Here is a 62,641-nt window from a genome sequence, read left to right on the forward strand (position 1 = left end):
TCCTGGTCTTCGAGTCCCATAACCGTGCCAGGCCGTAGAATGGGGTCCTGGTCTTTCCTTACTCTGTGCCAGGCCGTAGAATGGGGTCCTGGTCTTCCTGTCATGGACTAATTGGGTCATCCAATATTCACCCACATCAACAACAATCGATGCAATGCGGCATATTCGTGAAAACTAATGCAATCATCCTATTGCATAATCATGATGCATGAAACATGATAAAACATTCAATTTCTCAATTTAAAAGATTAAGTTTAGTTCCACTCACCTCTGGCTGACTCTGACAGCACCGAAGCAGCTGAACTCACTGCTGGAGTCCTCGGTTCCTCGGGTCCGAACCTACACAGGTGGACTCAAATGAGGGACCAAACACACCTGAACATAACTATAAACTACTCCCCAAAAACTCCCTAGAACATCATGAAACAACCATAAAAAAACATGCAAAAGAGGCCTGGACAGGGCACTTTCGGCGGCAGGTTCGGCGGCCGAAAGTCCCTCCAGAGCCGAAAGTCAGGCAGGTTCGGCGGCACCTTCGGCGACCGAAACTCCCAGACAGAGACGAAACTCATGCATGTTCGGCGGCACTTTCGGCGGCCGAAACTGCCAGACAGAGACGAAAGTCTCCTTTCGGGGGCAAGCTTCGGTAGCCGAAAGGCTGCCTCCCCAGCCATGTTCGGCGGCCGAAAGTCCTTCGGCTGCCGAACCTGGTTTCTGCCAAAGGGCAGAAACTTGGCTCCCTTTGCTCATTTCGCCTCCAAACCTTCCAAACATGCATCAAACCTATTCTACAACACACAAACACAAGCATACATGTTCCTAGGGGCCTCAAACCATCATAAACCCCATCTACAACACATTAAGTATCCACATTGCTCAAGAACATACATTTATACCCATAAACATAACCATAACCTAAACATGCATTCTACCCCCATAGATCTACTTAAAACTTACTTAAAACATGCAATGAGCTTAAGATCGGCTCTTACCTCTTGAAGATCGAGAGAGAGACGACCTAAAACTCGAGGGTGGGAGAGAGTGGGTTCTTGAACCTCCAAGCTCCAAAACTTTGCTCAAAAGCTCAAATTTTCAAAACAAAGTTAAAACAAATGAAAATCTTGAAAGATCTAGAGGAAAGACGTCAAAGATGGGTGAGGGACGGCGGAGACTCACCTTGGCCGAAAATGGGAAGAAAGCTCGCCCGTTTTCGGCTAAGGGACCCTTTTATAGTGGCTGGCCAGACCACGTTCGGGAGCCGAATGTGCCTCTGCATGCATGCCATGTTCGGCGGCCGAACTTGAGGTTCGGCGGCCGAACCTGGACTTCCCTCACTTATGCTTTCGGGAGCCTAAAGCACACCCGAAATGCATGCATGTTCGGCGGCCGAACTTGAGGTTCGGCGGCCGAACTTGAGTTTTCCTCCAATGCTATTTTCATGCAAAAACTCATTTTCTTTCATGCTTAAAACATAAAACACATTAAAACATTTTATGAAAACATGGTTTTACCCTTCTAGAGGCTTCCGACATCCGAGATTCCACCGGACGGTAGGAATTCCGATACCGGAGTCTAGCCGGGTATTACATTCTCCCCCCCTTAAGAACATTCGTCCCCGAATGTTCCTCAACTAGCACATGCAAGGCATACAACATATCATACACATAAAACACATAGAGACTAACCTTAAAAGAGATGAGGATATTGCCGGAGCATAGACTCCCGTGTCTCCCAAGTGCATTCTTCCATATTGTGGTGGTTCCACAGGACTTTCACCATCGGGATTTCCTTGTTTCTCAGCTTCCTGATTTGAGTGTCCAGAATCCGTACCGGCTGCTCAACATAGGTGAGATCCTCTTGGATCTCCACATCAGGCTCACTAAGAACCTTGCCCGGATCTGACACAAACTTCCTCAACATTGAAACATGGAAAACCGGATGGATTCTTCCCATTGAAGCAGGCAAATCTAGCTTGTACGACACATTCCCAATCTTTTGCAAGACTTCAAAGGGTCCGATGTATTGTGGGGCTAGTTTACCTTTCTTCCCAAAGCGAACCACTCCTTTCATTGGAGACACCTTGAGCAATACCAGATCCCCCTCCTGAAACTCTACTAGTCTTCTGCGGATGTCTGCATAACTCTTCTGTCTGCTTGCAGCCGTCTTGATTCTTTCTCTGATTAAGGGTACCACCCTGCTAGTGATCTCTACTAGCTCAGGCCCTGCCAAGGCCTTTTCTCCAACTTCCTCCCAGCAAACAGGTGACCTGCACTTCCTTCCATATAAAGCTTCATATGGAGCCATCCCGATGCTAGCATGATGGCTGTTATTGTAGGCAAACTCCACCAAAGGCAGATGCTGCCTCCAAGAACCGCCAAAGTCCAGCACACACATTCTAAGCATATCCTTGATAGTCTGGATGGTCCTTTCTGACTGTCCATCAGTCTGTGGATGGAAGGCAGTACTGAAATCCAACCTGGTACCCATGGCATCCTGCAGACTCCGCCAAAACCTGGAGGTGAACTGGGGTCCTCTATCTGACACTATAGAAACAGGAACCCCATGCAGTCTGACTATCTCATCAACGTACACCTGCGCTAACTTGTCCACAGAATAGCCACTCCTGACAGGGATGAAGTGAGCAGATTTGGTGAGTCTGTCCACAATCACCCATATGGAGTCCAATCTGTTGGACGCTGCCGGTAACCCTACTACGAAGTCCATAGCTATATTCTCCCATTTCCACTCTGGAATAGGTAGCGGGTTAAGCATTCCAGCCGGCTTCTGATGTTCCAGCTTCACCCTCTGACATACTTCGCAGGCTGACACAAACTGTGCCACTTCTCTCTTCATAGCTGGCCACCAATAAACTTTCTTCAGATCCTGATACATCTTGGTGGCTCCGTGGTGAATGCTGTATCTTGCATTATGAGCCTCTCTCATAATGTCTCCTTTTAGCCCTATGTCATCTGGTACACACAATCGACTCCCATAGCGGAGGATCCCCTTACTGTCAAATCTGAACTCACTGTCCTTGCCTGACTGAACAGTCCTGGCAATCTTCACTAACTCTGGGTCCTCATGCTGTTTCTGAGCCACCTGCTCCAGAAACACGGGTGTCACTTTCATCTGAGCAACCAAGGCACCGGTACCAGACAACTCCAACTGTAGGCCTTCATCAATGAGCTTGTAAAACTCCTTCACCACTGGTCTCCTCTCTGCCGTGATGTGGGATAGACTGCCTAGTGACTTCCGGCTTAGGGCGTCTGCCACGACATTCGCCTTACCCGGATGATACTGAATCTTGCAATCATAATCACTCAGCAGCTCTACCCATCTCCTCTGTCTCAAGTTGAAATCTCTTTGACTCAGGATGTACTGCAGGCTTTTATGATCTGTGAAGATCTCACATTTTACCCCATAGAGGTAGTGCATCCACATCTTGAGTGCAAAGATTACTGCTGCCATCTCAAGGTCATGTGTGGGGTAATTCAACTCATGCTTCTTTAGCTGCCTAAAAGCATAAGCAATCACCCTTTCATTCTGCATAAGCACACAACCCAGTCCCACACAGGACGCATCACAAAAGACTGTAAAGTCTGCATCACTAGCTGGCAGAGCTAACACTGGTGCTGAAGTCAACCTCTTCTTAAGCTCTTCAAAACTCTCTTCGCACTGGTCAGTCCACATGAACTTCTGATTCTTCCTGGTCAGTCTGGTCAGGGGAGCTGCTATTTTCGAGAAGTCCTGAACGAACCTCCTGTAGTAACCTGCCAAACCCAAGAAACTTCTAATCTCTGTCACTGAAGTGGGTCTAGGCCAGTTAGCCACAACTTCTACCTTCTTGGGGTCTACCTCTATACCATTTTCTGACACCACATGCCCCAAGAAGGAAATGCTCCTCAGCCAGAACTCACACTTGGAGAACTTGGCATACAAGCCATGCTCCCTCAAGGTCTGTAGAACCATCCTTAGATGATGGGCATGCTCCTCTGCATTCCTGGAATACACTAGGATATCATCTATGAAGACAATAACGAAGTGATCCAGGTACTGACTAAACACTCTATTCATGAGATCCATGAATGCTGCAGGGGCGTTGGTTAACCCGAACGGCATCACAAGGAACTCAAAATGCCCATATCTGGTCCTGAAAGCTGTCTTTGGCACGTCCTCTTCCCTGATCCTCAACTGATGATACCCGGACCTCAGATCTATTTTGGAGAAACAACCCGCTCCTGCTAGCTGGTCGAATAGATCGTCGATCCTTGGCAATGGGTACTTGTTCTTGGTAGTGACTTTATTCAACTGCCTGTAGTCGATACAAAGCCTAAGGGATCCATCCTTCTTTCTCACAAATAAAACTGGAGCACCCCAGGGTGAGGTACTCGGTCGGATGAAGCCCTTGTCTACCAGCTCCTGCAACTGCTCCTTCAACTCTTTCAATTCTGCTGGCGCCATCCTGTAGGGAGGGATAGAGATCGGTCGGGTTCCAGGCATCAGTTCTATCTCGAACTCTATCTCCCTAGCAGGTGGTAAACCTGGCAGCTCGTCTGGGAACACATCTGCGAACTCTCTCACCACTGGCACCGAGGCGGGCTCTCTGACCTGACTGCTAAGCTCTCTCACATGAGCCAAATACCCCTGACATCCCCTCCTGAGCAACCTACGAGCCTGAAGAGCTGATATCAGACCTCTAGGTGTACCCCTCCTGTCTCCTCTGAAGACGACCTCAGACCCATCCTGACCTCTGAACCTGACTACCTTGTCCCTGCAGTCCAAGGTAGCACCATGGGTAGATAACCAGTCCATCCCTAGAATGACGTCAAAATCTGTCAAATCTAGAACTACTAGGTCGGCGGACAAGCATCTTCCCTCAACAAACACAGGACTACACTGGCAGACTGACTTTGCCACAAATGGATCACACTTGGGTCCACTGACCCAGAGAGGACACTCTAACCCAGAAGTCATCAGACCCAACCTCCCCACGGCTCTCGGAGCGATAAAAGAATGAGATGCACCAGGGTCCATCAAGGCATATACATCTGAACAACCAATGATTAAGTTACCTGCCACCACGGTGTTAGATGCATCTGCCTCCTGCTGTGTCATTGTGAAGATCCGTGCTGGAGCTGATGGACCTTCACCTCTGAAACCCGCTGAAGAAGAGGCTGCTCCTCTCCCTCTGCCTCTGCCACTGGCCTGAGTCATGGCTGGAGCTGCTGGCTGCGCTACACTGCCTGAAGCTGTCTGCTGGGACTGAGCCATCGGGACTGCTCTTGGACAATCTCGAGCCATATGCCCCTCCTGACCACATCTGAAACAGGCATTCGTCCCAAACCGACATACTCCCTTGTGTGGCCTACCACACCTCGCACAAACTGCATTATCCGCACCAGAGCTTGAGCCACTCCCAAATCCCAGACTGGACTTGACTTTACTCCAAAACTTATTCTTCTTACCCTTGGGCTTACCCCATCTCTTACTACCTGAAGCTGCTACACTCAGGGTAGAGGGATCTAATCTTCCCCCACCCGGAGTTTTAGAACCGGAAGACTGTGCCACTGACTGCTTAACTGTCCCCTGAACGATGGCACTGGCCTCCATTTTCCTAGCCATATCTACTATGGCATGGAAGCTCTCCCTGTCCACTGACTGGATCAAGGAGGAATACCTGGAATGAAGTTTCATGACATACCTCCTTGACCTCTTCAAATCTGTATCCAGACTCTGCCCAGCAAAAGGCAACAGCTCCAAAAATCTATCTGTGTACTCCTCTACGCTCATTTCATCCGTCTGCCTCAACTGTTCAAACTCTATCATCTTCAGCTCCCTTGAACTATCGGGAAAAGCCCATCCTGCAAACTCGTTTGCAAACTCCTCCCAAGACATGCTGTCCACCCTCGGGTTCATATAATTCTTGAACCACTCCCGTGCCTTCTTGCACTTAAGCGTGAACCCGGCCATCTGAATGGCTCTACTATCATCAGCCCCAATCTCCTCTGTGATCACTTTAACCCTTTCAAGATACACAAATGGGTCATCCCCTTTTTCATACTGAGGAGCACCCAGTTTCATGTAATCGGTCATCTTGACCTTGCTCCCACTGGCTGAGCTAGGTCTCGAAGGTTGAGTAACTGGGGCTGCTGGTTCTGTAGGTGGTGGAGGTGGTGCAACATTTTCTGAGGTAGGGTTTGCTGGATTTGGATAATAAGGTGGGGGTGGATACATTGGGTATTGTGAATATGGTGGATAGTATGGTGGGTATGGCATCTGTGTGGGATAAGGGGTGAAGCTAGGGTAATCCGATGCACCTCCCATCGAATACCCGGGATGTTGTGAGAAGTGTGGGTAGTAGGGTGGCTGAAAAAATCCCGAGGCCTGAGTGCCTCCTTGGGACTCTCCCATACCTTCCTCGGACATGCTAACTCCCAGACTGCCATCCCTCCTCTGCTCTACATCCATATCATCCCCCATGTCCTCTGACGCTCCTCCCTGAACTGTTCCTCTGACTGATCTGCTTCTACCCAGATCCAAAGACCTTCTAGGGTCTCTTACTGCTCTTTCTCGGCTAGACCTACTAGACATTACCCTAGGCAATGCTGGAGGACGGGCGCTCATGCCCTCATCCTCAGGTGGCACTCCAGTCAATCTTGCTGATCGACGAGTTCCTCTCATCCTGTTTTCTGAAAAACAGTGCACATCACATAAACATTAGCATCATATGGTTCATGTGGGCACACATGAACCCGCATCACATACATCACATATCATAGCATATCATTAATGCACATGTATATTATCATGGCATTTCACATCATCATACAAGACAGGACTCCACATCCTATCCTAGTGGACATAATCTTTCCTATTGTGCTTGACCTTCTATGACATCTATGAGCCCGACACTAGGTCCGACCATATGAACCTAGGGCTCTGATACCATTCTGTAACGACCCGAAAATCGGACCGCTACCGGCGCTAGGATCCAGATCGGCTTAAGGCCGCCGGGACCCGTAGCAAGCCTGACATGAAACCTGTAAACCTGTAAACCTGTATAATCCCATACATGATCAACAACATGCATAAAAATTTAAAACTTTTCTTTCCATATACATCAACCAAACTCAACCAGTACATATACATTAACATAACATTGATCCCTCTGTGGGATCTCATCAGTGCCCCCAATGGGTGACATAACATATGCTGAGTTGGTTTACATAAACATCATAAAAATCTCTAAGATCATGTATTAAAGGGATAACAACAATCTATGGTCAAGCACACTTCTAACATCCATAAACATTATCTCGTTACATGACTATACTGATTAAGACTTTACATTACAATTTGATCATGTCCATTGCTAACTATTACATAAACAAAACTTCATTACTCTATCCGGACTCCTGCTCTATCCTGTATCTGCAAGCCTGGGGGTAAAAAGGAGAGGGGTGAGCTAAAAGCCCAGTGAGCAGAACTGTAAAACATATTAACACTATGCTCTATGAAATGCATCATAACACAGACAATTCACATAAGGGTTGGGTGAACTTGTCACCAATTAGTCCAAGCTAACTCTGTGCCAGGCCATAGCATGGGGTCCTGGTCTTCCTGTCATAACATACATTACTTACCATTGCCCCAGGGCCTCCTCTGGGCTCCTGGTCTTCGAGTCCCATAACCGTGCCAGGCCGTAGAATGGGGTCCTGGTCTTTCCTTACTCTGTGCCAGGCCGTAGAATGGGGTCCTGGTCTTCCTGTCATGGACTAATTGGGTCATCCAATATTCACCCACATCAACAACAATCGATGCAATGCGGCATATTCGTGAAAACTAATGCAATCATCCTATTGCATAATCATGATGCATGAAACATGATAAAACATTCAATTTCTCAATTTAAAAGATTAAGTTTAGTTCCACTCACCTCTGGCTGACTCTGACAGCACCGAAGCAGCTGAACTCACTGCTGGGGTCCTCGGTTCCTCGGGTCTGAACCTACACAGATGGACTCAAATGAGGGACCAAACACACCTGAACATAACCATAAACTACTCCCCAAAAACCCCCTAGAACATCATGAAACAACCATAAAAAAACATGCAAAAGAGGCCTGGACAGGGCACTTTCGGCGGCAGGTTCGGCTGCCGAAAGTCCCTCCAGAGCCGAAAGTCAGGCAGGTTCAGTGGCACCTTTGGCGACCGAAACTCCCAGACAGAGACAAAACTCATGCATGTTCGGCGGCACTTTCGGCAGCCGAAACTGCCAGACAGAGACGAAAGTCTCCTTTCGGGGGCAAGCTTCGGCAGCCAAAAGGCTGCCTCCCCAGCCATGTTCGGCGGCCGAAAGTCCTTCGGCTGCCGAACCTGGTTTCTGCCAAAAGGCAGAAACTTGGCTCCCTTTGCTCATTTTGCCTCCAAACCTTCCAAACATGCATCAAACCTATTCTACAACACACAAACACAAGCATACATGTTCCTAGGGGTCTCAAACCATCATAAACCCCATCTACAACACATTAAGTATCCACATTGCTCAAGAACATACATTTATACCCATAAACATAACCATAACCTAAACATGCATTCTACCCCCATAGATCTACTTAAAACTTACTTAAAACATGCAATGAGCTTAAGATCGACTCTTACCTCTTGAAGATCGAGAGAGAGACGACCTAAAACTCGGGGGTGGGAGAGAGTGGGTTCTTGAACCTCCAAGCTCCAAAACTTTGCTCAAAAGCTCAAATCTTCAAAACAAAGTTAAAACAAATGAAAATCTTGAAAGATCTAAAGGAAAGACGTCAAAGATGGGTGAGGGACGGCGGAGACTCACCTTGGCCGAAAATGGGAAGAAAGCTCGCCCGTTTTCGGCTAAGGGACTCTTTTATAGTGGCTGGCCAGACCACGTTCGGGGGCCGAATGTACCTCCGCATGCATGCCATGTTCGGCGGCCGAACTTGAGGTTCGGCGGCCGAACCTGGACTTCCCTCACTTATGCTTTCGGGGGCCTAAAGCACACCCGAAACGCATGCATATTCGGCGGCCGAACCTGAGTTTTCCTCCAATGCTATTTTCATGCAAAAACTCATTTTCTTTCATGCTTAAAACATAAAACACATTAAAACATTTTATGAAAACATGGTTTTACCCTTCTAGAGACTTCCGACATCCGAGATTCCACCGGACGGTAGGAATTCCGATACCAGAGTCTAGCCGGGTATTACAGATTCACTTCAAATTCATTTTTTTCCCTTTTGTCTTCTCAGTGTTTATGTAATGTATATATTGCCCACTTCTACAAATTCACGCATAAATGGGCAAAGAGTGAATAGCTACTGTTGATTTCAATAATTTTTAGTGGCTTGATATGTGCATTTCAATCCAAGCGACAGAGTTACTAAGAAAAAGAAAAAGAAGAGTCTGCAATACTCGCATTTTTCATAAAGCTTCCTTTTCAATAGTCCACCTTTTGTTTGTTTTTGTGTTGGCTTTTGGTAATGCAACCAACACAAAGAATGGTATTCTTTTTGCGAAAAAATTGAGCCAAAATCATCAATTTCAATATTTGATCATTGGCCGTGTCCAGCTTACTATTTTGGGATATATATATGTTGGTCATCCTAGCACCGTAGCTCCTTCAATGGGATCAGAGTTTAAGGATCACTTTTGCGGAAAAACTTTGAACTTTGAATTATGCAATTGTGAATTCATTTTGGAAGATCCTAGTAAGAAATCGTAATTTCTGATCTTTATCTTGCATATAGACACATCTTTTCCCCTCTAAAAATGCATAGTAATGTGCTGGCTTAAGGGGCTATAAGCGTAGCCAGAGACATAAGAGATGTATCTGATCAGCAAATGGTTTGGTACTTGAGTTTGTGCTTATTGAATTCTCACATACCTGACTTTGATGCCGGCAATTTGGAGGTGAATGTGAAAGAAAATCACCTAATTTTTACAAATATAAGATGAACTTTGGTGAAGTAACAATGATGATGTGGTATTTTATATCCCAAAGTTCTTGCCAAAGTTAACATTTCCTGGAAGTCGCCGATTTTTTCTATCTGAAGCCTGAACTTCCAAACTATCTTTTCCAGACAAAGTCTTACATGCCTGAGCGAAACTAATAACATAATTCAACTTGCTAAATGTTTGACGCCACAATATTGCATGTAATGGGAATGTACATATGCTATTTGGTCTCTCTGTTTTCGCCTAGTAGAAAATTTGATAACTTGCATTGGGTGTATGCTGGATGTTGGAGGTCGAAAACTTTCCCCATGGAACCACGTACAGCACAACAAAGCTACTGGTGATAATGTTTGGCCTTGGCTTTTGACACAGGAGAAAGAGTAAATACATCTCTCCTTGATATGATATGCTAAGAAATAACATACAGTCTCTCGATCAAGCACTGAGGTTGAGTGTCCAGTTATAGCTCATACAGCATCACAACTTACTTGATTTCTATATATTTTGAGTTCAACTGAGGTTGAGTGTAACGACCCCAAAATGGACCGTCACCGGCGCTAGGATTCAGGTCGGCTTAAGGCCGCCAGAACCCGTAGCAAGCCTGCAATACTCTCTGGAAACACAACATATAAGATAGCACTTTAGCATATAAACAGCACATAGCAATAAGGCACATGCATAACTCATGGCATGAAACAGATAGGACTCAAGACCCTATCCTAGTGGACATGATTTCCTATTGTGCTTGACCGCTTCTAACCTCTATGAGCCCGACACTGTCTCTATCGGTCCGATCATGTGAACCTAGGGCTCTGATACCAATCTGTAACGACCCCAAAATGGACCGTCACCGGCGCTAGGATTCAGGTCGGCTTAAGGCCGCCAGAACCCGTAGCAAGCCTGCAATACTCTCTGTGTACCTGTAAATCTCATACATGATCATACATTTTCTGTGAAAATAAAAACTCTTTTCTGAACCAAGGCTTAACCTGTGCATGCACTATCTCTGTACTCTGTACTCTGTACTCTGTACTCTGTACCCTTGACTAGAGCTTGCTCTAGATGGGTTAACTCATACCTGTTAAGCCTGGTTTTTCACATACTCAGTAAAACATATACATATACAGATCATGTACATAACAATAGATTTACAACACAAACTACTAAGTCAAGCACATCTGTAACTGAAAACATAACTATTACATCTCTTTACTCTTACATGTCCACTCTACACTAGTACATTTCTCTTTACTCTTTCTATGCTCTGCTGACTTGCCCTATACACTGTACATTGAACCTGCAAAACTGGGGTTAAGGGAGTGGGATGAGCTCTATAGCCCAGTGAGTAGAACAGTAAAACATCTCAGTAAAACATGATCTCATGGAATGCGTCATAACACAGACAAACCACATCAAGAGTAAACCTGTCACCACATAGTCCCAGTAACTCTGTGCCAGGGCGTAGAATCGAGCACCTGGTCTTCCTGTCATATATGTATATGTGTATATAACACCTCTGTACTTACCATTGCCAGGGCGTAGTCAAAGGCTCCTGGACTTTACTATATACCTGCCAAGGCGTTGTCAAAGGCTCCTGGTCTTTCCTATACCTGCCAGGGCGTAGTCAAAGGCTCCTGGACTTCCTGTCTGAGACTATTGGATCATTCAGCATTTACCCACATCAACAACTAACTATGCAATGCAACATATTCGTGGATACTAATGCAATCACCCTACTGCATAATCATGATGCATGAGATATGCTAAAACAGTCCATTGTGCAAGTTAAACGAAGTTAAGTTTAGTTCCACTCACCTCTGGCTAACTGGACTAACTCTGCAGGCTCTGAAACTCTGGAGCAGTACTCACTGCTGCTCTCTCTGGTTCCTCTGGTCTGTACCTATACAGATGGACGCAAATGAGGGACCAAACTAGCTTATGAACAACTCTCATAAACTCCCCAAGACACTCCTTACACTCACTCAACTATCCATGCAAAGCATGCAAAAGAAGGCTGGACAGAACACTTTCAGCGGTCGAAAGTCCTCTCCAGAGACGAAACTCAAGCACCTTCGGCGGTCGAACTTCCACTTTCGGCTGCCGAACCCTTTCGGGGGCAAGTTTCGGGGGCCAAAAGGCACTCCAGAGACGAAAGTCTCTACCCTTCGGCGGCACCTTCGACGGCCGAACTTCCCTCCAGAGCCGAAAGTCCAATAGCTCGGGAGCAAGCTTGGGCAGCCGAAGCCACCTCCTCTCTCCTCCTCAGGGGTTCGGCGGCCGAATGTACCTTCGGCTGCCGAACCTGAGTTCATCAGCAGGGCAGAAACTTGCCCTGCCTCTCACCAAATGCACAAAACCCTCTCCAACTCAAACACCTCACTTCCTCCACTTGCATACACTCATGTATATGCTCAAAGGGGTCAAAAACTAGCTAACAACCCCAAACACACAACACAAACAACACAAAAACAAGCTGTACACATAAAATCATCAAAAACTCTCAACTAACCCTATTCATGCAACTCTCTCCATCAAACCCCATAAAACCTTCAGAAAACATAAAAACAAGCTCAGGATCTTCACTTACCCTGTGAAAACAAGTAGATGAATGATCCTAACGTGGAGTTTTGGAGCAACTTGCCTTCAAACTCTCCAAACTTCACAACTTTGAGTGTTTAGCTTAAAACCTTCAAATAATCATGAAAACTAATCAAATCTTTGCATGATTTAATGAAAACATGAAAGAAAACTCACAAAGGACAGGGTTTCACCTCATAAGACAAAAGAAACGGTGCTCTGACCGCTTCAACCGACTGAGGGCCATTTATAGGTGGCTGGCCAGACCACCTTCGGCGGCCACACGTGAAACCGAAAGCCATGCATGTTCGGCGGCCGAACCTCAACTTCGGCGGCCGAACCTGACTTTTCTGCCTTGGTTCATTTCACTCAAAAACTCCTTTCCTTATGCATAAAACTTAATGAACATATCAAAATATCACTCTATCCCTTCTAGAGACGTCCGACATTCGAAACTCCATCGGAAAGTAAAATTCTGATGCCGGACTCTAGCCGTGTATTATATTGAGTGTCCAGTTATAGCTCATACAGCATCACAACTTACTTGATTTCTATATATTTTGAGTGAACTACAGATTACTTTGTTTTCGACTCCAATTTTATTTTGTAATAACTTGAGTGCGTTGTATATGGCTATTAACCTGTTTTTCATGTTGGCAACAAACATATAGAGTTGGATTATCATTATATGCAAAAAATAGTTGCACTTGAATTTCTAATTACTAAACATATATCCTTGGTTCACAAGTTGCAAATATCTTTATAAAATCTGTAATAAAAGACAACAAACTATGTCTTCAATCTTGACTCAATTTGCGGGGAATATTAGCGACATATGCTTATCTAATAGTTTGGAGAGATAAGAGTTGTCTAAGAGTTTGGAGAGACAAGAGTGGTTGGAGTGATAAGGCTAATGGAGAGATAAAGTGACTCCCAATAATTAAAAGGATATATATAATAGTAGTTAGAAATTTGAAGTGCAAATTAATTTTAATATTTATTGATAATTCAATTCTATTCTAGATAGGTTTCATTGTATTTAAATTACCTAATAACGGTAGGTTAAGTCAACTATATATTGTGAAGTTTGGAATTGAGTTCAACAAAAAAAAATTTCTTATTTTAGAAAAAAATAAAAAAATATTTTGCATCTTTTTCATTCTTATGATATTGCACTCAAATTCTGCTCTATTTATATTATTATTTAACTTGTTAATGAATGAGTATAATAGTTTTATATACATAATTATTTCAATTAGACTCAAATTCAGTATTTTATAACATTAAAGATGACTTTGATGTTACTTAAAATAAAGTCTAATAACAGTTTGTCCAATTTTTATCTTCTCTGAAGTTTTTTTTTTTTAATTCATGCAAAGCGACTAATTGATTGTAGCCGGAAGCTTAGAATCTAGATCATATATAATTCTTAAGTTTGTTAATTAATAGTTTCATCTGATTTTTTCAGTTTTCTAGCAATGCGAGTACTGTCTCTCACTCCATATTGGACAAGAAGAAGCAATTCTTGAATAAAAAGGTTGCAAATATTAATAAAATAAACCGCAAAAAATAATATCAAAAGAAATCACAATGATTAAAGCCAATGAACCATGCTAAACAAGCTAAAATGATACTGGGGCCGCAAATAATTTATTGAAAAGGGAGTTATCAAAAGCCAGTTGGTGGATTTGAAATAATTCCAAGCAAATGGTCCCAACAAAATACAGCATAAACTTATAGTATTAGCCTTAATCAGGACAAATCAAACAAGTCTTGCAAGTTGGAAAGCAACACTAATACAATTTTAAATAAGAAAGTTTTGAAAGCGAACAAGAAAAATAAATAGTAAAAAAAAAACCCCATGCTCATTTAATTTTTTTTTTTCAGCCGCAAGTCCTCAAAAATGAAAAGGACTTGATCATTTAAGACAGCCTACCCTATCTATTTAATTAGACACAATAATACCACAGCCCCTCCACCTTAGATAGCAAAGATAAGGGGACGCAACCTATAGTGTATCTAGCAAATTTCCTCGACTTTCCCATGTGCACTGCTTGGATGGACATAATTTTAGATAGACTGTCTATTTCAAGCATTATGCCATAACTAGATCAATCTGGATCGATAATAAATTTTTCATTTTTCGTCCATTTTAATAAAATAACAATTACACAAGGTGTAGAGAGTTTTCGTGCACTGCATTAGAGACATATGGGTTCATCCCATCTTAATATTTATTAGTGAAAATAATTTGATATTGATATGTGTTTACTAAGACAAGTTGAAAAATTAAAATGCTATTTATATTGCATTATTATTTAATTGAATATATTTTATTAAATAACTTTTATATTGCAATAAGTAATTTAATTTTTTTTAAATGATGTATTCATTGAAAATATTTTATTTTTAATAAATTGTTTCGATATAAATATAATTTAATTTAAATTTATCGAGTTATAAATATTATTTAATATTAATTTATTGAGTTAAAAATATTTATGGTAAAAAAAAACGCAGGAATATGTTGAATCTGCCTTTACATTAAACTATTCAGTCTTCCTCCTATGCATGCCCCAGAGCTTCATGCTAACGATTAATTAGGGAAAGTAGTATTAAGCGTGTAGATAAATCAAACCCTACTTTTTCTATGGAAAAAACTATATTTAGCAAACATAATTCGATAATTTTCTCGCTACATCCAACTATAAATACCTGATAAATAAAAATATATATAATATTAATTAAAATTATAATAGGTGTTACATTTAAAATTAAATAAAAAATTTAAATTAATAAAAAAAAAAAAGATGAATGCACGTTATCTATATGCATATTGCATAACATGTCCGGTTCACTGGGACCCAATTTTTTCGTTAACACGATGGAGCTGCCAAGTGTCCAGTTACAGGCCTAAGCTAACGAGCCGAATCCACCGGTGATTGGACCACCTTCTTTCTCACCACTCGCATTAGTTGAAAACAATTTTGTCGGCAACAAAACAATCAACTCCATACTACACGTCGTTTTGTGACCTCGTCCCCTCTTGATGCAGCTGCTTACTCCACCGGCACCAGCGCCACCTCATCGGCATCGGCACAGTTTTATATGCATCGATTGCTTTTCCGTTGAAACAAAACGATCTCGTTTTGTCGATGACGACAAAATGTGGCGAAAATCAGGAATCACGTTTTTACAACGTGATTTCCGCCAAAATGAGTCGGATCATCCACGGGTACAAAGGAATACCCGTGTTGTGGTAACTAATCTTAAAATTTAAGTTTAATTTTTATTTTATTTTAAATTTATTTAGATAAATCTTTTTCTCCTCCTGCTTCATGATCGATCATGATAGATCTAGTTTTCTTCCTGGTCCATCATATGTGATAAATCTTTTTCTCCTCCTGCTCCATGATCGATCATGATGGATCTGGTTTTCTTCCTGATCCATCATATGAATCCATCAAATGGGTCTCTCAATATTCTGTTTGATAAAAGGACCTGCAAAATAAGGAAAAACGGTCAGGAATCTACCGGAGATGCCCCGGTGGAGACCCTCCGACGTTCAAGTCAGATTTTATGAATAAGAGTAGTGTATTTAGGCAAGAGTTGCCGAGAGAAAATAAAAATGGAGTCCAGGAAGGAGAAAAGAAGCTGATCCTCGAAAAGAGAAGACCCCTCTTTTTACCTGCCCCCGTTCCTGCTATTATGTTACCTGTCTATGTCACTCAGCCTCGTACGTACGGACGTGTCAGACCCCCATCTCCACACCAGGCGGCCATTTAATTCTCTCTAGTGCGCATGCGGGTAGGGCTGCAAGGTGTTTGGGCTTACTATTCTCTCCCGCTTCACTTCACTGGGTTGGACTTCTTCTTATTGGATCCGGGCTCATGGTGGATCTGGCCCACCCCGCGTGTCCGGGTCGAGACTTGAAATGCTGGGTCGATCTTGCTTAAGGAGGACTTGATAGGCTTTGGGCCATTGTTCTCCTCTTGGGCTCGGCCTCGCTCAGGGCAAAGGAAGCCCGGCGGTCATCAATTGCCCCTTTACCTCTTCAGCAGTTATTACATGAATGGCGAGGGGGTAAATCCTTGGATTCTATAGATGACCGCATGGCCCGAGAACTGCTCCTGTCAAAAGCGTTTTTTCCTTGCCTTTTTATTCCTTTGTCTTTCTATTTTGATGTTTGAATGTATGGCGATCTGGAGATATGTATTTGATGATATTTCACCTCGGTCTGTGCCTTATCATTATTTTCTACTCAGACAGTCTTCTGGCTTTATCAATTTTACTTACTTGATGGACCAGGCCGGCTCTATTGAGACTTTGCTAGTCGAACTGATCCGGGCTAAGGGCTCGGAATCTGGTTAAGCTTCTGACTTGCGAGTTTTTCTTATTCTCATGAGGGCATTTCTGCTTTTTGGCTCATGACCTTGTCAGTGCTACGAGCTCGGACGTCTTATCCCTCTGGATATAACCTTTTGGCGATTAGTGTGGTCTGAGCTGTGTGCTCCACTAGGATATGGAGCTTGGCCTTTTGTTTACTATGGGCGGATCCGAGCTATGAACACGACCCTTCGCTTTCATTTATCCCTTTGTGCGTTTCGCATTGGAAGGCCTTTTCATATAGGGAGCTCAGCTTTTGTTGTTTCTTCTGTACTTAGCTTTATTCAACTTGATTGTTTACTTGCTGCGAGTCCGGGAGCTCGGATTTTTGTTCTTTGCTTAGGTTTTTATGCCTAGAACTCATGATGCTGCTTGTGTTATGAGCTCAAGAGTTCTGGATTTTGTTTTCTTTACTTTGGTGCCCCGAGCTCTTCTGTGAAATCGAACTTAATTTCTTACTTTCTTGTCAAGCCCTATAAAGGCTATGTTTGAGTCTGACTGACTGTTTGTTCGGTTTTAACTTTTCTTTTATAGGCTTATAGCCTTGCTGGTGCAGACATAAGCTTCCTCCAAGCTTCTGGGTAGATCAACCCTAGATTGAAGAGGTCGGACTATCTGTTTTGGATTTGATCATACTGCGGTTCGATTCTTTTCGTATTCTAATGAGTCAGGGCTTTCTAGTGCCCCATTCGGTCGTTCAGAATGGTTTATTTGGCTTTTTACGTTGCTCCTGTCTCCTTGATGCATTATCTGAGCATTTGGCTCTCGTGTATGTATCGGTTAGTTGGGTTTTTTGCCCCCGAGTGTTTTTGGGGCTCTTTGCTGCTTAGCCCTCTCTCTAGGCTGGTTGAGCTTGGTTTAGTGCTAGCGGTCAATTCTCGAGGTCGGGGCCTCTTATGATTGCCCCTGATTCTTTGTTTGGTTTTGTATTTTAGTATGCATTTAGTTTAGGATTCGTCTCGCTTTAATTCGGTCTGCCTATTGGATTTACCAGTACCGAGCTCATTTTCTTGAGGTCGGCATGGTGCTTTGCCTCCTTTGACTGTCGTGTGAGATCAGAGTCCCTTCCTCTTAGGACTCGAGCTCTTTTGGGAGGTCGGGGTCTGGTCTTTCATTGGTGATTCAGGGCCCATCTTTCGTGTGAGATCGGAGCTGTGTTTTTATGAGTTGTTTTTGCGTGTTGTCTCTGCATGTCGTTGTTTGCTGTGAGCATGTGACGTCGGGAGATCTTTGGGGATCCCGGTCTTTGTTGCCCCTAGAGATCTTGGGGATCTCACCGGCCATTTTTGCTCCGGGAGATCTTGGAGATCCCACCGGCCGTTTTTGCTCCGGGAGATCTTGGAGATCCCGCCGGCCGTTTTTGCTCCGGGAGATCTTTGAGATATTCGTTGGCCGTTTTTGCTCCGGGAGATCTTTGAGATCTTCGCCGGCCTTGTACCTCCTTGAGGTTTTGCGTAAGATTCGGGCTCTGTGGCCTTACTGTCGCTTCGTCATCTCAGTTCGATTTGTGGCACCGGGAGATCTTGGGGATCCCAGTCACCTACCTCTCTGAGGTCTTGCGCAAGGTTCAGGCTCATTCTGCAAAATAAGAGCTTGCACAGAGCGTATATAACGAGAAGGCTCCTTGTTAATTCAATAATATTCATCAATAAATAATATGTCGCAAACTATGTTTTAATATAAATAAATACCTCCTTCCAATGTTGGGATAAAGGCTAGAGATGATCCTATCTTCATTATTAAAAAAATCTCCATGCTTGATGTTGGGTCAGAGATAGTTTAACCATCTTAATTTGCAGTTTTTCCCACATCCTTTAAGACCAGCTTTATGAGGGAGAGCCTGCTAAAATATTTTGGTTGTTTTGAATCAACTAATGGAACCTTCTTCAGTCGGTGAAACTGTGCCATTGGAGTAATAGCTACAGAAGGCAAAAATTATGAGTAAGGTGGAGATGCAGCTGCTGATGCAGTAACTTTAGCAACTGTTGTTGTAGCAGAAATCATTCCTTGAGCTCCTTCTTAAAGCTGAGCGTATTCACCCTCAATTAAAAGTAACTGAAATCACAACTTGAAATTCTCAGATATGACAATGACAACAATGCAACATTTAATTGCAACAGAAACTCATTTCTTGGTGTCCAGCCACAACTCATCAAGCTTTCCATATTTTTTCTTGTAATAATACCAATGTAAAGGTGCAAGCACCTTGCTCAGCCTATTTGGTAGCTGTACTTAGACACGAAGAAAACTATTTCAATTATCGAAAAATGTTAAACAAGTTAAGATGAATAATATATAGTTTATAGACAAACTGTTGAATTGATCTGAATTCTACCGCCGGCTGAAATTGTGCAAGCTATGCAAGCCAAAAGAGATCTTTCATCTAACAGGACAGTCTCCGAAATATTTCCTACTATCCTCGCATTTGTCTGCTCAGTTGAGATCAATACCTCAGACAAAACTACACCACTACCATTATTAATTATGGCTTTGCTGATATTAATTGAATGCATTGATGTTTCAGACAATGATGCATAGGCAGCAGAACTTGGTTCTTCCGTCAAAACTTGGCCATCTAACCCCTGATCACTCAAGTCAAAACACTTCGCTTCTTCTCTAGGAGCAACGGGTGATCCACAAAAACACGATCAACTCGTTTGCAGCAGTGAAAGAAGCGGACAGTTTCATTTCTCTCTCCACCCCTAGTCTAAACGCAGAAAACCAGCAACGATGGATTTGCTAAGACCGACGGCATTACGCAAACCACAGCAGAGATGGGCGACTGGACGCGACGATCATTTTTATCCGACCTGAAATGTGAGCCCGATCTCCAACACGGCTCCGACCTCGATCACAGATCTAAGCTCGAGCACGGATCCGACCTCAACAAGTAATCTAACGCTGTGGTCGTCGGATTTGTCGAGTTCCTTTCTGTCTTGCTATTCCAACCAACCAACTTGCTGATTCAAATCTTGAGGGCAGTCTGGCCATCCCACCAGGAATGCGGGATCGTCCTCAAACATGGCTTTGACCTCAAGCTTACATCAATCTGACTTCACGATTTCAATCTCAAGCTTGGGTCCGTCGACTATTAAGCATGGGTTGGTTTATTCATGTAGTTCAATGCCCAGTCGGGTTCGTGATGTTTACTGGGAATCTCTTGTTGGTTTGCTGAAGTTGTTCTTTCCACATTTGCTTTACCAACTTGTCTGAGCTTTTCCTTCGACCCGTTGAGCGTGGTCTGCTAGAACCTTCCCACTCAAAAGCTGATCGTCTGGTAGTATCTGTTTTAATTCTTGAAAGTTGCGGTTTCTCCATTTGCAGACGTATGGTGTTGGCTCCATCATGTCCACCCGTCTGCATTGACAGGTGACGTCGTGCCGACCTTGCTTGTTGGAGTTCGGCCAGGCTAGCAATCTTCTTTATTAGCAACTTCTTCACTAGGTCGACACATCTTTGGCAGCTCGGGATTTTTCCAACCTTGCTATCCCAACCCACCGACCTCTCGGTGCTCCGATCTACGAACTCTGCCAAAGTCCTCAATCAAAATTTGTGCTCGGCAGAGTTTGAGTTTCTTGCTCAAAGCCTTCCATACTCCTCCACTCTAATTCATAGCAGATCTGCCCATCTAATCTTCACAACATATGTACTGTTGATCTCATAGTTTCAACAAATATATACATCATCTGAAGTTTCACTTCGTCAGATCTCAAAGAAAAAGTTAGTAGTAATAAAATTCAATAAATATTAAAATAAACTATCTAAAAGACTATTAAAATATTCTTGAACCAGCTGGATCTTTCTTTTCAGCTAGGTTATTCAGCTGGGTTATTATAAATCTCCAGCTTTCTTTTCGCATAAGCTTTCATACCTTCATGTGGATCTCAATGGGTGGATTTAGGAACTCCGGTGACGAAAAGATCTCCTTCGTTTCCCACAGACGGCGCCATTTGATAAATCTTTTTCTCCTCCTGCTCCATGATCGATCATGATAGATCTGGTTTTCTTCCTGGTCCATCATATGGATCCATCAAATGGGTCTATCAATGTTCTGTTTGATAAAAGGACCTGCAAAATAAAGAAAAACGGTCAGAGATCTACCGGGGATGCCCCGGTGGAGACCCTCCGACGTTCAAGTCAGATTTTATGAATAAGAGTAGTGTATTTAGGCAAGAGTTGCCGAGAGAAAATAAAAATGGAGTCCAGGAAGGAGAAACGAAGCCGATCCTCGGAAAGAGAAGACCCCCCTTTTTACCTGTCCCCGTTCCTGCTATTATGCTACCTGTCTATGTCACTCAGACTCGTACGTACGGACGTGTCAGACCCCATCTCCACGCCAGGCGGCCATTTAATTCTCTCTAGTGCACATGCGGGTAGGGCTGCAAGGTGTTTGGGCCTACTATTCTCTCCCGCTTCACTTCACTGGGTTGGACTTCTTCTTATTGGATCCGGGCTCATGGTGGATCTGGCCCACCCCGCGTGTCCGGATCGAGACTTGAAACGCTGGGTCGATCTTGCTTAAGGAGAACTTGAAACGCTGGGTCGATCTTGCTTAAGGAGGACTTGATAGGCTTTGGGCCATTGTTCTCCTCTTGGGCTGAGCCTCGCTCAGGGCAAAAAAAGCCCGACGGTCATCATCAATATTATTAAATTAACTTCTACTTAACTTTTTTTCAATTAGATTAATTAAATAAAACTTCTCTTGTATAAATATAATTTACATATAATAAGTGATTTAGAAAAATATCAACCACACATTTTATTTTCGTACTGCTAACATTATAAATTGCTCATTTCCTAATTAAATAGGAAAAAATTTAACAACATTTTCATCATGTAAAACCAACTGCTTATAAAAAAAATCACTATTGTGTATAAAAAAAAAAAAACACATTCTATGACTCTAATATCCGCCAGATTAAATTTTAATAAAATTAAAACTGCCCAATTAAAAAGGGTGGTAGGTAGGCCTGTGCAGATTTCGGTTTAAACCGAAAAACCGAATCGAACCGATTAATTTCGGTTTTTCGGTTCGGTTAATCGGGATGATCGGTTTGGTTCGGTTAGTATATTTAAAATTATTCGGTTTTCGGTTCGGTTCGGTTTAAACGTGTTAAATAACCGATCAAACCGAAATAACCGATTTCGGTTCTAATCCCTCCCCCTCCCCCTCCCCCTCCCCCTCCCCCTCTGATACCCAACCCTTTCGGCCCAGGCGTTCACCTCCCCCCTCTGAGAGTGTACCAATGGCCCCATCCCAAATGTGAAACTTCTGGTACCGCGATAGATGCACCGGCCTGATCACCGGAACGAGCACCGGACCGGGTCTCTCCGCTTCCATGGCCTGACCCACCAGCACGCTCAGGATACGATGTGATCCTTCCCAATCTCAATGTGAATTCTGTTTCGCTCACCGACCGGACTAGTAGCCTCTTCATACTGTAGAAGCAGGGAGGTGGTCTTCCGATTCCGGCCTAAACCGCTTAGCCCGTACCCAGGCACCGGACCCAGTCCCAGCAATTATTCAGAGACCACCTGCCGATTTATACCACTTAGCCCAGTCCCAGCAATTATTCAGAAACCACTTAGCCCGCGGTTTCTTCTTATCGGAAGCGGTACTATCCCAGCAATCGGAGGTGGTCTCTGAATATCCCAGCAATCGTACGGTACTATCCCAGCAATCGGAGGTGGTCTTTCGATTCCGGCACTGGGTCCGGGCTAAGTGTTGCGTTTAGAAGTGAACCAGAGAGAAATAAGAAACAGAACAAGAACTATGGCAGCCCCAACACAGATACCAAGAACTATGGCAGATTTCGGTTTGAATCGAACCGAACCGAACCGAACCGATTTTTATCGGTTCGGTTATATCATCATAATCGGTTTTTTCGGTTTTTAAAATTTTAACACTTCGGTTTTCGGTTTTTTCAGTTCGGTTCGGTTCGGAACCGAACCGACCGATTGCACAGGCCTAGTGGTAGGTGAGTTTAGGCGTTTTATTCGTTTAAATATTTTTTAACTATGTTTTTTTTTTGTTTTTGTTTTTTTTTTTATCTTATTTTAATTTTTATTTGTGTTTATTCATTTTTATGGTTGGTTTGCACTAGGGGTGATTATTCGGTCGGTTCAGCTCAAAACCAAATTGAACCGAATAAATTAAAAATTAAAATTTTAGTATTTATAAAAATCAAACCGAATTGATTTTAGTTAGAAATTAAATCGAACCGAACCGAACCAATCTGATTTGGTTCGATTCAGTTTAGTTTAATCAGTTTTAATTTTTAATAATTTTTTTATTTTTCACACTTTATTTTTTATATTTTAAAATTTAATTAAAATTTTTAATTTTAATATGATTTAATTTTTCTATATTATTGAAAATAATTTATTATTATCACTAATCGTTTTAGTTTAATTTTTTTTATTTTTTTCTAATTAAAATTAAACCGAATCAAAATAATTAAAATTTTTAAAATTAAAAATCAAATCGAACTAAATTAAATAAAAAATTAAATCAAAATTTTAAATTAATTTAATTCAATTAATTCTTTTAATTTAAACTATTTCCACCGTTAGTTGGAGATTTACATCTATTATAATTTATTTTTATTGTTTTTTACTGATTTTTATTATTTCAATTGTTGGTGTCCTTAAAATCTCTAAAAACATACTGATACGTATAATAGTGACTGATGATAGTTGAGTTTTTTTTTTGAAGTCTGATGATAGTTGATAGTTGATAGTTGAGTTTTATAACGCCTCCTTTTTTATGTATTTTATTTTTTCTTCATTTATCTCAATCTTATTGTTTTTTAGATTTTAATTTTGTGTTATTGCAGGTAAATTCTCGATACCGTTATGTTAATATTAATTAATTTTTTAAAATTAATTAATATTATTAACAATAATTTATAAATATAATTAAAAATAATTAAATTCCACATGACAATATCGAAAATTAATAAATAATTTTAAGATACATCATAGGAGATGCCACATGCCAATTATAGAAAATATTTAACTTAGTTATATATTTGTAGATAGGTGAGTAGTAGAACTCTTTTTTATAGAGTTATGGTAATTAATTGTTATAATTATTATAAATATAATTTAAAAAAAGCGTTCATTAACGTTTAATCGTAATATTTAAATATAATAACTAACGTTTATTTATATTAATAATTGTTTAAAATACACTTATTGGAATTCAAATGTAATAAAATTAACATTTATTTATAATAATAATTATTTAAAACTTGACGTTTCTTATTAACGTTTCGGCATACCTTTGTATTTCTTGAAAAATGTTTCTTTACTATTTTAAATTCAAACAACAAATAATTTTCATTAGAATTTTCTTAATTATTTAATTAAATTTTTTAATTTTTGATTAGTTTGATTTTATTTATTTTTTAATATTTAGTAAACAGTGTACGTCTTATATATTTTGTCCAATGAGCTATGCATTTTATTTGCATAGTCAAAAAATATTTTGCGACAATAATTCTCTTCCTTTATTTCATTTATTCATAGGAAATCATTTTCATGGCTAACTAATTTCTCAAACAGTTTTGAGAAGCTTTTGTTTAAAATTATTTTGAAAAAAAAACTTTTTATTGATTTATGTGTGATATAAAAATTTATTAATTAGTTTATTAATTTTAAATAAATTATTAATATTTAAATATTATAAAAACATATAAAATAACTGTAATATAAAAAATTTATTGATATACCTTTTATAAAATTAAACTATGAAATTAATAATTTTTTAACTATAAAACTTAAATAATAAAAAATTAATTAATAAAGTTTTTAAAATTTTTATATTTAAAAGAAATAAAAAAAAGGAAAGGAGCAGTTTCCGGTAATAGGAGTAATTAATCACTGATACAACAGACCGTTTATACGATTGATATATGCTCAGCGTTCCCATTTTAGGAAAAAAGGGTAGATGAATTAAAATGAGTTATTTGAAGTTTGATTTAATAAAATTTTGATTAAGCTTGATTTGATTTTTAAATAAATTAAATTAAATTTAATTTTTTTATCTTATTTAAATGAATTAATTTTAAATGTTATAGTATTTATATCGTAAATTTAATTTATTTTTTAGTTTATAAATAAATTTGATTTGTAAATAAATTTAATGAATAAATTCATTAATTATATTAAAATTAATATTAGAAGAGAAATAAATTTAATATATATTTTTATAAATTAAATTTAAATTTTTTAAAATTTAATTTTATATTATTTAATTATTTTAAAAATTTGTATTTGTTTAAATTTTTAATATTTAAGAGTTTATTTTTATAAATTTATACATATTTATTTAATTAAAATTATTTAATTTTAAATTTATTAATTTTAAATTAAATTTTATTATATAATAAATAAATTAAAGATTTATAAATAATTTAAAATTAAATTTAATAAAAATTTAATTTGTTTAAATTATTTATCGAATTTAAATTTATTAATATTTAAATTAAATTTAAAATAAATAACCTAAATTTAAAAAAAAAATCAATCAAATTTCAACTTTTTAAATCTCGACAAAAAAAATCGATTAAATTTTTCAAAGGGATCAGATTACCCTGCTTTTCACAGTTGCCTGAGACGAGACAGCCACGTGCCCGTTCCTAACAGCTGAATTCCTTGGCGGTTGCCTAAGCATCCGGTAATCTAATCGTACACGTGCACGTTCTAGCCATTCACATATTCCTCCTCCTTCATCACCGAAGCCTCACTGCTCCCTTTTAATGAAAACCTCGAAAAAGCTAAAGCACATAGCAGCGATAAACGCCCCACATTGGCCGCTACCACCTCCCACCGCCTCTATTTTTTTTTTTTTTAAACACAGAAATTATAACTCGAACGCTATCGTTTTCAGTTGTGTACGCCCTACCTTTTCGGTTCTGCCACCGCCGGAAGAATCAAGTTATATAATCAGAATCTTCCTATTTCTGATGCTTTCCAACACCAGGCCGTCCTCACCGGAACCTTATATCAGAAAAACAAAAAGCCCGCCGGACGACGTCCTTTCTCGGAAGAGCTCGCTGAACTCCCTTAGTTCGCTCCTTGCGAATTCCTACTTAAATCAATACCGCGCATGGCTCCTCCTCTTCATCCTCTCCATCCAGATCATTCTCCTCTTTGCTCTTCGCTCAATTCCTCTCACTTTTCCCCCCCGCCGCCACCATTTCCCCTCTCCTTACACTGCCCACCACCATATCTACATCCCTGCCAACACCGTTATCAATATCAGCCCCACTACAGCAACTACTGATGAAGATGAATGTGTATCAGGAAAAGTTTTTGTCTACGATCTCCCCAGCAAGTTCAACACTGAATTGATTCGAAACTGTGACGAGTTGAACCCATGGAGTTCCAGGTGCAATGCGTTGGCTAATGACGGTTTTGGCCAGAAAGCCACTGGGCTTTCTGGGCTTGTTCCGGAAAGTCTAGCTCCCGCATGGTACTGGACCGATCAATTCGTCTCGGAGATTATCTTCCACAATCGGATTTTGAGGCACAAGTGCAGGACCACAGAGCCAAACAATGCGACTGCGTTTTACATTCCTTTTTATGCCGGATTAGCCGTAGGTAAGTTTTTGTGGCATAATTACACTGCCAAAGACCGTGATCGGCACTGCGAGATGATGCTGACGTGGGTCCAAGATCAACCATACTACCAGAAATCAAATGGTTGGAATCACTTCATCACCATGGGGCGTATCTCGTGGGATTTTCGACGGTCGAAAGATGAGGACTGGGGTTCGAGCTGCATTTACATGCCAGGTATGAGAAACATTACCCGCCTCTTGATTGAGCGAAATCCATGGGATTATTTCGACGTTGGTGTACCCTACCCCACCGGGTTCCATCCCAGATCGGACGGGGATGTCCTGCAGTGGCAGGAGTTTGTCCGTACGCGCAACCGTACGAAACTCTTCTGCTTTGCAGGGGCAAAGCGCAGCGGTATCAAGAATGATTTTAGAGGTCTGTTGCTGAGCCATTGCCAGAATGAATCGGACTCATGCCGAGTCGTAGATTGTGCCAGTACTCGTTGCTCCAACGGCACTTCAGCGATTCTAGAGACGTTTTTGAATTCGGATTTTTGTTTGCAGCCGAGAGGCGATAGTTTCACCCGTAGGTCCATCTTTGATTGCATGTTAGCGGGTTCAATTCCGGTTTTGTTCTGGAAACGAACCGCTTATTACCAGTACTATTGGTTCTTACCAGGCGAACCGGAGAGTTACTCTGTTTTTATACACCGGAATGAGGTGAAGAATGGGACTTCCGTGCGGAAAGTGCTTGAGAGTTACAGCAAAGAAGAGGTCAGGAAAATGAGAGAAAAGGTGATCGATTATATACCCAAATTTGTATATGCAAGACCCCACGAAGGCTTAGACAGTATAAAGGATGCCTTTGATGTTGCCATGGAAGGGGTATTGAGGAGATTCAAGGAGCAAGAGGAGTGGGTTTACAAATGGTAATAAGATTGTACAGATGAGACTGAACAGGGGAATTCAGTATCCCATATTTTAGAATTATACTGGAAGATATTGTTAAGTTATGGGTTATTATTAATTTTTCAAAATCGGAAGGCTGTTATTATTGGTTTACACTTTTAGCAGAGAAAAGGAGTTGGATATGTCTTCTTTTCTCACGAATGTTGTCGTATTCTTTTACTCATTTGCTTGAAGACCATGTTTCAGAGTTGCAGGTTGTTGGCTTGGGTAATTTATCACTAGCATTTATAGACGAGATAGGACCACCCAGTTGGATGGCAACTGAAGTGGAGGCTGTGACGATGCGGTTTTGTTTGGACCATGCCATGATATCATCCAGGAAGATGGACAAGTTAGAAAATATTTTTATATTTTCATTTTCTATATTTTATTCTTTGTTATTTGTTTTTTTTTTTGGGTGTGATATACATTGAAATTTAAGAATAGTAGCTTGAAGGTGGTGCTGGTGCTAGCATGGATGGTTGCTCCATGTTGCTTTTGATGGCCTCAATTTCGTGTAGATTATTCAAATGGGTGAACAACTCAACTGGAATAAAATTTTAAAGAGAGCGACTGCCTTCTGCCCCAACTCCCTATACATTTGCATTTTCTACTCGGTCATCTTTATTTATTTATTTTTGTGGGATGAGTATTGCGAGAATACGTTAGAATTGGCTTGTTGGTGTTCGAACCGGTTTATATAACGCAAGGTAGGAATTAGTGGGTGGGTGGGGACTGGGGATGCCTGGAAAAGTTTTTAAGGGATTATCTCTTTTGTGATTTTCTCCTTGGGTTAGTGGGTTTGGATTGAGGCCACAGGGGAAAAAGTGATTTTGTTAGATATTTTTAGCACAGCCCTCAATGTTTGGGAACACAAGGGTAATAAACTAATAATATATATCACCGCAGTTTTGGTAGCATCAATTTTGAGATCACAGGGAAGTCTCTCTGGTAGTTCAAACAGAAGACAATCAGAAGTAAAAGAGGACAACGTATTTGAAGAAATGGGCTTTGTTATACTGATTTCAAGGACAAAATGCTCAGAAAAAAAAAAGGCATGTTCGTTAAAAAAAAATTCAAGATTTTATTCATTTTATTGTCGCACATGCGCAATTATTTGAATGGCGTGGATAATTCACGAAGCAACATATAATAGAAGGTTGAAAAAAATGTTAATTACGTATGGTAAAAATATTTCACTGAAAATTTTGTATTTGTGAGCTGCGGAAATACTGTTGTATTTTGATTTTTTTTTAAAGAAAAAAAAAAGAAGGTAATACAATAAACAAGTTGGGTGTATTAATGTTAAATAGGAAAATGTGATTGTCAGCAACGAACAAGGACATATTCGCTTAGATTTCATGTGATTTATAGCAAGGGCTCTCACCGTCAAATTACACAAGTCGTGGGATTTGGAAGACTTCATACTAGTGATGGTCCCTTTTCTTTTTCTATGCATACAGCAAGAACACAATGAAACATAACTCGGTAAAGAAAAAGCCTGTAATTGTGCGGAAACAACGACGTAGAAATGTCAGAACTTAAATAATAATAAAAGGAGAAGGTGGGGAAAAGCATTTTAAAGAAAATATAAGGTGAAATAATTGGTATAATTAACAAAATTGGGATGATTTATATCATTAGTGCATAAAGGCTGTCCTAATTTGTTGTTACTAGGCAGTGGGCACAACCACAGTAGGATTCAACCCGTTGTCCAGCTGCCTGCTATTCTAGACTTATCTCCCTAGCTTGTTAAAATTCAATCTCGAAGAGGAAGAAGATTCTTGATCGGAGGCAACTAAGATTTACTTTCTTTCGATGACATAATAACCATAGTTCAGCTGATTTCTGTTTATCTAATGAAAGTAGCAATCTTTCAACATTTCAATGTTTTCATTTTTAGTAACGCTTCTTATCATCTCTACCTCTTTTGAATTTCATGGATGATTTATTTGCAGCGGTATCTCATTTATAAATGTTTGAATCTCCTGAAAGCAATTACTTGATTTTTAGTCATTCTGATATTTTTAGTCAATCATTACATTTAAATTAAACTAGATATAGTTCTGGTTTGATGTAAATTAAAATTTTATTTTTTAAAAAACTTATCTCTGGACCAAGTTATTTTTAAATAAAAATTGAAATGTCAAAATAAAAAGAAAAAAAAAATCATTTTGGAATTGATTGAAAAATAAAAATTAAGAAGGATCATAGCCAATTAATCTATTTAGTTTTGATTTCTCTTTAAATCATCGGCTGCAATTTAAATCTATTTAGTTTTGGTATCTCCGAACTTATGCATAATAATCAAGCTTTTATATCGTGTCGTCATCATCATCCACAATAATTGTCTATGGGATTACCGTTTCTGTTTCTCTGTTTGTCTTCTAAAAATTTTTAAAAATTCCTGAGCAGCATGGTCCGGTGGTCACGCTCTTTTTTTTTTTTTTGGCATGTTCTGATCTTTCACCACATGCTTCGAGTGGATTGCCTTGGAGAACGAGTAGGCAGGACAAATGTTATCATTTGATGAAGACGATAACAATCATCAACAATAATAATTAGTATTTATATAGAATAAGGAAGACATAATTATATAACGAGAAGCTACTGCTGTTTGACTTGTTGTTCTGCTTGCCAAGGCCAGAAAATTCCAACAGGTTATCCTTGAATCTGACTCAGAAATTTTGATTAAGGCTATTAATGCAGCCTTACAGAATATAATATCTTATCAGGAGATCCCTAATCCCTTGGCGTATTAAAGCTTTTATACGGTCCAGTAAAGGGTTTAGCTCACTGTTTTGGAGATTTTCAGTTTGGTCCCTGTTAAAAGTGTTTGCAATGCATCTGCTCATTGCTTGGCAAAGCTAGCCTGTGCTAGTCCTCTTCCTTGTAACTGGTTGGAGCATGCTCCGAGAGCCTGAGGGCTATTTATAATTCAGAGGCTGTTTTTTTTTTTACCTGTAAATATATTTGCATTACAAGACTACCTTAATAGCAAAATTATAGAAGAGATTGTAAATCACAAAGATGGTACAATAGCCAATCTTGTGATAGCAAATTTCCACAATAAAGGATACTTACTGCAATCTCGAAGAAACCTATAAAATAGAGACCAGCAATTTTAAGGCACTGTCTTAGGAGAAATATAAAGAGCAAAGACTAAAGTAGAGAAGCCTGATTCACATAAAAGGATGATAGCCCAAGAGACATACCAATTGAATACCATATTCTCCAAGTTTTTTTTTTCTTTTTCCGTTTTTCTTGACTTATTTATGTAATTATGTAATGGAACTTCACGATTAAAATTAATATAGCTTGGACTGTATAATAAAAATATTATTATTATATAATTTTAAATAAATTTTAATTAAAATATTAAATTTATTTTTAAATTTGTAAAATCTCAAATTGAATTAAACTCTAATTATATACACACATATATATAAAATATATTTTTTAAAATAAGAACTATAAAACAAGGTTTTATGATTTTTAAATTTCAATAACTTTTTATTATTTGGGATATATATATATATATAGAAAAAATATATAGGATTTTTAAGTTTTAAAAACATTGACCTAATATTTAGAAAAGTTTGAGATTTTTCAAAGCAAGATTTTTAAAAACTTCTATTCTCAACTTGCCAAACTGATGAGATAATAAGATGTTCCGTTTAAACCCTTTTAATTTAAAAAATCTGACTTTAAAAATTATGAAAATATTTACTTTATAAATCTTTAATTTAAAAAATCTTTTTTTTACCTGCTAAAAAAGAGAAAAAATAATTACTTTGCGTTTTACTAAACACAGAATAGAGACTTCCAGAGTTTTTGTAAAAAAAATTTTTTTAAAAAACTTCAAACCTTTCGAAACATAAAATTTAAGGTTAAAAACATTCTGATTTCTTTAAAAAGTCCCCTCTCGTATAAAGGGTAAGAGAGGCAAAGAACATCTGATGATAATAAGCCACGAAATGTTAATTTAATTATCATGATTAATATTTATTATTTTTAGGTTTAGAAAAGTTAATTAAGGAAATATTTATATAAAATTCAATTTATTATGTACTAAAACACTTTTAAGATATTTATTTAAAAACAGATGAATTTATTTTAATATTTCGAATCAATTTAAAAAGTTTTTTATTTTTTAAAATTCTTTTTAATTATGAAAAAATTACTACTAAATTTTATAGTATTATATTAATTTAAAAAAATATATATTAATTTAATTATCAAATATTATACAAAAAAATTAAAATATTTTTTATATAAAAAATTAATTAATAAAATTTGTTAAAATGATAAAAATTAAATAATAAAATTAATAGATAGATTAATATTTTTTAAAATATCAAAATATTTTAATATATTTTTTAAAATTAAAAAATTAAATAATAAATTTAAGAACTAAATAATATATATATTTTTTAATTAACTAACCTCTAATTTTTAAATGGGCAAATTAAATAGGGAATCTTCATCCAACGGGCTAAAATGCGTCCACATAAAAACCATAAAATCCCAAACCCTAACGCTTTCTCATCAGTTGCTCTCCTGCTTCTGCAACTCATAGCCACCCACAGCCTTCGAAAGCAGGAGAAAGCATACAAGTCATTGCTCCCCTCTATAAGATCATGCCCTCCATAGCTCTGGCTAATAAATTTTCAGATTCCAAAGACAAGAAAGAGAATAAGATGAAGAAGAAAATAGCTTTGGAAACTTCAGAGCCAGACTCTGCAAATCCGGGCAAGACGAAGAACTTGATGGCGTTTAAGACTGAAGATGAAATCTTTTCTGACAAGAAGGAGAAGACGAAAGATAAGAAGAAACGAAAAGCTGTAGACATTCACTCTGAAGATGAACAGAGGAGCGAGACGAGCTCGGAGCTTGTGGAGCCAGTGAATTTGAAGGCAAAGAAAACAAAAAAGAAGAATAAGAAGGCTAAGGTCGCCCAAGAGGAGGATGAGGAGGTACAAGAAGAGGTACCGAAGGCCAAGGATCCTAATGCGATCTCGAGGTTTCGCATTTCTGATCCTCTGAGGGAGAAGCTCAAGGCCAGAGGGATCGAGTCGTTGTTCCCAATTCAGGCCAGGACCTTCGATGATATTCTCGACGGCTCTGACTTGGTTGGTCGCGCCCGAACTGGTCAGGTACTCTTCTGCGTTCTATTTGTCTTAAGTTGTGCTATTTATTTCACGTTGTCATTTTCTCTTTGGAATCAAATGTGATTGTTTGCTCCGTTTTCCATGTTGAAGGCCTGGCAATGAATGAGCTTTTTTCCGACTTTTCCAAGCCTCGTTATTTGATCATTGGTACTTGTTGTCATACTAAAATTGTGCAGGGTAAAACTCTGGCTTTTGTGTTACCTATTTTGGAGTCGCTAACAAATGGACCTGCAAAAGCATCAAGAAAGACAGGGTATGGTAGGCCTCCAAGCGTTCTGGTTCTTTTACCCACCAGGGAATTAGCCAGTCAGGTATATCAGTGCGGACTGCTTCTACATTTTGCTTTATTCTTTGGGGCATCCTTATTTCTTCTTTCCTTTTAATGCTATTTTTGTTATTGTCGTTGAGAAGGTGTACGATGACTTCAAAGTTTATGGTGAGACACTGGGTTTGACATCCTGCTGTTTATATGGAGGAGCTTCATACAATCCTCAAGAGATGAGCCTAAAAAGAGGGGTGGATATAGTTGTTGGAACCCCAGGCCGCATAAAGGTTTGCTTTTATTATAATACTATTCGACTTCCTGTAATGGCTTGATACATTCATCATAAAAGTTTTAACTTTCATGTACAGGATCACATAGAGAGGGGCAATATTGACTTAAGCTTGCTGAAATTCCGAGTCCTTGATGAGGCTGATGAAATGTTGAGGATGGGCTTTGTTGAAGACGTTGAACTTATTCTTGGTATTTAGTTCCATATCAAATGTCATGAACATCACTTGTAATTGATTGTTGTAATCTGGTATGCTGTCTTGAAATTCATATGATATGGTTGAACTATGCTTTCTGCAAATGCTGTGCCTGTGATGTCATTTTAGTTTATTTTGATCAATATATGAATATTAGACAATTAAAATGCACTAATTTTACAAAAGGTTTTGGAAATTCCAGTAATATTCAATGTGAGGTATTGCAAAGAAAGGGGACAAAAGTATATGGGCTCAACAACAAAGGTTCTGTTTGTGTTTTCAGCTTCAGGACGGACTTCATGGATTTAGGTGTTTAGTTAAATGATGAGAAGATATTTTGTCACTGGGCCTTGTGGTTTGAGCTTTTATTCATACTTTGGTGCACTTACAGACAGGAAGCGGTTGTGCTTAATTGATATGGTTGTATTAATCTGTTCTGCATAATTTGCCTCATGCTGTTTTAGATCTAAGTTTATCCTAGACATTAACTGTTGTACAGATTTTTTACTTTTTTTAATTGAATTCAGATCTGATCTGGATCGTATCCGACATCATTCCTCCATTCCATTTGAAGGAAAAAAATCTTGAGATTACTTGCACCATTTTCTGATTTTAAATTTGAAATTTTGGTACCTGATGGTTTCTTCACCTTGGAATTATTTAGATTAGTCATTTTTGGTGTTATGGTAATATAAAGAGATAAAAATGCTCTTATTGGTATTCTTTACCATTTACAAAATGAAGATTATTTGGCAATAAGCACTTCTTGACAGGGCATTGCTTTGATGGCCTCAAAAATTTCTTAGAACTTGTTAGTATCTACCAACTGTGCCAGAGAGTATTAGTTAAGAGTCAGTTTAGCTGTTTATTGCACTAATAGGAGAGATTGAATGTGGGGTTATTTATTTTGTGCTTTTTACAGGAAAAGTTGAGGATGTAAGCAAAGTTCAGACTCTTCTCTTCAGTGCCACCTTGCCAGATTGGGTGAAACATGTTCGTTTCTTGGCCTTGATATTGACTCATTATACTCCATGCTGTTAAAGTTTTGAAACATGCTACATCTCTAAAAATTAAGTTTGTGTTGCTTATGCATGGAAAGTTGTAGTTGCTTTTTCGTTTTCCTTATTTGACTATTTTTTATTTTCCATTACCAGATTTCTTCTAGATTTCTTAAACCAACCAAGAAAACCATAGATCTTGTTGGTAATGAGAAAATGAAGGCTAGTACCAGTGTTAGGCATATTGTCCTTCCCTGTTTTACTTCAGCGATAACTCAGCTTATTCCTGATATTATTCGTTGTTATAGCAGGTTAATTAGTTCTTATGGCTCTTCATTTGTTTGTGATGTTTTAGTAACCTCTTGGTCTTGCTGATAAATTTTCAATGGGATGATTTTTATTTAGTGGAGGCCGTACAATTATTTTCACTGAGAAAAGGGAATCTGCAAATGAACTTGCTGGTTTGTTACATGGAGCACGGGCTTTACATGGGGAGATACAACAGTCTCAACGCGAGGTATTATTTCTTTTTGATGTTTTAGGGATATCATCTAGATGTGTGTCCATAAGCAGAATGTGGCTAATCTTATAGCATTCATCTTAGGTTATGATTGACTTATACGAGCACATGTTTGGTATTTAAAAATTTCTTGATATTGGAAGGAGCTTAAAGTGAGTATTTTGTGCTCCTCACCCATTCATCATCAGTAATGAATGAATTAGTGGCTAGCTATGCCATGACAGTACATGTATAGGGCGCTGGCAATGGATTTAGCTGGGCCTAACCCAATATGATTGTCCTGGAAATGAGAACAGAATGACAAGCAGATCCACATATACTTTGGGAGGGATCATTGATATCCTCGAATAGAAAATGGAGCTCAACTCATTCAAAAAAGAAAGGGAAAAGGTGGAGCAAGTTTAATCTGTTAACCCTTTTATTTTCTTTACTAATGTCAGTTATCATGCCTGCAGGTCACCCTTTCTGGGTTCAGGTCGGGCAAATTCATGACATTGGTAGCCACAAATGTCGCAGCTCGGGGACTTGATATAAATGATGTGCAATTAATAATCCAGGTATGTGTGACCTGTTCACTTGTGTTCATGTGTGCTTATATCAGGAGACTTTTTCTAATTTTCTTTTCTCAGTAATGCTTACATAAGTTTTTGTTTTAGTGTGAACCACCTCGTGATGTAGAAGCTTATATACATCGTTCTGGACGGACAGGAAGAGCAGGTAAACAGAAAATTTTGTGAATGTTCTCTTCTAAATGCCGATTTTATTGATGTCATGAGAGTTGTTACTTTTAGGCAATACTGGAGTTGCTGTAATGCTCTATGATCCGAGGAGGTCCAATATATCAAAGATTGAAAAAGAATCTGGTGTGAAATTTGAGCACATTGCTGCCCCTCAGCCAGCTGATATTGCCAAAGCTGTTGGTGTTGAAGCAGCAGAAAAAATAACTCGAGTTTCTGACAGGTATTTTTAGTGTTAGAACTAGTTGGTGGATGATTGGTGATTTTAAGTTTGAACTTGAGGTATTGAGATATCTGGCAAATGTTGCAGTGTGATTCCTGCATTCAAGTCTGCAGCAGAGGATCTATTAAATACATCGGGCTTGTCAGCAGTAGATTTACTTGCAAAAGCCCTTGCCAAGGCTGCTGTGAGTCTTTCCCCCTCTGTCAAAATTAGTTCATGTTTTTACTCTTCTATTTTAGTTATTTTAATTTTTTTAAATGCCAAACACGGCTCATATTATGAATAAATATGTGCAGGGCTATACTGAGATAAAGAGTAGATCACTTCTAACATCCATGGAAAACCATGTCACGGTGCTACTTGAAGCTGGAAAACCCATCTATACACCATCGTGAGTTCATGACACTTAAGTTGCCTCTAATGTTTGATTTCTACCGTATAGTATTAGAAATTTAGAGTACTTAATGTAAGTGATAATGCTCCGGAGTACTTTGTTCTTGATAGTGAATGCCTAATTATGTTGGTATAAAAGTATATAATTGGTTATCCAAATTTAACTATGTTTTGATGATAGTTGTCCAAGTAGTTGACTTGTTACTACTGGATGAAAATTTTCTCAGATTTGCTTTTGCCATCTTGAGGAGATTCTTACCTGAGGATAAGATGGAGTTGGTGAAGGGTATGACCCTGACAGCTGATGGGAATGGTGCTGTATTTGATGTGCCTGGTCCAGATCTGGACATATTTCTTGCTGGTAATAGTTTGTGCGCTCTTTTGCTTGAGGCCAAATATTTTCCCCCCTGCTTCTTTTTTTTCTTTAAATAAGTGAATGGTCCTCTTGAGTGTTGTGGCATTGGTCTTATTGAGTTTGATTGCTATTGCCTCTTGCAAGTTGGTGATATTTACTTCCATTTTGTTTTCCATTTGGTGCTGCAGGCCAGGAAAATGCAGCTAATGTCAGCATACAGGTGTTACAAGCATTGCCACCCTTGCAAGAAAGAGACCAATCAAGGGGAAGATTTGGTGGTGGTGGTGGTAGGTTCTCAGGGGGCAGAGGTGGCAGGGGCAGGGGATTTTCTGGTGGAAGGAATGGTAAATTCTCTAATGGCTTTGGCGGTGGGAAAAAATGGTGAGGGACCTAAATCTGTAGGAACAAATGGCAAGCAGCCAAGGCCTCTAATTTTGTTTCCATGATTGATGAGGATTGGCAGCGTTGATTTACAGCTACAGGAAGAAGAATCTTTTTTTGATAATGAAGAAAATACGTAATCTGCAGGATGAAGAATCATTTTTTGATAATGAAGAAAATACGTAATTACAGTCCAAAGGATGTAAAGTCAGGATTGCTAACGCAGCAATACATATTAGTGTTTATCCTTTTTTTTTTCCCATGAAATTGATAGGTTATGCTATTTGTATTTGATTTATTGGGAATTTTGTTGTCACCCCATTTTGTATTGAATTCTGCTGGAAATTACGCAATTTTAGCTATTTGACTAACAATGGGACCCGTATTTATAATAATTTCTCTTATTTTGTTCTGATTTATTTTTTAAAAAAAAATGAAATGAATTTTTATAAAATTATATAAAATTTTAATATTTTTAAAAATAAATAAATTATATATTTTTTATTATGGCAGAGGGTGTCGATAACTCTTCCGTTTGTGATATTTTGTCTGTATAGTTTTTTATTTTAAATTTGTTGTGACATAGGAGATTGTGTATGGAGTCTATTGAGTTTGCAAGTGTTGGAATTGTTTTTTTATCTGTTGAAGCTGTGTAATTTTTTTTTTTTTTTTATAGTAGCTACTTCGATGGATATTTTTTTTTAAGGGAGGGTTTATATGGACAGTGATACTTCAAAATTGCACTGATTCATCTAGTAATTTATATAAACAAAATATCACAAACGCCATAGTGATTTATATAAAGAAAATATCACAAACGCCATAATAAAAAAAAAATTTCTGTTCGCTCTTGCTCTTTCCATCGCGCTCACCTGCCTTTCTTTTCAAATATTAGAGTTCTGAATTCTCTATTTTTTTACCTTAAAGTAAAAATATCTTAAAAATAAAAATTTTAAGTAAATAGGATTGAACTTTTTTTTTTTTGAAGAAAATGAAATATCCATTACTGTAAATCAGCAGCAAGAGCTGCGATGATACAATCGGGAGGAGTAAAACCCCACACAGAAAGACCTGAATTGAATTGAGCGGCCCTAACAAGGGGATGAGCCGCAAAATTCGCAGTTCTCCTAATGAACTCAACTCGCACATCCTGCAAAGTTGACAACACATACTGACAATCTCTGCAAGTTTCTAAAAACATTGAACTTCCAGAATCTAAAAAGCCCAACTGATCAACTGCAACCTGACAATCAGACTCTACAATTACTTTGCTTCGTCCACGATTTTTCAACCAACTGAGCGATTCTCGGATAGCCAACATTTCCAGCAGCGTCGGATCAGAAATGCCTTCGAAAATTTTACTATAGCCACCAACAAATCTACCCACGTCATCTCTAAACACTGCTCCCACTGCTCCTTTTGACTCAAACACAGCTGCATCAACATTTGCTTTAGTCCACCCAGCATCCGGTTTCTTCCATTTGCAATATGGGTTGTCAGAGAATTGTCCTGACCTGCAAAGAGGCCTAAAATCTCGTGCATTACGCCAGGAATGAAGGAATGAGAAGGCTGAACAAACCACAAACCGTGTAGAAGCATATTTTTGACTCCATACCACACGATTTCTATTTTTCCATATTGCCCAGCAAATCAAAAATGTCAAAAGCAGAACGCAACCACTCCTTAACACCACCAGACCTATCAACAGGCCAACTCAAACCCGCAAAGCTCCAACAACTCTTAGCAAACTCGCACGTACTCAGAATATGCAAAGATGATTCAGTATCCACACTACAAACTGGGCAGGTGTCTTCCTGAATGATGTGCTTCTGAAGGAGGCGATGTTTAGTTGGAAGACAATTATTTGCGGCGCGCCACAATAGATCCAACATTTTTGGAGGAGCTTTGATTTTCCAGAGTTTCCTCCAAAACTCATCTTGACCTCTGTGTTGAGTAGGCTGCCCATCGCTTCTCAATAACTGATAACCACTTTTCATTGAATAGGTACCTCCCCTTTCATGAGTCCACATCCATTCATCTCTCACACATCTCAGAGAAAGAGGAATTGAAAGAATTAACCTCTTGTCCCTTTCATTAAATGTAACAGAGATCTTTGGCACATTCCACGCTCTAACCTGCTCATCTATAAGATCACACACTCTAAGATGCATGGTCTCCTCACTTCTTTGGGTTGTGACTTTACCATCAGCAACATTAGGCAACCAGGGGCTGTTCCATACATTAATGTCTTGTCCATCGCCCACTCTAACTCGTACTCCACGGAGAATAACTTTCTTTGCTTCCCAGATACTTCTCCACACCATGCTTGGGTTACCGCCTAATTGAGAATTAAGGTAATTGCCCTCCGGAAAATACTTTGCTTTCATAACACGAGCCATCAAGCACGTATCCATAACCAGCAACCTCCAGCTGTAATACCCGGCTTGTTCAGGCGTCGGAATTCTCACCGTCCGGTGGAATTTCGGATGTCGGAGTTGCCAGGAAGGGTTTAGCAAAGGTTTTCAAAACGTTTTTACATGTTTTAAGTGTTTTTATGGTTTTTGAGTCATAAGGTTTTGAGTTTTGAAGAAAAAGGCTAAGGAGACAAAAGCACAGGTTCGGCCGCCGAAGGTGACATTCGGCCGCCGAAAGTGCTTGAGGTTCGGCTTCCGAAAGAAAAGTTTGGCCGCCGAACGTTGCATGGTTTCGCTTGCATGTTTGGCCGCCGAACGTGGTTGACCAGCTCCTCTATAAAAGCCACTTAGGGCGGTGGAAGAGGAAAGTTTTCTCCCTCTTCCCATCCAAGGTGAGCTCATGTCCTCCTTGGCATGATTTCCTAGTTTTTCCAAGATCTTTCAAAGTTTTAGTAAGCTTGAGGTTGGTTTTGAAGGTTTTGAGCAAGTTTTGGAGTTTAAAGCTTGCAAAGCTTGGTTCTCCATGTTTTGAAGTTGAGGTCACACCAACTCAAGAGGTAAGGGTTGATCTCTATGTTTTATGATGTTTGAATGCAATGAGATATTAGGATGTTGCATTAGGATAATAATGGTATGAGTAAAAGACATGCATCATGAATGCCATGAGTTATTAGGGTGTTGCATTAGAATTCATAAAGGTGTTGCACTGCACAATTTGATGAGTATGCAGATGAATGGTGGATGATCCTTTAGCCCTCAGTACGTTAGAAAATGTTTTCAGGAATTAGTCAGGAGGCCTAATCGCCCTGACAAAATGTTTTCAGGAATGAGTCAGAGGAGGCCTAATCGCCCTGACAAAATGTTTTCAGGAATGAGTCAGAGGAGGCCTAATCGCCCTGACAAAATGTTTTCAGGAATGAGTCAGGAGGCCTAAGCGCCCTGACAAAATGTTTTCAGGAATGAGTCAGGAGGCCTAAGCGCCCTGACAAAATGTTTTCAGGAGAGAAGTTAAGTGGTACATGAGTCAGAGAGGTGGAGGGCTATAGGTGACAAATTCTTCCTTGATGTGTATTGTTGTGTTATGATACAGGGCATAAGAGCATATGATTTAATGAACTGTTTTTATGGATTCCCCTCACTGGGCTTTAGAAGCTCATCCCTCTCCCCTTAACCCAGTATGCAGGGCCAGAGTTGATCAAAGGAAGCTATGAGAAGTTAAAGATGATAATGGTAAAAGGAAAGATGAAGAAGTTATGTAATAGCATAGTGTAGCTTTGATATATGAACATGTATAGGTATGGAATAGATAGTAATGTATAGTTAAAGTGATGATATGTTATGTGATGTTTGCATGTATAGTATAGTTGTGGACATGAGAAGGACATGATATGTATGAATGTAAAGAGTAATGATGTGAATGAAAAGAGGATGTTGAAAAGAGATAAAGTAGAGCGAAGAAGAGTATAAGAGTTATGTTTTAGACATGTGCTTTGCCTAATGTATAGAGTTATGTTTTGTCTATGGTTGGCTAATCCTAGAAGTAGTACAAGATCAATGAGTAAAGAGAGATGTTTTTATGATGTATGACATGTTTTACAGATGTTTTGATGACCAAGCTTAATAGGTAAGAGCATGCATGAGTTAAGCTTGGAAAAATGAAAGAAAAGTTTTTAGTCACAGTCCCTCGGGGTAAGCCTGGGGTATTTCAATGTATAAAGTTTTAAGAAAGATTGATCATGTATGGGATTAGACCAGATGTATAGAAGGAATGTCAGGCTTACTACGGGTCTAGGCGGCCTTAAGCCGATCTGGATCCTAGTGCCGAACAGTTTGGATCCGTTACGGAAGGGTACCGGTTTCCGGGCTGTTACAGTTGGTATCAGAGCAGAGGGCCTCATAAGTACGGTGTGTTGAGCAAGGTCTCTCACATCGGAAAGAGGTTGTTTTAGTAAGGCGAGCACAATAAGAAAGATTAAGCGAAAGATCATGTCCACTAGGATAGGATAAGGAGTCCTGTCCTGCATGATGATGTGTAATGCCATGTTTGATGCATATGCATTTTAGATGTATTATGAATGTTAACGGATCCCTGATTCCTCAATATGCTATGTTATGATATGAGATGAGTTGAGAGACCAGAAATGGCTTTTGGCACAGTTGGTCATGGCATGTATGCTAGGTTGAGGATTAATGGTAACAGATGCATTCATAATACATGTATAGGAAAGGTTATGTGATGTAATGCTTGCATGTGGGCCTACGTGTTTCAGAAAGAGCTGAGATGCAAGGTGATGGTCAATCGGTGGAGTCAGATCCATCTGAATGGGACGGTATGGATACTTCTTTCCCTCAGTTGCCAGAGGCAAGGGCAAATAAAGAGGAATCAGCAAGAGACCGAGAAAGGTCTTATGAGGTTAACAGGGAAGAAATGGTACAGAGGAGGGATGTAGGTCTGCAAGTAAGTATAGATGAAGAAAGGAAGGAAAAGTCAGAAGATGATGCTTGGACCGAGGAGTCCAAGAACTCAAGCACAGGAGAAGTTGATCCCTCCACTCTGAGCACAGCAGCCACAAGAGGAAAGAAGAAGACCAGAGGTCGGAGAAGGTCAAAGAAGGGTAAGTTTTGGCAAAGGCTGAAGGCTAGTCTGGATGCCTCTAGGTCAGGCCCTATAAGATGTACGAGATGTGGAAGATCGCACGGAGGAACGTGTCTAGCGCGGACAACTGCTTGTTATCGGTGTAAACAAGAAGGGCACTTTGCACGTGAGTGTCCTACTGTGCATAACAGGGCACGGCCACAGCAAACAGTTTCAGGAGAAGCAGCTCAGCCAGCAGTTTCGGCTGTGGATCAAGGTCGTCATCTAGGTGGAGAGAGAGGCGTACCTTCTTCTTTGGTAGGTTTTCCTGGAGCGAATCCGTCAGCTCCGATACGGATCTTCACCTGGACTCAACAGGAGACTGACACATCACACCTAATGGGGTTAGGTATGTTCACTCTTGGATACACGAATATGTTGTGAACTTTGATGTGTTGGTATAAGTTCTAAGAGTGTTTGAGAGGTAAGAGTTATAAGAGAAGTGGATGAGTAGTGCTGTAAGGCAGCGAGTAGACGATGGTTTATCTGACCTAGTACCTCACCCTGGAATGTTCCAGTGAGGTGTGGGAAAAGCAGGATAGACCAGGGATTCCGGTTCAGGTAGTAAAAGGCTAGAGTAGAAGTTAGATCAGTCCAGAGAAAGAAGGCAGAAAAGAAAAAGGTAAAAGCAAAGAAGGAGAAGGAAAAGAAAGATCAGAGTAGCGCAGCAGAATGCCATGAAGTTCACGTTTTGCATGATTGCTTTACCTATATGTTATATGTTGTTTTAACATTTGAGGACAAATGTTTTTTTTAAGGGGGGTAGAATGTAATACCCGGCTTGTTCAGGCGTCGGAATTCTCACCGTCCGGTGGAATTTCGGATGTCGGAGTTGCCAGGAAGGGTTTAGCAAAGGTTTTCAAAACGTTTTTACATGTTTTAAGTGTTTTTATGGTTTTTGAGTCATAAGGTTTTGAGTTTTGAAGAAAAAGGCTAAGGAGACAAAAGCACAGGTTCAGCCGCCGAAGGTGACATTCGGCCGCCGAAAGTGCTTGAGGTTCGGCTTCCGAAAGAAAAGTTTGGCCGCCGAACGTTGCATGGTTTCGCTTGCATGTTTGGCCGCCGAACGTGGTTGACCAGCTCCTCTATAAAAGCCACTTAGGGCGGTGGAAGAGGAAAGTTTTCTCCCTCTTCCCATCCAAGGTGAGCTCATGTCCTCCTTGGCATGATTTCCTAGTTTTTCCAAGATCTTTCAAAGTTTTAGTAAGCTTGAGGTTGGTTTTGAAGGTTTTGAGCAAGTTTTGGAGTTTAAAGCTTGCAAAGCTTGGTTCTCCATGTTTTGAAGTTGAGGTCACACCAACTCAAGAGGTAAGGGTTGATCTCTATGTTTTATGATGTTTGAATGCAATGAGATATTAGGATGTTGCATTAGGATAATAATGGTATGAGTAAAAGACATGCATCATGAATGCCATGAGTTATTAGGGTGTTGCATTAGAATTCATAAAGGTGTTGCACTGCACAATTTGATGAGTATGCAGATGAATGGTGGATGATCCTTTAGCCCTCAGTACGTTAGAAAATGTTTTCAGGAATTAGTCAGGAGGCCTAATCGCCCTGACAAAATGTTTTCAGGAATGAGTCAGAGGAGGCCTAATCGCCCTGACAAAATGTTTTCAGGAATGAGTCAGAGGAGGCCTAATCGCCCTGACAAAATGTTTTCAGGAATGAGTCAGGAGGCCTAAGCGCCCTGACAAAATGTTTTCAGGAATGAGTCAGGAGGCCTAAGCGCCCTGACAAAATGTTTTCAGGAGAGAAGTTAAGTGGTACATGAGTCAGAGAGGTGGAGGGCTATAGGTGACAAATTCTTCCTTGATGTGTATTGTTGTGTTATGATACAGGGCATAAGAGCATATGATTTAATGAACTGTTTTTATGGATTCCCCTCACTGGGCTTTAGAAGCTCATCCCTCTCCCCTTAACCCAGTATGCAGGGCCAGAGTTGATCAAAGGAAGCTATGAGAAGTTAAAGATGATAATGGTAAAAGGAAAGATGAAGAAGTTATGTAATAGCATAGTGTAGCTTTGATATATGAACATGTATAGGTATGGAATAGATAGTAATGTATAGTTAAAGTGATGATATGTTATGTGATGTTTGCATGTATAGTATAGTTGTGGACATGAGAAGGACATGATATGTATGAATGTAAAGAGTAATGATGTGAATGAAAAGAGGATGTTGAAAAGAGATAAAGTAGAGCGAAGAAGAGTATAAGAGTTATGTTTTAGACATGTGCTTTGCCTAATGTATAGAGTTATGTTTTGTCTATGGTTGGCTAATCCTAGAAGTAGTACAAGATCAATGAGTAAAGAGAGATGTTTTTATGATGTATGACATGTTTTACAGATGTTTTGATGACCAAGCTTAATAGGTAAGAGCATGCATGAGTTAAGCTTGGAAAAATGAAAGAAAAGTTTTTAGTCACAGTCCCTCGGGGTAAGCCTGGGGTATTTCAATGTATAAAGTTTTAAGAAAGATTGATCATGTATGGGATTAGACCAGATGTATAGAAGGAATGTCAGGCTTACTACGGGTCTAGGCGGCCTTAAGCCGATCTGGATCCTAGTGCCGAACAGTTTGGATCCGTTACGGAAGGGTACCGGTTTCCGGGCTGTTACACCAGCCCTGTTTTGCTAGCATAGCTAAATTGAAATCACGCAAATTCCGGAAGCCCAAACCTCCATCATTCTTACTCTCACAAATTCTATTCCAATTCATCCACCTAACTTTACCCCACCAGTACTTATTCATCAGCTTCTGCAACTCATCACAAATAGACCTAGGCAACAAATAAAGACTCATCACATAGGTCGGTAAAGCCTGCGCCACAGTCTTAAGGAGGATACCTTTTCCAGCTCTAGACAACAATTTGCCAGACCAATTTTCCATGCGATGTTTCAGCTTTGTTTTAAGGAAATCGAATATGACTTTTTTCTTTCTACCCACCATAATAGGCATACCCAGGTATCGTTCAGAGCCCACATCCTCAGTCACACCTAAAATCTGACAAAGCAAGTCCCGAATACGTCTACTAACATTCTGACTGAAAAACACAGTAGACTTGGCCAGACTGACCTCCTGCCCAGAACCCTGTTTATAAGTCTCCAACAATAGCCTGACTGTTTCCCCTTCGGCTTCATTAGCTCTGAAAAATAGGTATGAATCATCCGCAAATAGGAGATGACTAACTGTTGGTGCTCGTTCACAAATATGACATCCATGAAGGGCTCCAACTGCTTCTTTCTTTCGAATTAAAGCTGAAAGACCTTCTGCCCCAATAATAAACAATGCAGGGGACAAAGGATCTCCTTGTCTCAATCCCCTTGATGGAACAATGGGACCTATTATCGACTCCCCCAGAAGAATATTGTAACGAACAGTTGTGACACACATCATCATCAAATTAATCCATTTATCATCAAATCCCAATGCAGCCAACATTGATTCAATGTATCTCCACTCCAACCGGTCATAAGCCTTTGTTATATCAAGCTTTAGCGCGGCGTACCCCACTTTACCCCTCCGCAATCCTCGCATGTAATGTACCATCTCGTTAGCCACTATAATGTTATCAGTAATTAACCGACCGCCCACAAATGCACTTTGCGTTTCAGAGATGATATTTGGGAGCACACTACGCAACCTGCTTGCCAATGCCTTAGCAAGAATTTTGTAAATAACCTTACATAAGGCAATAGGTCGGAGCTCTTTAATCGTAGTGGGCCGATTCTTCTTTGGGATTAATACGATGTTGGTATTATTAATTCCCTCAGGGAGAACCCCTTCAGTAAACCACTTCTTGCACTCCGAAATAACCTCCCTGCCAACAATATGCCAATACCGTTTGTAGAATCCTGGATTAAACCCGTCATCTCCTGGCGATTTATCTGAATGCATCGAAAATGCAGCTTCCTTAATCTCATCATCAGTTAAAGGACGTGTAAGATCCATATTCTGTTCCAGAGTGACTCTTGCTTCTACACATTGCGTGATTTCAGTATACAAAATGTCCTGTTGAGTATAGAGCTCTGCAAAGTACCCAGCAACATGGTTCTCCAAACCCCGACCAGATTCTAACCACTCTCCATTTGAACCCTGAAGCATTACAATAGAGTTCTTTTTTCGTCTTCCATTTGCAGCATTATGAAAGGCTCTGGTGTTATCATCCCCAGATTGAAGCCAAAACAATTTAGCCCTTTGTTTCCAAAACACCTCTTCCTGATTCAGTAGTTTAAAAAGTTCCCCCTCCGCTGCACATAATTCTTGAACAGCCCAGCTTTCTCGACGGCCTTTTAGACGATCAATACAATCCTTTTTCATTTTAATCCTCTTCCGTAAATCTCCACCCTTGGACTTGCTCCATTCCAACAAAGTGGTACTACAAACATTAAGTCGGTCTTGAATACTCAGCCCAGCCGCTCTAGACCAGGAATTCTGAATCAATCGGCCACACTCCTCTTCGTAAGACCAATGATTCTCAAACTTAAAGTTTTTGGATCGTACCTTAGGAATGAATTTGCGCAAATCAAGGAAGATGGGGATGTGATCTGACGACGTGTGAGAGATATGATAAATCCTTGCAGCTCCAAACCGTGAAATCCACGACTGAGATGCAACGGCACGATCCAACCGCTCCTCCACCCATCGTTCAGTACCCCTCCATTTTTCCCAAGTAAACTGGGTACCAACATAACCTAAGTCTTGAAGGTCTAGGTCAAGCAGCACCCGTTGAAATTGGTTACTGAGAGAAGATGGATGACCTAAAATCCTATTTTTTTCATGTGCCCCTAGAAGTTCGTTAAAGTCACCAATGATAATCCATGGCATAGACATATGGTTGGCCAAAGCCCTCAACAAGGCCCAGGATTGATGCCTTTGAGAACGATTTGAAAACCCATAAAACCCGGTCCATCTATAAGGCTCCTCATTAGCTAGTTGAACAATACCGTCAATATGATGGTCCGAACTCTCATTTATCGTAACTTTAATATTTTGTTTCCAAAATAGTGCCAAACCACCACTACGACCTTTTCGTGGAACAACGAAACACTCATCATAACCAATCTTACGTTTTATTTCCAAAACTTTTTCAATGTCACAAATAGTCTCAATAAGAAATAACATAGAAGGCCTATGATCACGGACTAAGTCCGACAAAAGACGAATCGCACGTGGGTTGGCCAGACCACGGCAATTCCAACTTAAACAACTCATGGCGACTGGCGGGCCTGAGCGACAGGTCCCGCCAATAACTCGTTTTTTGGACTTGGGCCATCTTTAGAAGAACCTCCCTCATCCATTGAAGTATCACAATGATGAGCTTCAGTAACTGGGCCCATCCTTTTCCTCTTTGACTCCACGTAGTCAACAAAATCATCCTCCTCAAATTCAGTTGAATGTAAAAAATCACCTACCTTCTTAGAAACCCCAATCTTCGGCCCTGTTTCCTTGTCTATAGCACCAGGTGTCGTCTTTAGTGCCACATCACCCGCCACTTCCAGCTTTTCGCCAACAATTCCACTATCGGCATTATCTCCTACATCATCGCTAGTTACCTTATTTGCCTCCTGAAAATTAGCGCCACTATTACGGCCAAATGCACCAGTGTGTCCCGGCACCGCCCCCTTCAGTAGAGGTTTCTGAATCAGCCACCGATCACCAATCACGAGTTTTTGATTACGTCTAGTTTGAGCACGCAATTCTGGACCAAACATTCTCGGCACTTCCCCATTGTCTGCCTCATAGTTACGCCGACAAAACCGTTCTCCATGACCAATCAAACCACAACGAAAACAAAATGTGGGAAGACGTTCAAATTTCAGGATCACTTTATGATGTTGGACCGCACCACCGTTGCGAATTTTGAGTACAACATGATCCTTCAACGGTTTAGTAATATCCAACATCACTCTCAGCCGCAGATATTCCTTGGAGACACCGGTAAAGTTATTGGGATCAATTTCCATAATGTCACCCAATTTATTGCCAATTCTTTTAACCACATTATCGGAAATATAGCCTAATGGCATGTAATGCAATTGAATCCAGAAAGCTGCTTTTTCCAAACTGACATCAACCGGGTTCACTCCGTCGGCAACCCTCTCATAAACCAATAAATGGTTTTCATAAGCCCAAGGACCACCTTCAACAATCCGACGTATATCCGCCTCATGAGCAAATTGAAAGAGAAAACGCTGGGGTGAAATCTCTAAAATGGACACTCCCATACCCGGTCTCCAATTGCTAGCCATGATTTGGCTCATTTCATGGAGGCGTATAAATCGTTCCCCCACAAACCGACCAACCAATGCCCATCTTAGATCCCAAGTCTCGTTTGTTGACTCACCAGGAATTATATCAATCTCAATGGATTCATCGTCATCTTCCAGTGAAACCTCTGCAACTTTTTCAACCATTGAGTCAATATCCATAGTGTGGGAATCCATGCAAAAACAAGCCAAAAATAGAAGGAGACAAGAAAAAGGAAATAGAGACAGCAAGCGACAAAGGAGACTGTGATAAATTACTAAGAAAACACTGATGCAGAAAGGAAATCTTCGTATGGAAAAGGCAGGAAAAAGAAAAAGGAGAGAAAGAAAGAAAAAGCGAAAAGCTCTCAACTTGGAGGCGACCAATAGCATGAGCTAACTGTAGTCTGTAGTCCTTGATAGAAACGTTTTCTACCGACAAAAGAAACGGACGGCTAAAGAGATTCAGAGTTCCACTGCTAAATTAATCGTCACCGCTACCGACAATGTTCACCGATTCTACTTGTTCTACACTCGCTTCGAGAGCCGTCTAGACGCTATACCCTACTAATTTCACCTCTACCACTTTCCCATCACATGATATCAACCAAAGATCCATGGCCAATCCACCTGTATATCCGCCGTTTCTGATCGATTCTTTCGCCCTTACAGGTAAATAGTTCCGATCTAGCCCTCGTGACCATGGAGACTTGCAGGAAAGCTAAGCTCGCCATCGGTGCCTTCCGAAGCTTAGCTTCGAAGGTTATTTCCAGGCGTTCAGTTCAAGAGTCAACTTCGAGAATTCGCCCAAATGGTTCTTCACTCTCTTCACCTACTCCCTCGAAGTTTTCTGGGTTTTATCCAAATTCTTCCGTATCTCAGAGATTAGGACTAGGTTTCCAAATGGGTGCGAAGAGATTACATCTAAATCCATTTTTTGGTGATGGTAAGAGATTTTATCATGTAGACAGGCATCAGGTTTACCATTTTAAGCCAAGAGGCCCTCGACGATGGTTTCAGAACCCGAGAAGCATATTAATTATATTTTTGGTGGGTTCTGGTGTTTTCATCACTGTGTATTTTGGTAATTTGGAGAGCGTACCTTATACAAAACGAAAACATTTTGTGATTTTGTCTAAATCCATGGAGAGAAAGATCGGTGAGAATCAATTTGAGCAAATGAAGGCGGCATTTAAAGGGAAAATGCTGCCTGCAATACACCCAGATAGCGTGAGGGTCCGCTTAATTGCAAAAGACATAATTGAGGCTTTACAAAGAGGGTTGAGACGGGAGCAAGTGTGGAGCGATTTGGGGTACGCTTCGTCGGACAGCTATATAACACATGAGGGAAGCGCACACGAGACGTTGAGAGCATTGACTGAAACCGAGGGCAAAGTTGAGACGAGGTGGCATAAAGAAGACGAGATCCTTGATGATAATTGGGTTGAACAGAGTAGAAAGAAAGAAAGAGGGGCGAGAGCACAAACTTCGCACTTGGATGGATTGAATTGGGAGGTTTTGGTTGTTAATGAACCTGTTGTTAATGCTTTTTGTTTGCCTGGTGGCAAGATTGTTGTGTTTACAGGGTTGCTTGATCACTTTAAAACTGATGCAGAGATTGCAACCATTATTGGGCATGAGGTAGGTCTGCACAATGCATCTGTTCTATGCTCCTTTATTATTGTGATTAATTTCTGATTTCTTGTGCACTTTGTAGTTAAAGTTAAACTTTTTGCTGAGGAAGAGCTTTTATTTACTCCTTTTTTTTTCGGTGGTGCATTCCATTTAATAACTAGGTTGGGCATGCTGTGGCAAGACATGCAGCAGAAGGGATAACAAAGAATTTGTGGTTTGCCATCTTGCAACTTATTCTTTATCAGTTTGTTATGCCTGATGTTGTCAACACAATGTCAACTCTATTCCTGAGACTTCCTTTCTCCCGGAGGTAAGTTTCTTGAGGTTGTTCTCCAGGATGACTTTTGGTTTTCTATTTTTGGTTCTAATGATGTTGCTTATGTTGTTCAATTCAAAATATCAATTATGTATATTTTTCTTACATATGGACTAGGAAATTTCCCATTGACCTCCTCTCCATGTATTTCTTTTTGTTAAGGGCGTTTTCATTGCATTGTGGAACTTAGCATTGCTGGTGATTTATGGCAATTATTTGCTAAATCCTTCTTCTTTTTATATATAATTTTTTTGAGTTTTTGTCACTTCAGTTGCTTTGTAATGTTGTCTAGCAAAATTCTTGAAATGCACATAGCACTTCTACTAACATACTAAGGATACGTGCATAAAAATCAATGGCTGATAACTACAAATTGTCATTGGATCAAGATATATAATTTATCAACATTTGTTTTATGCCATAAGAATGGATCCTGTCCTGTTCTAATGGGCATTTCATGTGTGAATGACACAGTACCACATAGAAATAAGCTTTCCTAGGATTCATTATTTAGTTGCATACAAGTTTAGTAGTTTATAACTCAAACTTCTTATGGAATTTGAAGAAAACGTTAGTTTAAGTAGGAAAAATATGCTTCAATTGGATAGATGATATTCCTCATGTAGAGTAGAATTCCTGATACAGTGTTATTTCTGTTTGAGTTAGAATTTGATTGAGATTATAATAGAAGCATTATAGGGGAGGCTATTTTGCTTTATCCTGTAACAGAGGAAGGGCATATAGTGTAAGAGGAAGAGATTCATGTTCATTGTAGAGGGGATATTACCCATAGAATGAAGACACCCTCCATGATGTATTGAGTAGTACGTGTGATATTCTCGAGTATAATTGTGTTACAACTAGAGTGAGGTTTGAGATTATTGATGTATTTAGATTTGGTTGATTGTAAAAGATTGTGGATGTAGCCCTGCTTAGGGGGTGATCCACGTAAATAATATATTATGTTGTGTTCGCTTCTTTTCTTCTCTTTTTTTTTTTATTTGTGTGTGGGGTGGATCACATGCTTCCTTTTTTTTTTTTTTGGGATAAGCATAATTTTATTAATATGTAAATGTTGGGAAAAGCTTAACATATAATTCTCAACTAAATCCACACCAGTGGGCCTCCCCAAAAAGGATTACATGCTTCTATGGTCATGACAATGTGAGTTTTGGGACCGAGAAAAGTTATACTCTTCAATTTCCTTCTTGGTTTGTGTCATGGCATGTGTAATATACCAAAAAATATTTTGGGCTGATTGGATATTATTTGAATCATTACCGACATAGTCTGCAATGCATAAAAGTGGTTTCTGGTTGTCCTCTATTATTGGTATCTGCAATTTGAATGGTATGAGGATGTTATTTCACAGTGACAAGTTTTTTGTTCTGCTGTCTTGTGCAACTCCTGAGATGTCTGTTTGGTCTTGCTTATCGTTCTGTTTAACTGGTCTGTGGGAGATTAAAGTGTCTGTGCATCTGATCATACACCAGCATGGTAAAAAATGTGGAAGGACGAGTAGAATCTACGTCTTATATCATGTTCTGAAAAAATTCCTTAACATTCTTCAAATACATTGAACATTAGAGAAAATCTGGAAAACATGATATTCTATTACGTAGCAAGTTGACCATGGCTACATTGGAACAAATCCCAATCATAATACATTTTTACATGTACAAGTAATTTCTGTGGATCTGGCTTGTCTGTAAGTAATAAGAAGAAAACAGAATGATAAGCAAATTCAGGCAGTTAGAGCTCACCTAGTTTCAATGGCTTGCTTTACCCAGGATGGAAATAGAGGCGGATTACATCGGTCTCTTGTTGATGGCTTCTGCTGGATATGATCCTCGAGTTGCACCCAGAGTGTACGAGAAATTGGGGAAGGTCACTGGTGACTCAGCACTGAGAGATTACCTTTCTACACATCCATCTGGAAGGAAGAGATCTCAACTGCTGGCGCAAGCTCAGGTTATGGAGGAAGCGCTCACTATTTACAGGGAAAGCATGTCTGGAAGAGGCATTGAAGGCTTTTTTCTTTAGTGCACATCACCAAACTCCCAAATCATTGTAACACGTGCAAAGCAGGAGCTGGTTGTCAAGTGCTGAAGTTGGAAAGCTATTATACTCTAATATGTTTTCCTCCTCTTGTTTTACTTGGCAACATTAATTCAACACTGTTATCAGGTTGGGATTTTTTTTTTCAGATTTTTTTAAAAAAAAAAAAATCGAGTCTTTTTTGTTTCATTGTAGCTGTAATTTCGTTAAATTTTTTTTTATAAAAAAAGTATTAAACCTTTATTTGAATTGAAAAAAAAAAAGGAGAGAAATAAATATGATTTTCATTTTCTGTTGTTTAGACGTTAAATGAAAGAGAAAAAAAAAAGAAGAAAGCATAAGAATATATCGGAGACTGTTTTTTGAAGTTCTCATAATTTATCTAAAATATATTTCTTCTATAAAATAAATTATGTTAAGAGTAAATATTTTATTTGTATGTTATCAAAAATAATATTTTATTTATTATTTAGATTATTTATATATTTTTAGATATAAAAATAAATGAGAGTAACAATTTTTTTTAAGAGAAAAATTCTCTACTCTAACGACATATTAAACTAAATAAAAAAAATTAAAACTTCTTTATATTCTTTTTATTTTTCGTCATGGGTAAATAAAGGATGACATTAGCGTTCAGAGCTGAAGAGAAGCCAATCTTTTTATTGGAGTTGATTAATAATTTATTTTATCATAAACCCCTTGGTGATTAACTCCACCAGAAGAAGCCGGGAGGGGGGGGGGGGGGGGGCGGCGGAGGGGGGAATTCCAAGCACATCGAATGTGCTGAAGTTTTTTGGTTTTTTTTTGGAAGGAACATGTGCCAAAGTATGAGCACTTCATTGTTTTCAGATGGAATTATGAGACCTCTCTTTGCCCTTTTCCTCTCTGAAGTATGCTATAATACCTCCACCTCTCCTTTAAAAACTAGTAAAATTCAATTTCTTTTTTTTTTTCCGAAAATTCAATTTCATTTTTTCAATTAAAAAGATCAAATTTTATGTGAAAATGAATCAATATATATATATACATGTCTTTGTCCTATAGCTTATTGCTGTTTGCTCGAGAAACAAGGGTCTTGCTTCTCCATTAACAGCTTCTGCAAGTTTTGCTTTTTAATCAATGGGTGAAGTTGTGTCATTGCTTTCCAGAACAAGCGCGACAGCTTATGTTGTCTTTCCTAAGAAACATGCTTGAACCTCCATGGCTATCTTTCCGGAGCTTAATTTCGTATTTGATAGAAGAATGCAAGAACACGAGCCAACTTAAACAAATCCATGCTCAAATCTTCACTTCTTCAAACCTACTCCAAAAAGACCACCATTTCTTTATTTCCCGTCTTCTCTTCTTTAGCGCCCTTTCGGGATCGGGCTCTCTTAGCTACGCCACTCAGATTTTTCGACGCATAAAGAACCCAAACCTCCCCATCTACAACATCATGATCAGGGCCTATGCTTCTAAAAACAGCCAAAATCATGATACCCATTTGTGTCAGGCCTTAATGCTATACAAACATATGCTCAGTAATGGCATCTCCCCTGATAGCCTCACTTTGCCATTTCTTGTGAAAGAATGCACGACGAGGAGAGCTATTGGCACAGGCACAGGTATTCAGGGACAGTCTATCAAGCTGGGGTTTAATACAGATCTCTTTGTTCAAAATTCAATGATAAATTTTTATTCTGCTTGTGCGTCTGTTAGTAGTGCCAGGAAGCTGTTTGATGAAATGTTGATTAGGGATATTGTTTCTTGGAATTCGATGATTATTGGGTATTTGAGATGTGGAAGGCTTGACGAGGCGCTGGATTTGTTTCGAAAAATGAAGAGGGGTAATATTATTACCTGGAACTCGCTTATAACGGGGTTTGTTCAAGGTGGCCGGCCAAAGGAGGCCTTGGAATTTTTCCATGAAATGCAATGTTTGAGCGGTGATATTAATATGGCTAAACCAGATAAGATTACCATTGCTAGTGTACTTTCAGCTTGTGCTCATCTTGGTGCTATTGATCATGGGAAGTGGGTACATGGTTACTTAAGCAGAAGTGGCCTAGAATGTGATATGGTGATTGGGACTGCATTGGTAGACATGTACGGTAAATGTGGTTGTCTGGAAAGAGCTCATGAGGTCTTCAGGGAAATGCCTAAGAAGGACACGTTGGCATGGTCGGCTATAATTTCAGTATTTGCGCTTCATGGGTATGGTAAGGAGGCATTTGATATTTTCAAAGAAATGGAAGCAGAAGGGGTGAAGCCCAACCATGTCACCTTTGTTGGATTACTGTCAGCTTGTTGTCATTCTGGATTAGTAGAGATTGGTCGCTGGTGTTTTGACATAATGAAACGCATTTACAGAATTGAGCCACAAGTCCACCACTACGCATGCATGGTTGATATACTTGGAAGAGCTGGACTATTTGGAGAGGCAGAGGAACTTATTAGAAACATGCCCATAGAGCCTGACGTATTTGTATGGGGTGCATTATTAGGAGGATGCCAAATGCACGGTAATGTACAATTAGGCGAAAAAGTGGCACAACACTTGATTGATTTGGAGCCGCTGAACCACGCTTTCTATATGAACTTGTGTGATACATATGCAAAAGCTGGAAGATATAATGATGTGCAGAGAATTAGAGCCTCAATGAAAGAACAAGGGATTAAAAAGGAAATCCCAGGCTGTAGCATGATTGAAGTAAATGGAATTGTTCATGAGTTCTCTACAGTAGGCTCCCCTGATGTTGTGATGGATGAACTAGTTTGTCTCTTGACTACATTAAGGAATGAGATGAAGGCTAACATTGTGTTAATGAAAAATTGATGGAACCATGGATTTCTAGACAATATGTTGACATCCAGATTCAGTTGACTCATAAGCTTGTTCACTTTTCATTTATTCTGGAGTCTGATAAGTTATTGATCCAGTAGAATCTTGATCTTCTTTAACTGCATGAGGCAAAGACAGGGAACTGAGAAGAGAGATATATTATCAAGGTTTTCCCGATACTTCGTAACATCCTCTGCTTCAAGAGAAGACTGTGTTAAGAATGAAATGCTGAGGAAGCCAGGAATGGGATGCAGTATCTTGGAGTTGAGCTTCAGTGTCTGTTATCAGTAGTGTTTATCATTTATCAGTCAGAAGTTTCTGCTTCTGGACTAAATAATATATCAATAGTTGGGTCGTGATGGCTCATCCTATTGCCTTTTTAGATGTATACTTCATATGAAAACAACTAGTACATTAAATTACTCAATTTCATTAATAAACATTAGTGAAATGGATTTCAATAATTACGTTGGTTAATTAGTAAAAGCTTACACCACAATGGTGATATTGATGTATATGCCAATTCTTATCATAGACTTGATTTAAGTAAACTTTTTCTGCATTGTTTGTTTGAATTTTCACATAAACTGACACGTGAAATGGATTTTGTAAATTCGCCCCTAATCGCTCAAGTGGAAGGATGCTCAATCCTAGAAAAGTTTTAGTTTTTCACGACACCATAAGATAAATGATCGCATTCTTAGTTAAAACACCGGTGGAGAAGAAAAAATTATTGGTAAGTGATTTTTTCACAGTTTTGACCAAAATGGAGAGGGTAGAATATAAAAGAACCACGATAAAAATAAAAATAATGGAGGTTAAAGATTAGTTTGGAGAATAAAGATTAGTTTGAAGAATAAGAATAATAAATAAGAAAAATTAGTTTGAAAAATAAGAATAATGGATAAGAAAAATTAGTTTGAAGAAAAAGATAGTTAGGAGAGATAAACAGTTTTTTTTTTTTTTATTATTACTCTGTTATTTAGATTTTATCACCTGTTTTTACAAGCGAAACTGTATAAAAAAGTTGTTGATCAATTTATTTTTTTCTTTTTCTATGTTAGTGGTTGATGTTGTATGTATTTTAATAATTATATTTTCATTCTTTAAGATTTGAATATTAGACTACAAATGTAAATTTGTGAAAATATTTGGTTTATTTTATTCAATAAATAAGAAGATTAGGATATAAATGTGAAGTTATAAAAATATTTGAATTATTTTGTTAAAAAATTAAAAATATAATTAATTAAAAAATAAAAAAATATGAATCACATATAACATTTTTAAATTTTGATAAAATCAATTTATATTTATTAATAAAATTGTGATAAATTTTAAAAGTTGGGTTGGTGAGTCAAAATTTAAAAATTTAAGATGCTTGAATTATTTGAATTGAAGAGGTGAGTTTTTTTGGTCAAAGATGCTTATTTCCAAAACCTACTGCTCTGCTGCACTCTATGAAAGGTTTTATCAAATTTTCCTGTGTATTTAAAGTCATTCATTAAGGTCAGGTTTAGCTCATTGGCCTGAAATCGTTTTTAGAAGAGTGTAATTCAACCTAAAAAAAAAGAAAAGAAAAATCCCATCACATAATTGAATCATCTACTCATCCCTCCCAATCAGAAAGGATGAGTCCCGGTCGCATAAGCAGAATACTAGGTGCCCGACTTTAATCCCACTCAGCTCCATAAATTCCAAACAGACCAAATTTATGATCTCTTCACCCCAAAGATTCTGCTTTCTTTCTCTTGCATTTTCTGACGGAAACTTTATTCGTATTCATCGGCAAGGCCAAGCATGCAGATGACCCTCCAATACCCATATATAGCTAGGACCCTAGGACCACCATTGACTCTCTCTATGTATCTCAGCTTTCACGTTGCTACTCATCATTTCTCATTTTTGACCTATCACTAATGCTGCCATTTATTAATTTTCTGCAACTTGGACTCTATATAAGAATCTTACAAATTCTCCATTAGGACCACAATATCACCAGCTCTAATGGAAATCAACCATGCTCTTCGTTTTCACACCAATAGCTCTCTCCCTTCTAGACTTCTTTCAACTCTGACGCTTGTAATACTGGTTAAAACCATATTCCTTATTATAATCTTGCAAAAATGGATTCTACTCATTTCATTCTTGGTTCTCATTTTCATCTTCAAAGGATACTTTTTAAATGCCTCTCCAGTCTATCTCGTAGACTTCTCATGTTTCAAACCACCCAACTTCTGCAGAGTCTCCTTCTCTGCGTTTCTTGAACATGCTTCCATGATTGAGTGTTTTGATAGTGAAAGTGTAGCTTTCATGTCCAGAATCCTCACTTCTTCTGGACAAAGTGAAGAGACATATCTCCCTCCAGCCTTGCACTCTATTCCTCCAATAACCAATCAAGAAGAATCTGTTAAAGAAGTGCAAATGGTTCTCTTTCCTATTGTTGAAGACCTTCTCTCGAAAACTGGAGTCTCCCCCGGGGACATCGACATACTTATAGTGAATTGCAGTGGTTTTTGTCCCTCACCTTCCTTAACATCCGTCATTATCAATAAATACTCCATGAGAAACGATATTAAAAGTTATAACCTCTCTGGTATGGGATGCAGTGCAGGAGCTATTGCCATTGACTTGGCTCATGGCATCTTGAAAACTCATAAGAACTTTTACGCCCTTGTTCTCAGCACTGAAATTCTATCGACAGGCTGGTATTCTGGACACGAGAGGTCCAAGTTGCTCCTTAACTGCCTCTTCAGAATGGGCAGTGCAGCAATCTTACTTACAAACAAAAAAGAGGCCAAAAAATCATCAAAATACAAGCTTTTTTGCACCGTTAGAACCCAAAGAGCCTTCGAAGACAATGCTTATTTTGCTGCATTTCGAGAAGAGGATTCCAACGGAAAACTCGGGGTTACACTAAAAAAGGATTTACTTCAAGTAGCTGGAGAAACTCTGAAGCCCAACATAACAATTCTGGGTTCAAAAATCCTGTCTCTTTTAGAAAAACTCCGACATGGCATTTCAATAATCGGAAAGAGGTACATCGACAAAACCAGAGGGACATACGTGCCAAATTTTAAGACTGTAATACAGCATTTTTGCCTGCCAACTTCAGGAAGGCCAGTGATAAAAGAAATAGTAAAAGGATTAAAGCTTGGTGACAGAGAAGTGGAGGCTGCTTTGATGACACTACACAGGTTTGGAAACCAGTCTTCCTCTTCCCTGTGGTATGAACTGGCGTACATGGAAGCTAAAGAAAGAGTGAAGAAAGGTGACAAGGTGTGGCAGCTTGGGATGGGAAGTGGGCCAAAGTGCAACAGTTTGGTTTGGGAGTGTTTACGGCCCATAACAGGGGAGTCCAAAAAGGGCCCATGGGCCGACTCCGTCCATCGTTATCCAATTATGGCCGTTGATACGCCTAGACGTAGGTATTTTAACTGATCATCTTTTTTCTGGAGAAGGGTCTCTGCCGCTTATTTATGAAACGTTCATTAGCATGTATGGAAGGCTGAACGGAAATTTTTATAAGAGAAGTTGTTGAAATTAAATTTGCTTTTTTTTTTTTGTTAATTCCAAATTAGAATACACTATTTTTTTGCTGAGATAAAAATTAGGATAAACTATTTTGCTTAGGTAATAGTTTATACTTTAAAAAAATTAAAATATCCACGGTTCTAACTATGAATTTAAAAAAAAAAGAGATTAATATGATGAAAATATAATTTTTTATTTTTTGCTAAAAAATAAAAATTAACAAATGTAATTAGAGAGAAAGTGTAGAAGGAGAGAAAAGTGTTAATGAATCTTTAAAATATGATAATTAATTAATTTTATTTTTATAAAAAATAGTTATTTTTTACACGCGACTTTATTCTGTTAACTTGTACTATATAAACATATTATATGGTACAATCATTATATTATATAATTTTCTCTTCGTACATAGTTAAGAAAAGAATTTTAATTTTACGTGTATTAAAGAATTTGCCACTGTTTTTGCTTATACATCATCACCTTATTATTCTCAGGAATGAGCTTTAAAATCTTACAGAAAACAGGTAAGAACAAGATAAGCCAACAGAGGTGGGGTGGTGCACTGTTGCTGTCTTAAAGGCTTTGATCTCTTTCAGAAACCAAAAGCTTTGAATGCACATATTAAAAAGTTTGTTGACCGACAACCAGGAGCAGTAATTACATATGGACATGCCTGACCGATTTTTACAACCTGTGGCTTGCCATCGTTTAAATCCCAGTAGGACCCATTTCTGCATGTAAAGCAGCTATCAACAGACGGTGGTGCTGATTTCTATAAATTGGCGATGGGTGGCGCACCTTCTTTAGTGCGGTGCCAGTTCCATTGGGACTCGCATGATCAACCATGTCCCTGTTCTTCATCCCTGGTTTGAAAGAAAAATAATAATAAGTCATTTTTTAAATTAATAGTCAAATAATCTCAATGAGTTGGTGAAAGGAAGGTACGGCAAGGGCACGTGCTGTATCGGCGACCAAAAAATGCTTTGAAAGGGGATAAAGGCGCCACAGCGGCGCAGCATGTGCCCTACCAAAGAGAAACTCCTTACTCCGCCGGTAATCTCAATCATATTTATAGAAATGTAACTGTCATACTATAACTCACGTAAAATATTTACATAATGCGGTTAATCAGATGACAACACTTTAAATTTGTAGTAATTCAGAGTTTGTCGATAACAAAACAATATGCAGCTGGATCCGAGGGCTTGAGAGACAAAAGTTGACAGCTACCCCACTCTGTATCTATTCATATTTGCTTCTGGTCCAAACCACACACTCTGGCAGGACCTCAAGCTCTAGCGAGCTTCTTATTTGGCACCTAACCCCACCACAGGACAATAATTATAGGACGTTGATTGACTGTGAATACCAAATTGTGCCCAATATCTTGTCAGAAAATACTTTGTACTAGTTTCCTGTTGTTCTGTGTTGGAAATTTTATTTTCAACAATGTAACCAAGAAAATAAATAAGAAAAAAAAAAGACTGCCAAAACTAATAAGATGGTCCAATCACCATTGCCAATTTTTCTGCCTTGATTGAAGGGCCATTTTCATCTAATTCTACGATGAGGAATATTATTTTGCTCACTGTTGGTTATTATGCTGATAACCTATAAAATATATAACTCGTGACTTGTGTACAGGTAAATCGAAAGCTTTTTTATTTAATTGGATCGGTCAATATAAAACTCAATTTATTTAATATAAAAAATTAAATAAGTAACATTCTTAAATTTATTAAAATTTGAAACAGACAGATCAACCTCTTCAAAAATCAAAGAGTACGAATAGATTGACCTCTTCAATAAGCCGTATTACAATAAAATTTTGAATGCCGATGTAACTTATCTCAATAATTGAAAATAACTCATTTCTTTATAGGTCGGATGAATCCGATACGATATGATGAAATTAGGGTAAAGATGCCGATTTCTATATAGGCCGGATGAACCCGACACGACCTGATGAAATCAGAGTAAAAATACTGACTTCCTGCGAGCTGGTCGCCTTCTTTGTATAACACAGGGATCATAAGTGTGCATGTAGAGGGTATGAACCAGCCAGCTCTACATTTATTGTTTTATAATCCATCATTAATGTACTGCCTGACACAATTGCATGAAAGTATTCCTGCTTCGTCAGAAGGGAACACGACACTAGAGGGTATCAACTTTATTTAAAAGTATTTATACACCGAATTAACCCTAAGAAAAGGAAAAAAGGGATTTCTCCTTCTCAGAAAAAATGATTTATCTCTCTCTCGGTCATACGGAGGGAACCAAAGCCATTATTCTCTTCTTTTCTCTTTTTTACTTCCCTTAACTCTACTAGATCTGACTTGAGCATCGAAGGGTTTCCACCGGAAACTTTCCCTGTGGACCCTTGACCGTCTTCTTCATCTTACAAGTCTCCTTCCTCAAAACCAAGAATAGAGGGACCCAATGGACCGATTACAGATCGATGATCAACTCAGCGAATTAGATCTCTGCCTAGGTGTCCTCATTTGGACGCGCCGCCAGATCTCAACATTATCATATACTAATAGAGAAGCTTATCAATCCCTTGTATTTTGAAATTCACCAAATTAAACATCTACACGAGATTGGGAAAATAAAATGATTTTGAATGGCCAAGCTATAAATTATTAAAATATTACTCCTATCTCATAAAAATATATTTATTTTACTTTTTGATAAAACTATATGTGATTGGTCAATTCTGTAAAAAAAAAAAAAAAGAATGTGAGGTAGTTGACGCCTACAGCAGCCTCTTCGACGCTCAAATCAGTAAACTGAAAAATAGAAAGAATATAAGGGATTGCTTAGAACTCAAGAATAGTTATGTAAAAATTGCGTATCTTGGTCTCTATAATAACTAGTTTTTATACTATAAGAAGAGGGAGTCAATTATAGTATTTTTTAAAAATCCGACAATGACATGACTGGCTTATTGAAAAGGGATCTTATTGACTTACTGGTCAAAAATCCTGTGATTATAGGCATAATAGTCGTCTACTGGATTGTGCCTGCTAATGGTAACTTTATGTGAAGACTTAACCTCTTCAGGAGAGGGCAATTCTTGATAAAGAGCTGTATGTTACGTTGTCCAAGTCTTCTTTTTCACGGGTGGAACCATATTGGCTCATCAAACTCTTATCATGTAGCCTTGTTTTATGGTGACAACTCATGACTTACTTATTGTGTAACATCAGAGGTCCCCTTGCTGGTCTTTGATTATTCAGATTTGAAGATGACTGTTGTCTTTATGATCTGGGACATGTGGCCCATTTAGATTGACATTTCTCATTTGTGTCGCTTTACCTGTTCCTGCCTATAAATGATAATTGCTTTGCGGCTATGAAAATTAAATGTAATAATCTGAACTTAACACTCGGTCATGATAACGACTTGAGAATTTTTATTAATCATGACTCACACCTGGCCGTTAGCCTGGCGGACACCTTCTTAGTGGTCTGGTCGTGAAATGTGTCACGGTTCTAGATACACCAATTGTCCTAAATCAATGAGAAATCATGCGACCTTAGTTCAGTCCGTCGAACTAAGTTAGCTTCTATCCTGTAACAGCCCGGAAACCGATACCCCTCTGTAACGGCCCGAACCGCCACCGGCGCTAGGATCCAGATCGGCTTAAGGCCGCCGGGACCCGTAGCAAGCCAAACATACATACTATTACCTGGTCAAATCCCATACATGATTAAAAACTTTAACATGAAACCTGAAATCTGAACATACACCAAGCTTGATTCGTAAGTTGCAACATAACTGTGAACATAAACTTTCCCATGCTAGAGTCATCATCAAATGCTCTAGCTGGGTCATCATTACATACATCAAGCCTGGTTCTCAACTCAACATAAAAACATTTCATAATCATGCGTCAACAGGGATTAACCAGTCTATAGGGCCAAGCACACTCTAATCCATAAACATTAACTCTACTATCAGCTACATACATTATCTCAAA

At 39.1% G+C, this 62,641-nt stretch overlaps 5 protein-coding genes across 6 annotated transcripts; all 5 read left to right on the top strand.

Moving 5' to 3' along the window:
• The first annotated feature begins 25,723 nt into the window (after positions 1 to 25,723).
• On the top strand, positions 25,724 to 28,063 carry LOC110616557 (xyloglucan galactosyltransferase XLT2). Its single transcript, XM_021758957.2, has one exon. It carries the CDS (start codon positions 25,916 to 25,918, stop codon positions 27,443 to 27,445), a length of 1,530 nt encoding a protein of 509 aa, XP_021614649.1. The 5' UTR covers positions 25,724 to 25,915; the 3' UTR covers positions 27,446 to 28,063.
• A 3,909-nt stretch (positions 28,064 to 31,972) lies between these two features.
• LOC110617409 (DEAD-box ATP-dependent RNA helicase 7) lies at positions 31,973 to 37,400 on the top strand. 2 transcript variants are annotated; one of them, XM_021760160.2, is made up of 14 exons: positions 31,975 to 32,616; positions 32,808 to 32,942; positions 33,043 to 33,183; positions 33,265 to 33,376; positions 34,304 to 34,374; positions 34,536 to 34,690; positions 34,785 to 34,896; positions 35,355 to 35,456; positions 35,556 to 35,616; positions 35,691 to 35,859; positions 35,947 to 36,043; positions 36,156 to 36,250; positions 36,480 to 36,613; positions 36,796 to 37,400. In XM_021760160.2, the coding sequence occupies exons 1-14, from the start codon at positions 32,101 to 32,103 to the stop codon at positions 36,990 to 36,992; spliced, it is 2,097 nt and encodes a 698-aa protein (XP_021615852.1). In that variant the 5' UTR covers positions 31,975 to 32,100; the 3' UTR covers positions 36,993 to 37,400. The 2 variants fall into 2 exon arrangements, with proteins under 2 accessions (XP_043813464.1, XP_021615852.1); XM_043957529.1 differs by lacking the exon at positions 36,796 to 37,400 and having other exon boundaries at positions 31,973 to 32,616; positions 36,446 to 36,586.
• Positions 37,401 to 48,444: 11,044 nt separating this feature from the next.
• On the top strand, positions 48,445 to 52,541 carry LOC110618286. The gene is made up of 3 exons (XM_043957480.1): positions 48,445 to 49,930; positions 50,086 to 50,234; positions 52,031 to 52,541. Exons 1-3 carry the CDS (start codon positions 48,992 to 48,994, stop codon positions 52,281 to 52,283), a joined length of 1,341 nt encoding a protein of 446 aa, XP_043813415.1. The 5' UTR covers positions 48,445 to 48,991; the 3' UTR covers positions 52,284 to 52,541.
• Positions 52,542 to 53,055: 514 nt separating this feature from the next.
• On the top strand, positions 53,056 to 55,583 carry LOC110617955 (pentatricopeptide repeat-containing protein At5g66520). Its single transcript, XM_021760950.2, has one exon. It carries the CDS (start codon positions 53,467 to 53,469, stop codon positions 55,114 to 55,116), a length of 1,650 nt encoding a protein of 549 aa, XP_021616642.2. The 5' UTR covers positions 53,056 to 53,466; the 3' UTR covers positions 55,117 to 55,583.
• A 1,265-nt stretch (positions 55,584 to 56,848) lies between these two features.
• LOC110618209 (3-ketoacyl-CoA synthase 5) lies at positions 56,849 to 58,691 on the top strand. The gene has a single exon (XM_021761319.2). It carries the CDS (start codon positions 57,130 to 57,132, stop codon positions 58,561 to 58,563), a length of 1,434 nt encoding a protein of 477 aa, XP_021617011.1. The 5' UTR covers positions 56,849 to 57,129; the 3' UTR covers positions 58,564 to 58,691.
• Positions 58,692 to 62,641: the final 3,950 nt, after the last annotated feature.

This window comes from Manihot esculenta, chromosome 6 (assembly GCF_001659605.2).
Source record: "Manihot esculenta cultivar AM560-2 chromosome 6, M.esculenta_v8, whole genome shotgun sequence".
Lineage (NCBI taxonomy): Eukaryota > Viridiplantae > Streptophyta > Magnoliopsida > Malpighiales > Euphorbiaceae > Manihot > Manihot esculenta.

Excerpts from the sequence above, each read along its gene's own strand:
- LOC110618209 (XM_021761319.2), top strand. The coding sequence starts at position 57,130 with ATGGAAATCAACCATGCTCTTCGTTTTCACACCAATAGCTCTCTCCCT.
- LOC110616557 (XM_021758957.2), top strand. The coding sequence starts at position 25,916 with ATGCTTTCCAACACCAGGCCGTCCTCACCGGAACCTTATATCAGAAAA.
- LOC110617955 (XM_021760950.2), top strand. The coding sequence starts at position 53,467 with ATGTTGTCTTTCCTAAGAAACATGCTTGAACCTCCATGGCTATCTTTC.
- LOC110618286 (XM_043957480.1), top strand. The coding sequence starts at position 48,992 with ATGGAGACTTGCAGGAAAGCTAAGCTCGCCATCGGTGCCTTCCGAAGC. Across the intron at positions 49,931-50,085 it reads CAACCATTATTGGGCATGAG|GTTGGGCATGCTGTGGCAAG; the intron begins GTAGGTCTGCAC and ends TTTAATAACTAG. Across the intron at positions 50,235-52,030 it reads AGACTTCCTTTCTCCCGGAG|GATGGAAATAGAGGCGGATT; the intron begins GTAAGTTTCTTG and ends TGCTTTACCCAG.
- LOC110617409 (XM_021760160.2), top strand. The coding sequence starts at position 32,101 with ATGCCCTCCATAGCTCTGGCTAATAAATTTTCAGATTCCAAAGACAAG. Across the intron at positions 35,457-35,555 it reads ATGTGCAATTAATAATCCAG|TGTGAACCACCTCGTGATGT; the intron begins GTATGTGTGACC and ends TTTTTGTTTTAG. Across the intron at positions 36,614-36,795 it reads TCTGGACATATTTCTTGCTG|GCCAGGAAAATGCAGCTAAT; the intron begins GTAATAGTTTGT and ends TTGGTGCTGCAG.